The sequence below is a fragment of the Myodes glareolus genome, chromosome 26, assembly GCF_982192425.1.
Source record: "Myodes glareolus chromosome 26, mMyoGla1.1, whole genome shotgun sequence".
NCBI classification, from domain to species: Eukaryota; Metazoa; Chordata; class Mammalia; order Rodentia; family Cricetidae; genus Myodes; species Myodes glareolus.
Window position 1 is genome coordinate 30,910,700 of NC_142051.1, and position 72,089 is coordinate 30,982,788.

The 72,089-nt window shown below is 42.7% G+C and overlaps 1 long non-coding RNA gene across 2 annotated transcripts; it reads right to left on the minus strand.

The window, feature by feature from the left end:
* Positions 1–1,368: 1,368 nt before the first annotated feature.
* LOC146889774 (uncharacterized) lies at positions 1,369–33,256 on the minus strand. Of its 2 annotated transcripts, XR_015736729.1 has the most exons (3): positions 33,159–33,256; positions 32,277–32,427; positions 1,369–1,709 (listed from the first exon to the last, which is right to left on the minus strand). It is a non-coding gene; the product is annotated as an uncharacterized LOC146889774 (long non-coding RNA). The 2 variants fall into 2 exon arrangements; XR_015736730.1 differs by lacking the exons at positions 32,277–32,427; positions 33,159–33,256 and adding an exon at positions 18,132–18,403.
* Between the last annotated feature and the right edge of the window lie 38,833 nt (positions 33,257–72,089).

The following is a 72,089-nucleotide window of genomic DNA, read 5'->3' on the forward strand; positions in this document are numbered from 1 at the left end:
CTTTCAAGTCTTATCACCATCGAGTCGGGTAGCTGTGTGGGGTTTTAATTTCCTGTTCTAAAATTTTACACCATCCAAAAATTAAATCAAAATGTTTCTTCACAATCTCCTCTCTCTCTCTCTCTCTCTCTCTCTCTCTCTCTCTCTCTCTCTCTCTCATCTCCCTTAATTTGATGAAGCTAGCAGATTGCATCCATTCACCAATGTGGTGAAAACATGATGGGAAATGTATCTAACCACTATTTATATTTAGCACCCCAACGGGAGCTGTGTTTTCTAAGTTGACGGAAAGGGCTGCACGCTTGGCAAGCACTACCAGCTGCTCTCAGATTTCCTGATGAGAGGGTTCTTTCTTTCTTTCTTTCTCTTTCTTTCTTTCCATGTGATCGTCTGTCCTTTGAAGAGAAAGAGGGATCCTTCTACCCCGGAGAGGTGTTGACCTAAATGTTTACATGTGACCATAATTAACACAGGACTACTACACAGGACTAACTAAGAGCAGACTCTGGTGTGTGGGATAGCATCGGAGAGGCTCACAGATGTTGTGCAGAACAAAGAGATTGGCTCACTCATAGAGCTCAGAGCTGATCCTCATGTTGGGAGGGCTGAGTGCTGGTGGCGAGTGGATGGAGCCACGGAACTCTTATGCACGTATGACTTGTGAGCATGCGCATACATGCACATTCATGTACACATTTAGTGGGCTGGGTACTTGAGATAATATTCCTTCCTATCTTATTCAATGTCTTTATCTATGCCTTAGTAAAAATATTTTTATTTCCAGTTGAAAGAAAGGCAAAATGAGTCATATTGTTACTACAACTCCATTTTCTACAGTACTTTTTATGTTTCGTTTTGTATTTTTCTAGACAGGGTTTCTTTGTGTCGCCCCGGCTGTCCTGGAACTTGTTCTGTAGACCGGGCTGGCCTTGAACTTACAGAGGTCCGTCTGCCTCTGTCTCCACAGTGCTGGGATTAACTACTCCTAGTCTACAATCCTTTTTTTAAATGGAAATTCCTTACTTGTTATGAAATCCAAACAGCTCTGAAGCAAAAGCTGCCTGCCTGCAATGACACTAAGAACTTTATCCAGCATTCTGCCACATGGAAACATCAGGTATCTGACTGCTAATTTTTTGGTTATAGAATGCTGTTATAGCTCATAATGGTACCACCAAATAAATGGCACATGTACTTTGTTACGGTGCCACCAAATACGCAAAATACACATACTTTATTACCTTTGTAAAATTCCAAAACTGGTCTAAATTTCAAGATGCACCTAGCCCTAATAGTTTTGGGTAAAGATATTGTTAAACTTCATTTTTCTAAAGGTGCATTGAAAAGCTCCAAGTCAGCACAATAAACCACGGTTTCACTAACGCGATTGTTTAAGATGATGCTACTTTTAAGTAAACTGAGTTAATTTTTTTTTAATTAGGAAGACAATAATAAGGTGATTCGCAGCCAGTACTGTGAACATTCACAACGACTGAAGTTGGCAAAAACCTCTTCCACACATTGTAAATGATGTCCACATGCCCAGGCCGAAAGCCTGTCAGTTGCAGGAGACACAGGAAGGCGGCCACGGCTTCCTTTGGATCTGCCCTGTGCCCAGCATAACTTTTCCGTGTTTCACTCAAGAAGGTTTCTCTGGGTTGAAATGAATATGTAACAGCCCCATCCTTTAACTTCTGCTGCACCCATTCCTGCAGAGGGAAAATGAAAATCTTTGAAAATAAACTGTAAGATCCGCGAGGAATCACATGTAGGTGTTTTTCAGTTGATGATAAAGAATTGGGGAGAGTAGAATTGTGCCTCTTCTAAGATCACGGCTTGTCTCTATCTCAGCAACACAACTAGATCATTAATCCCTGCTGGGCATTCTGTCCACTCAAAGAGAAATCTTACAAACACGTCAGAGGCTCAGAAATACTGCGGGCTTACTCTGGGGAAATATTCTCTCTCTCTCTCCCTCTGTGTGTGTGTGTGTGTGGTATATGTGTGCGTGTACGCATGTAAAGCATGCCACAACTTCTGAACTACTGATTTTGTATTTCTCTTTATTTCCTCAGGGAAAAGGGCTTCCTTGTCAGTGTTCCATCTGAATACTTCCCGGAAGCGCTGAGAGTGTCTGCCTCCTGCTTCTGCACCAGGGGTGGGTGATCATAAATCAAGAGCCTGGGGGTGAGGTACTGCAGACCCCCAAACATCCCTTTGAAAGACCCTGCAGCATCTCTCCTCAGCAGCTGCAGCCTTTTATTAATAGCTCCGGAGTCTTTCGCACCTCCTTTTAAATCCAATGCATTTGAAGTCATAAAGCAGGGAACAGTTTATAGGCAGGAAATATTAAAATATTTAATTGCTTTTTTTCTTGGCATGAGGTGGACAGCCTGGAGCTTTCTATAGCTCATGAAAAAAGGACACCTGCCCATGCTTGAACAGACATGAAGCAGGGACTTGCCAAATTAAATACATCTGTGACTAAACCCCTGCTTTTAAACCCACATCAAGCCCTTTTCTTTTTTTTTTTTATTAGTTCTAACCATTTCCCTCCAATTACTTTTCATTTTCTTCTTCCTTCTCCTCATCTAGGCTAAAAGGAAAAAAAAAAACTAAACAAAAGTAAATTGATACCATCGTGTTGAAAATGATTCTCTAAGCTGCTCCAAAGAGAGATGGGACACAACTTGAACCTGAAAATCATTCCCGCTGTCTGTTCTGTGGATAATAAACCCATCAAAGCCTTCTCGGAAAAATGCTAAATGTTGTAACCGCGGGAGGAATCACTGAGTCTTTTGACCGGTCTAAACAGTGCAGTAAGACACCCTTTGATTTAACTCTCAGCTGTCAGTTGCAAGGCGAGTGAACTTAGTTGTATTAACTCGGCTTTTCCAGGCTTCAGTTTTCATCGCTAACCCTGAAGATAAAGCACGATTTCTCTCACATGAGTTAATTATGGGCACTAAAACAGAACAAAACAAAACCACCACTGCCAAGAATTTGGGGTGGTCTGTGTTCCATTGTGAGGCCCTGGGGCTAGCTATCATTTTATGATGATTCAAGATAAGAGCAATGGTGCTCAGAGCCAAAGAAGATATGGTGAGCATCCTTCCACGAACACAGTATAATTTTGCTGAAGTGTACGTTGGTCAATGTGTGGGTACGTCTGTGTTGTGCATTTTGGGGGTACACATATGGAGGCTGGTAGTCAGTGTCTAATGTCTTCTTTAATCATTTTGTTTTGTGTTGTTTTGTTTTGTTTTTTGAGACAGGGTTTCTCTGTGTAGCTTTGGAGCCTGTCCTGGAACTTGCTCTGTAGACCAGGTTGATCTCGAACTCACAGAGATCTGCCTGCCTCTGCCTCCCAAGTGCTGGGATTAAAGGCATGCACCACAACCGCCCGGCCTTTAGTCATTCTTTTACATGGTATATATTAAGATGGAGTCTTTCTCTAAAGCTGGAGCTTTCCAGTCGATGAGAGCGACTGGCCAGGGAGCTCCTGGGGATCCTCCTTGGCCACCTCCCCAGCACATAGCGTAGAGCTATGTGCTGTTCTGCTCAGCTTTTTACGTGGGTGCTGGAGATGCAACTCCGGTCCTCAAGACCATTTGGCAAGCCAGTGTACGGGCAGAACTATCTCCCCCGTCCTCTTGCATTGTGCCTTTGTTTTCCCAAATAAGAAATTTCCACACCGTTTACTTCCTGAAACCACACACCTTGACTAGCTTGCAGCTCTGCAGTCAAGCATCTGACACGGCCCAAACACACGAGTGGGTTCTCCTATTGGCATCTTACAAAGCAGAAAGCAAGAACTGGGCTGAGTTTCAGGCTAGGACTTTGAGCACTAGCTACTCCTGCAACCCCACGGTTGTCTCAGGAGTTCATTTCCTTGTGGGTTGCAAAACAGTTTCTGTTTCTTGCTTCCTGTCACCATCTCTGCTCTTATAGACTATCCTCAGCCCCTTTTTACCTAACTCCCTCCATGTTTAACGTCAAGCACGGAGAATCAACTTCACAGTGTTTCCCTAAGGTTTGTTTTTAGAGTGACCACGTGATCAGGTTAGGGCAACCGTGATCATCTCCTTAGTAAATTAATTAACAAGTCCTCACTCACCAGCAAACATCTTCTGCTATGTTACTTGTGACCACAGAGCAATACCAGAGAGCTGAGGTCACTCGGGCAGCTTTAGAGTTCTGACCACCATAAAAAGAATACCGGACCTGGCCAGTGGTGGCGCCCGCCTTTAATCCCAGCACTCAGGAGGCAGAGGCAGGCGGATCTCTGTGAGCTCAAGGCCAGCCTGGTCCAGTACTGAGAAAGTCTGCCGCGGAGGGGGAAAAAAAGAAAGTACTGGAGGTTAGGGTGAGAAAACATAACCCATCTTCCAGCCAGAACCAAGAAAGAATGAAGCCACAAAGGAACTTCTCTTTCTAGTCTCCATTGTTGCTGCCTTCAGATGCAATCCTGTGGAGCTATTTGCTCTACTATAAGCAGATTTCGCCTCTCTGTTCTTATTCAGGCCATTCTCTCAACACGGACACTGTGTGTTCATTTCCCTGTCGTCCGGGGAACTCCTTCTAAATCTTTCTTTAGTTTTGATTCTGTTGCCCCATTTGTTCACTCAACCAATAAAACAACCACCAAACATCCACTTTAGACTAGAAACCAGGGAAAAACCGCCCCCCGGGCCTCCGTCTTCAGAGCGTGGACACTACCATAAGGATATAGGCCAGGAAATAACTGACCACAGCCCAGCAGTAAGTCAAGCCTGAAGGGGGCTAGAGAATCTGCATGAGGCTCTCAGCTGAGAAATCAAAAGCGTTCTGGGGGAAACCTGTATCCAAGCTGCTTTGTAGCTAGATGTATCTAGATGTAGCTAGATGCATCTAGATGTAGCTAGATGTAGCTAGATGTAGCTAGAGGATGGGCCTTTCACAGGTTCATGAGCTACAAGCCTGTTCCTCAGCACAGCAGGTAGACTTCATAAGATAGAGTCAGAGCAGACAAAAGGCATGGGTTGTCACAAGACTCTGGCTAGCCGTCCTGAATGGTTATAATGCGAAGCCGCCACCTGCACTTCATCCTTTCCATTCCTGGCCAGTTTTTTTTCCATTTATCCACAGTGCTGGAATATACCCAGCGGACACCCTCAAGGGCACCAGTTCTGTTTGTGTTTCTCAGCCAGTAGCATTATGAACCAAATTAACTCCTCCCCTTTACAAAGTAACCTTTGTTATTTTTGTCAAAGAAACACGAAGCAGATGAGGGTTCAAGTTAAGAATCAAAGCAGAGACAACAGCTCAAGTGGGGGGGGGGGGGGGGGTACCCACAGCGCAACAGTCCCAATGGAGCCTGGCATCACGGCACAGGCTTCTTTGTATTCCTAGCACTGGAGGGGCAGAGGCAGGAGATTTCCACAAGCTCAAAGCCAGCCTAGCCTACAGGCCAAGTCTAGGCCAGCCAGGGCTACATAGTGAAACTGAAACTCAGCAAAGCTGAAGCAACAAGAAAAGTCTGCAAGCGGAAGAACCTAACATGTGTCTAGAATGTTCTTTCTTAGAGGAATTAAAAATCCGTTTATGGCAGAGTGTACGGGCAGCAACAGAAGCGCTTTCCCTTGGGCAAGGAGGAGACCCCGAAACTTAAGATTACACTTCCGCTTCATGATATTATTATCTCTGTCTGATGGTATCATTAACAACATAACAATATTATATTGTGTCTGCCCCGTAGATAATCGGTTGGGGGGGGGGGCTGACAAAAAGTGGAGAGACAGAGGAGCCATTCAGATGAGAGTGGCTGGTATCAGGTAGAGGCAACAGAGACTGAACGAAGAGACAGACCGGAGAAAAGATGTCACCACCCGGAACTGGGTGATGAATCAGATATCAGAAAAGAGGGAACACAATGTACACGTTTCTGGTTTGGGCAACAGGGTGACTACCGGTGCCTGCCACTGACACTGAGAACACGGGCGGGGAGAGGTTTGTGGGGGAAGAGAATTGTTGCGATGGTTTCTGGGATAGCCAGCCAGTTACAAAGACGATGTCAGTTCCTTCGAGCCCACCTGTGTGATTCCACTACATTAAGCAAGAAAAGAAGCCTGTTCGTTGGATACAAGGGCAAGGAGGGAGAATACAGAAATGGCACCAGTCACTTCTTCCCCTAATTACCTATCTCACGTCCCAGAATGGAAGACTCATCACCTGGAATTTCCTCCTCGGTACAGATGACGTAAATGATGGAGGTTGACGGTAGCAACACTCTCTGACAATTGAGCTCTTCTTCTAGATGCACGCTTGACTCACCACCTCCCTCGCTCACACAGGTCTCCACTTTAACCTCATCTGATTGGAGGGAATTTGCTCATTACTTTTTATAAGGAGCAAAACCTTCCAGCCATAACCCAGCATTCTCTCACTTGCTTGAGTTTTCTCCACAGCAATTGGGGAGGGGAGGGAGGGAGCGCGGGGGAGGAAGGCTACGCATTCTGTAGTCTGCTTTAAGAAATAGGACACCCTGGGTGGAGGTGGTACATGCCTTAAATCCTAACACTCAGGAGGCAGAGTCAGGTGGATCTCTGTGAGCTCAAGGCCAATCTGGTCTACAAGAGCTAGTTCCAGGACAGGCCCCAAAGCTACAGAGAAACCCTGTCTCGAAAAACCAAGAAAAAAAGAAAGAAATTGCACAAATGGATGGACTTTGTTTCCTGCTTTATCTCCATCTCCAAGATAGTATTTTTCACCTAGTGGGAACCAGCAATTATTTACTGAATAGATGAAAGGGATACATGAATACAGTCTAATGACCAGAAGATACCTCTCAGATGGGAAAATCGTGTAGCTATCATCAGGTTAAAAGCCGTATGGGAATCATAACTGGGAAGTTTCTTAAGGATGAAGAGACAGCCTTGAAAGAGGTCCTGAGAAATTCCAGCATTTACTAATCTTTAAATTGTGAGCTGTAGAGGAATTGGTAGGTAGCCAGGAAGAGCTCGCTCCAAAGCAAAAGGAAAGCCAAGGAAAGGAGGTGGATCGAGAAATCAAAACAGGAGATGGGTCATGAAGGAGACATCCACAGTAGTGAATGTAACAGAGCAGGCAAGTAAGAAAAAGGCTGTCAGGCTGGGAGACAGCTCAGTTGGTTAAGAGCTTGTGTGAGCGTGAGAACCTGCGGTTGATTCCTAATACCCATGTAAAAAGCCAGCATGGTGCTACGTAGTTTTAGTCCCAGAATTGGGAAAGCAGAGGCAGGAGGCTCCTGGAGGTTTGTTGACCAGCCGGATGAGCCTCAAGTAACAGTGAGAAAATCCTTTCCCTCCCCAAAACCAAAATGGAGCCAGGGAGGTACAAGCCTTTGTTTTGCAAGCATAAAGACCTGTGTTCAAATCTCCACACTGACAAGAAAAGCTGGGAATACTTGCGTGTGTCTATAACCCCAGTGCTGGTGAGGAAGAAACAGGTCTCAGACACATATACACACGTACACACACACTGAGCCTCAGACATACACACAGACACACACATGCATACAGCCTCAGACACAGACACACAGGCACACACAAACACACAGAGCCTCAGACACACATACACACAGCCTCAGACACATACACATAGACTCACAAATATAACCTCAAACACACACACACACACACACACACACACGTAGGGCGGGGGGCGGACAGTAACTGGAAGAATCCAGGGCAATGAGAACTTGTTTTTCTTAAGATGGTGGAGGCTTGAACAAACTTAAAAGCTGGTGGGAAAGACTCAGTAGACAGGAAGCGGTTTAAGATAAGAGACGTAAGAGAGATAATCAATACCGGGAGATCTCTAAAGCACAGGAAGGGAGGTTTCCTTCTTCCGGAAGCCTCCTGTGACCTCCCCTGCCACATCTCCATCCTTCCGGCAGCAGCCTGTATCTGGTGTGAGCACGCAGAGGTCTATTATCGTGGTTACACAGAGCAAGTCTGATCCTGTTTGTGCCCTGGTTTCGCCACCAGGTTAGAGCTTTATTAGGGAAGGGGCAGCTTCTGATTTGGTTTTCATTCCCAAGAAATAGCACAGAAACCAATCCATTAAAAAAAAAAACAGATTAAATAAGTATTTTACAAAATAACATAGGAGATAATGAGTGTTTGAATGGGTGGGGAGGTGGGGAGAGGGACAAACGGAGTCAGCAAACAGCTATAGAGAGGTGTGTGCCAGCAAGCAAGGTGAAATACATGAACTTGTGAACCCACAATGACAAGATTGGAGGACAAACTAAAGGCAGATTTCAGCCAGATCAGCATCGTGAAGCAGCACGCCACGAATTCAGGGAAGTCGGTGTGTGAGCTCAGATCCTTGCTCCTCCTTGCAGACTATTTTATGTGGGAAAGGAAGGTGGCTTTCCCATTCATAAAAATTGATTACAGGCTTGCTCCCTCACTTCCTGCTTTCCATAATTGTAATCTATGAATCACTTGTCTGAATTTGCCTGTCTCCGTAACCTTCAAATCCAAAGCTTCACTCCACTGGCTTCCACATTCTTTACCAAAAGAGACACACGCCCAGGCTCTTGAGGTACCGTGTGTAAGACCCTGCCTGTGGCTTATTTCAATAAGCCCCCTCATGATCCCACATCATTGTGTTCTCTTCCCAGGACTAGGCTTTTTAAAAGATGAGAACCATAGGAAAATCCCATGTGGACATTCCCTTACAAAAGGACCACCAAAATCAGAGCACCCAGAACTACCGTTCAAACATTCTCAAGTAGAGTGCCAAAGTTTGAGTCACCAGCACACAGCCAGGACTGTCCAGCCAGGACTGTCCCAGGCCTTGTGCTTCAGAGTGACCAAAGTCCAACACACTGAGGCACTAATGCCAGAAAGCCGACCAGGTCACTTACGCAACTGGCAAAAATTTATCCAAACAAACATACAAGGACATATGACAGTCACCTTGGAGCGGTCCAGAATCCACGTCTTAACGGCTCCTGGATATCAGACACTAATCGGATGTTTGTTTTCTTTTTACTGACTTTCTGTCTTGCAGTCATGCTTAAAACAAACAAGGATCAAAACTCCAATGGCTCCCCTTCCTCAGAAACCAGGTCTCTAATCTTGGATTGGCCTTTTACTCCTGTCCAAATATGCTTTCCCCAGTCATGTTACATGGTTGAGAAATGGCTTCTGTCTGAATTGCTCCCAATTGTTTGGCCATGAGCTCAGACCTACATTGTAATCTTCAGCCGGATGGTCGCTCCAATACCACAAACCAAATATGTTCAAAGCCAAACAGATCTTCTTCCTTCCCAAAGCCTGTTCTTCCACTTAACTCCCCAGCTTCTGTGAATGGTGCCACTGTTGGGTCAGAAACCTCAACTGTCTCTTGCCCCTTCCTCTGCTGAATGCATCTTTTGCTCTCATCCGTTCTTACCCTCCATTACAAAGATCTCTAAACCCCATTTCCCACATATCATTCGCGTCAAATAGTCCAAGCCTTTTTCCAGCTCAGTACCCTAATTGGCTGGCTCTCTTATCTTCTCGCATGCTGGATTGAGAACTCCTATTCATCGAAGAAACTTGTCGATCTAAGATACATCCAAACCCTGCTTTTATCTCTTTCTAGGGGCATGATCTTGAGTAATTTCCCAAGCCCTGTATACCTCATTTTTGTTTCATAAAATGGTCATTCATTACAGGACTATCAGAGGATACAATCAAAGTGCCTGGTGTATAATTGCTCAAGTAATCAGTTACTTTTGCTGGAGTAGTGCTCTGATTATGGATTCCCCACACCCCTGATTGATTTCCCTTTCTCCGCAGACACAAGATCCAGCAAGGATGCTCTGAACAACTCCTCTCAAACTGTTTTCAGCTCCCACACGAGCCTCCGTGTTCCCTAAACGTGCAAGGCTTCGCTGTGCTGACCTTTCTACATCATAGGATCCTTCATCTTTATCCTGCAAAATCCTCCCGCTCTTGAAGAACAACTTAGATGTCGTTCCTTGGGTCCTAATTCTGATAACTCAATACAATTTCTTTTGACAGAGGAAACTGAGCACATCCAGAGGGTATGGCCATCGACTTCTGCTTTTGATTCCTTGATTTGCTTTCTTACAATATGTATTGCCAAATTTGATGTATTTACGTTGCTAATAGGCTCCTATATATCTTTGTTTTTGTCTAAACTCTGGGCTATGAACTAACTTGGTGTTCCTCTCTAAAGCCTGACGTTTTTCTATTGTACTCAGAGAATCCGTTCATTGGGTTTTAAAAACACATCCCTGGAAGAATAGTATGTGTATGATAAGCATACAGAATTGACCGAGGCAATTAATTTTGTTTATTTTAATCAACGATTTGTCCTGATTACCCAGGACCGTGCTTAAAATAAAGTTGCTGTTCGCAAATGAACCCTTGAGTGACTTTATGGTCCAAAATTACCCTGTAAGCCAAGAAAAGACCGACCCCATATAATCCAATTTTTTTAACGTTATGCCGATTACTAACACGGAAACTCTGTATGGTTTCATCAGCTCACATCAGGATCGTCATGTCATGCATCATTGACAGGAAATGAGCACCAGCTGTCCACTAGGGGAGGGCAGCTGAAGAAGTAGGGCCCTGATCGGTGTGCCCTTGGGTGTTCTTACCTAAATATATATATATATACCAGCCTGATACCTCCAGTACCCAATACCCACCTTGACATGCACACAAGGCCTTCAACTCAGCCTGGGTATAAGTTAAAGCCCAAGAGAACAATACAAGGCATTCTAGCCTGTGAGGCACAGGTTAGCCATCATCATGACGTAACTACTCACTGCCACCTCCATTAACTTCACTCCGAATACTCAGAGGGCTCTCCCACTAGCCCCACAAGGGTCTACAAAACACTGCTACACTGTTGGCCAAGATCCCTCAGCCAGCAACAGACGTGTTTTTCCAATTCCGACACAGCTTTGAACTCCGCCTGTGGCTCTGTTAAGAGCCTGCTTGTTCCAGGTTGTGTGGGCTGGAAGAAACAGGAAGAGGAAAGACCTAGCTCTGGTTCCACTATCCTGCTGTACACAGTGTTGGCCTCCTAGGCTTAGATTTACTGTCTAAATAATCCCTGTCTTACAGTAGTGCTGTCATCGTTAACACTAAAACATGTGAAACACCAGATCTGGTTGTTGGTGTTGCTGATGGTATCGGTGCTGGTGTTGATATCCTGGCTCCTGTTAGATCACAGGTCAAGGACGGCCAGCCCACCGAACACCATCCTAAGAATTCATTTTGGCCAGTTCTCTTAAATATGGTTCATTTAGTTCCTTTGAAAAAAATAATGACAAGTTTCTAAGAAAAAGTTATCACATGTCCACGCCAAGCTTTCTGAAACCCACTGTGGAAAACAGCTTTCAGAGTAAGCTTCAGAATTTAATCACTCGCAGAAAGTTTATTGAGAGAAACTGGGTTTTTTTCCCCTCACCCTTTGAACCCCAAGATTCACCACCACCTCTGGTTTTCCTTGTATAAGTGGCAGTTTGTCCCTGGCTCCACACTAACCCACTCCCCTTCTCCCTCCATCCAGCAGACACTGAGAACTCTCCCTCTGCCAGCCTGCCCCATTTTTAGCTACTATTCAAAGCCACTCACCCTCCTTCTGTGGCTACCAGGCCCCGGGGAGAGGTAAGAAGGTCAAAAGAGGAAACCTAGTCTCCAAAGAACCACAACCTGCCAAACGAATTTGGCAGTCCCAGCAACTACACACTTATTCAATGGCCACACATTGTCTTCGCTCCAGTGAATGAAAAACCGAGCCCTTGGTCTGATTGCTTCTAAAATGTACATTATTTTTTTCTTGCAGTTCTGAGAGTCATAGCGAAGGCCTTGCACGCGTTAAGCAAGCTCTCAACCACTGAGCATGAACCGTTGGGGCTTTTTAAAAGAAAAAGTCTCATTATATAACCCAGGCTGTCCTCAGTAGGGAAGTCCCTACCTCAGCCTCCCAAGTGCTGAGATCACAGGCTGCACCGGCATGCCTGGCTATGAAATACGTACTTCTCAATATGTGCTTTGTGCCCTGTATCACAGACTTATAGATCCTATATACTTAAATGCTGAAGATTATTACATGGTATAGTGACCCATTTGTGGGTCAGCAGGGACGGCGTAGTCATTTGTTGAGTTGTGGCTTCTCTGGTGACTTCCTTTCCTGAGTCTCAGGTTTGAAATTTAACACTGATTCTGAAACACTCTCCCTTGTGATTTTACCAGGAGATGTCGTAGCTTTTCAACTCTGGAACCTGAAGTCTGGCAGAGCTATCTGGCCTCTGAAACCTGAAAGTAAAATCTGGAGTTATGTGGGAATTGCAGTTAATCTGTCTTGGGTCCACAGAGTCTGTATCCACAAATTCAAAATCTCCAGAGTGAACTTGACTGAGTTCCTCCTTGTCATTATTCTCCGCAAAATACCATCAAAGAACAATCTGAAACCTCTACATTCCATTAGGTGTGATGTATAAACTCAGTGTGGTGACTTAGGATGCTGAATAATGGGACTGCTATAGACTGAGAGCCAGTCCTGTTCACAGAGAGATCCAGGTCAGCCAAGGGTACATATCCATCTGTTCTCCTCCAAGACAGGTCTCACCAGACCCACGCCATTTCTCATCCACTGAGCACAATCACCTTTTAGCTATCATATCTTAGCCAACCTTACTTCAGACCCTTCCCTGTCTAATGCATTAATCTCTTAATTTATTACGGACAGCTATTCTTTCTAAACTACCACTCATAAATACATCACATTCTCCATTGCTATAAAGAATCCAAACCCTTCAGAGCATCACATAGGCTCCTCTAGGGTCTTCTCCCCTCCAGCCTTGGGGCTTGCCATGCACTCATCAAATCCTAAGCTCACTGAAAACACCCAACGCTCTTGCATAGCCTCGTACTCTTGTCTTGCCAGGAGAAACAGCACACTTCCTTCCCTACTTTCCAACCATGGAAATCTTCTAGTGACCATTCCCAGTTTCTTTAGGAAGTACGTTGAAGGCATCTGAATTTAAAACGACATCTGCTTGGGAAGTAGAAAAAGACAAGATCTCCTGAGTAAATTGGGAGCATGGGGGCCTTGGGAGAGGGTTGAAGGGGAGGGGAGAGGCAGAGAGGGGAGCAGAAAAATATAGAGCTCAATAAAAATCAATTATATATATATATATATATATATATATATATATATATATATATATATATATATACATCTGCTTGAAACAACTAGTATTGATTCGGTTTCAATGGCTAGAGGAGGATTTCAAATTCTAGGAACCCCACCCCCCAAAAATACCTTTTCTAAAATACGTTTTTCTTAGAAAGTTGTCTAACTTTTGGCAATTTGAATGAGCCCAGAAACTTTGGATGTTTGTTTTGAGACAGAAACAACCATTTTTCGTGGACTGGAACATGCTTGAGAAGAGACCTACAGAGATGATTAAAGGCTACAAACTCGACTAGGAGAACTAGAGGGAGAAGCCAAAGGCAATTTGATAATCAATGTCAACCATGTGACAGGTTGTTCTTTACAAGGAAGAGGACTAACTGTGACGCCCGTACCCTCTGAGGAGAGAAGCAGGAAATGAGATGAGTTACAGAATAGAAAACAGGGTTAAATAACAAGCCACCTCCTTGGCAGAAAACATTGTGAAATACGCTAAGTCTTCACAGGGATGCTGCCTTCTTCGTCTTTTCTTCTTCACATATGTTTACAAAACTTGCAAGATCCCCATGTAAACAAAACATGCAAGATCCCCAACTATCTGGAATGTTCTCTACATAGTCCTGCCTAAAACTCAGGAGTCATACAGGTCTGGGAGCAGTTCTCCGATCGATGGATATAGATTTCTGCCACTCGGGGTCCTTCCGATTCTGAAATCTTGGAGAGGGTATCTAAGCAGAACTGAATTTAAGTCGTGTTCCCCCTAAACGTTTATTAAGCCGCTTTTCTAGGTCAAGCTACCAGGTATTGTCATAATACTGCAGGCCAAGTTTCTGCTCACAGAAGAAAGAGTCTTGTCATACATCACTCACAGGAAAAGCAGCTGGGCCTCAGCTCTCAGCCATCTGTCTGCTCTGGTGCACGTCCACATTACGGAGCAAACACCAAAACCACACGCATTTCCTCTGGGTGACACCACGCCCCACCTGCTTTAACCTCTATGCATCTACATATGCCGTTTCCTTAACCGGCCATGCTCTAGCCCAGTTTATAAGCCCTGACTTATATAACTATCCTTGTCCTAGACGTCATGGATCAGGCATTGCCCTCTTCAGGTTTCTGTGTTGTCTCAGCGAAAATTTCCACCCTGGACTGTGCCACGGCTTCATGATCCCTGACTATAAGCACTAGAAAGGGACTCAGAGTTGGTGTCAGGGACGAGAGCTTACCGGGTGGTTAGCATGAGCTCAGCAGTAGTTTGTTGTCCTTGAAGTGGCTAAATTCCAAGAAGGTCGATGCCACATGGCAGAGGGCACAACTGTCTCATGCCCAAAAGAACCAGAGCTATGTGCTCGTACCTCACTTGAGTTGCAAGACCTTTAATTTGCCCATTTTAGGTATTATGATTAGCCTATGGCTACACCATGGTGACAGAATCTTCACTTTTAGTCTCCCAACAAGGAATCAGTCAGTGGAAAATCACTGTCCCCCTTGTGCATCCTTGGGTTGGTACTCACCCAGAAGCTTAAGCGTAAAGATTTATTGCCTGTCTGAGGTGAGGAAATCACTGGGATTACTCCCTGAGCAACATTCTTCCTAAAGAAGCAACGCATGGGGGCCGGAGAGATGGCTCAGTGGTTAAGAGCACTGGCTATCCTACAAGAGGACCCGGGTTCAATTCCAAGCACCCCCATGGCAACTCACAACTGTCTATAACTTCAGTTCCAGGGGATTCAACACTCTTCCACAGGCATACATTCAGGCAAAACCCCAATGCCCATGAGATAAAAAAATAAATCTTTAAAACAAAAAACCAGGTAAGCATCAAAAGTAGTGACAGCTGCTTACTGCCTTCTATTACCTGTATTTCTTTTAACATTTAAAAAAATAAAAAATTATAAAAAGAAAAGAAGCAAAGCATGGGGATTTTAGTTGGGGAGGAAACATACTCAGATGGGAATGTCTTTCAGTGGGAAGCAAATTGCTTAACATGCACATTTCTGGGCATGCTCAATTAAGGGTCCCAGCTCAAGACAGGAAAGTGTGGTGGGGGCAGGGAGAATAGTTCTGGCCCCATCCATTTCAGTACTATGAGACATTTACTTTAGGTCTCTTATAAGAGTGTGTAAGAGACTCAGTGACTTCGGTTGGCTCTTTCAGTTGGCTCTCCGCGCATTTCTCCAGAGCTGTAACTGCAGTCAAAGGGAAAACTCCATATTAATACAGAAATGTATCTCCAAAAGTGCATTCCCTACTTAGCTGCTAACAATTAGAGGAGAGATCCTTTCCCCATTAAAGAAATTAGCTGGGCTGGAGAGATGGCTCAGCGGTTAAGAGCACTTGATGTTCTCTAAGAAGACCCAGGTTCAATTCCCAGAACCCTCATAGCAGCTCACAAGTGTCTGTAACTCCAGCTCCAGGGATTCAATGCCCTCTTCTGACCTCCTTGAACACCAGGCAAGAACATCATATATATATATATATATATATATATATATATATATATATATATATATATATATATGCAAGCAAAACAGTCATACATGTAGAATACGATAAATAATTTTTAAAAAGAAGAAGAAGACATTAGAAGAGGAAGAGGAAATTTGTGGCAGGCAGCTCTCGTTCACATTTACTTATCACACCGCAGACCCAGCTTTGGTGTTTCCTCTCTGTGTTCCCTCGGGGTAGGAACTCTACAGCTTCCTCTTTCTTATAACGATATGTGCAGAATCAGGAATCAATAACCTCCTATAGAATGGATTAGTAATTGATATTTGTTGACAGAGTCATAAAAGGCAAAGCTGTTCATCTCTGTGCTTAGCAGCCAAAACTTCTGTGCTGCTACACTACGTTAGAGGGAACATGTGGTAAATTTTAATCTTGCCGACAGTCTGGGTGGTGTTTGGGATTAATTCCAGGGCTTGACTCATGCTAGGCAAGCACCCTATCATTGACCTACATCCTTAGTCCTTTCGGATTTCTTAATAAATTCAAATCAATATAACAAATCTTCGTTACTCAAAATATTCCCAGAATTGAGGGCTACGGCGTACAAACGTAATACTTGAATATTGAGTCAAACTGACAAACCCATCCAGCTTCTCAAATGATGATACTCAGCTATTTTTTTTTACTTAGTTAATGGTGAGCAGAAGAAGAAATAATAAGAAAAGCGATACCAGAAGGTTGGAAATAATCTCTAAACACAGCGAATTAACTAAACATGCCAAAAGTTCATGAATGACTCCATGGTTACAATCAGAACCAGAAACATAACTGGCTCGCTAAAGGTCATTTCACTACCATCAATGTGTAAAAGTGCATGAGTGTCTCCATGGTTACAGTCAAAACCAGAAACACAACTGGCTTGCTAAGGCCATTTTACCATTATCAAGGTTCACTGACAGCTATGGCTGTTCAAACCTAGGCTGTGGTATAGCTTGTTTACTTCAATTTCCAGCTGATTCTAAATCACACTCGGCCCTACGATGGAGATTGCTGGACTGAAGTGAATAAATCTACACCTTGTCCAAAGGTGGATGGAACAGTCGTCATTGGGATTCATTTGTAGAATTTCAGTCATAAGAAGACTAAATAAGAGGTATGCTGATATTTCTTTTCTGGTTTTTTTTTCGATTTTTGATAGCGATCGATTGATCTATTGCTGTATTGATCGCTGAGAGCCAGACAGGACTCGAACCCGGGTCCTCTGGCACAGGAGCATTAGGCGCTCTTAACCTTTGAGCCATCTCGCCGGCTGCTCTGTTTTTGTTTTTTGGAAATTTTTTTGTCATTTTGTTTTTGTTATTTCAAGACAGGGTTTCTCTGTGCAACAGCCCTTGCTGTCCTGAAACTCGCTTTGTAGACCAGGCTAGCCTTGAACTCACAGAGATCTGTCTGTCTCTGCCTCTCGAGTACTGGGATTAAAGGCGTGTGCCACCACCACCCGGCTTGATATTTCTTTGAAAATGTACGATCTTAGAGAGTGAGGATTACAGTCAGGTTCTTGGCAATGAACTGGCAATGCGCTTTGCCCTTCGGTAATATCACAGACAGGTTCAATGTCAAGGGTGTGCCAAGTGTTATTTAAAAATGAGTTTTGAACTCTAAATTTAATTATGTGCCAAGAGCTTGCCTAGGAATCAATTCTGGGTCCTTCAGCAAACATTTCACATGAAACTTGCATATCTGCCCAAGGTATAGAAATCACATGAAAATTTTTCTACATATTCAGTTGACTAGATTATATTCTAAAGTGCCTCAGGAGGCAAGGTTTGCTATCAAGATCTTCACAGAGATGGTACATACCATTCTCTCCTATTTTGAAAGACTTGACACTATAAAGAGGTTTTCAGTTCAAATCTAAGTTATAGCTAGTATATTCTACTAATTTTTGCATGCCTACATCAAAATTGTTCTCTGTCATTTTCCATGACAGAGAACTTCATTTTAAAAGCAGATCAGCAAGAGAGTTCAGTGTGGAAGGGCACTTGATGTCATGCCTGACAGCCTGAGTTTGACCCCTGGGATCCTCGTACACACACACACACACACACACACACACACACACAAATAAATAAATATAATTTCACATTTTAAAATAAAAGCACAAAAGATAGCTTTCATGTATCCAATCATGTATTCATAGATTGACTACAGTCTGGACAAAGGGTCTTGGAAAAAACCACCAACCACCCTGAGGATATCTCCACATGACTTCTGGGATGCTCACTCTTTAGTGGATCTGTTTGGGAATATGCAATTGTTTTTGCTGCAGCTGTAGCTTACCTGTGGTTTCAGAAGAACCACTGTGCAAGCATTGTTTATTTGATCCTCTGTTCCTGTTGGAAAACCAGCTGGAGAACAGACATCCTGCTATTCAGAGCCTAGGGCCTTGGGATATTAGCAGGAAGCCACATGAAGCATCCCCCTTCCCTTACCTGTGGCAGAAATGGCACAAGGAATGGAACTCATCAGAAGGAACTGATCTGAAACACAAGCAAGCAGTTTGTAGACCATATGTCCTAAAATCCCCGTAATTGCCGTTTGCCTAATAAATTGGCTTCTTCGTGTAGAATTCAACCAGGGAAGGAAAACAGTCAGCTTCCAAATAAGAAGACAGAAAGGCGGGCCTCAAGAGCCTGAGGCAGTTATTAGGATGAAATATCTGTGCACTAGGGCGAGAGGTAGGATCACATCGTTTTTATCAGTTGCTTCGGGTTTTAGCGGAAGATGTAGGAGGGGATGGTTAAGGGAGTGTGGATGAGAGGAGGGAGCTAATAACCCCACAAGGTACTTCCACATGTTCTTCATCATGGATAATTACTCATCCTAAAGCAAATAGAGCTCTTGCATAAGCATCATTCCAAACATTTTCCCTCTTCCTGGAGGAGGGAGAGGAGATGTAATTACGAAGAATGAGCGCTTTTATTCTCCAGATAAGGAGATGGGGTAGAGAGGTTATATGATCTATCTAAGGCTCTTTATGTAATATCTGAGTATAATAGGGTCAAAGAATTCCTGGAAATGGAATTACCTCGTGATTATCTAGCTTCCATTCTGTAAAAGGAGACTGAGAAAGAAATATTCTGGAGAGAGAATTTCTCCTTAAATGTAAATTGGAGCTACTGAGCAGAGGAGGAAAGAAAGATTAATACGCACAGCATTTATTATTGAAGACACAGTTGAACTCCTATTGTGCTGGGCCTAGAAAACCTCTTATTTATCTGTACACCTGTAGATACATGATTTCTCAGAGCTGTGCATGGGCTCAGTCTACCGACTTTTGACAGACATTGTTTAGAAAGAGGAGCTAAGCTGGGGATGCAATTTCGCCCAGCATGTAAGACCCAGGGTCCAACCCCTGAAACAAAGAAGTGATGGTCAGATAGACAGACGTACAGAAGGCAAGAGCAAAAATATAAACAATTTCTTTAAGACAATCCTCAGAGATAGGGTTCTAGAAACCCGTCATTCTTTGTAACATGATGAACCCATGAGTCAGACAGATCCAGGCTCAAATCCCAGATCTATCTCTTTCAGCTACACACAGAAGTTATGGCAAGTTTCTGGGAATAAGAAAGGTGTACATAATCCCAGATAGAAAAAAAAGGCCAAAAAACATTTCCTAGTAGTTGGAATTGTATGAATTTTACAAATGTGGATAAAATAATGGCATGCCCTTTTATAATTACATAGTCATCTGCAGGCTTAAAATCATGTAAATAATTCTGTCACTTGAGAAGCAGTTTGATATGCTCATTTAATGGAATGGTTTTCTTCTGATTCTTATTGACATCAGCATTACGGAAGGGTCTTCACCGCTCATCTTCTCCATTTCCATATGGGGAGGATGATGCTATCTTGAGAAATGTTATCCCCAACCACGACTACCAACTCACATAATGAGACAACTGAATGAATGTTGTCAGAGGCTGCTCGTTTGTTTCCTGGCTGCTTAGAACCGAAATAATCACTCAGAAACGATATTAATTACAACACTGCTCTGCTTGACTCATGTTTCTTATTGGCTAGCTCTTATATCCTGAATTAACCCATTCCTATTAATCTGTGCATCACCATGAGGTTGTGGCCTTCTGGCAAGGTTCTGGCATCTGTCTCCTCTGGCAGCTACATGGCATCTCCTTGACTCTGCCTTCTTTCTCCCAGCATTCAGTTTAGTTTTCCCGCCTAGAGCTTTCTGCTCAGCCACTGGCTGAAACAGCTTTATATATTAACTAATAAATGCAACACATATACAGAAGGACTTCCCACACCAAGTGAATGTGTGATCTTTTGTGCTCACTTAATGTAATGCAATGGATACGTTCTCTTTACAGGCATTTTATTTTAATACACCATCCCAGTAATTATGAAGGCCTCTCACCCAGGAACAAATCTGTCAAGCACAAGTGAGTTCTGTAAGCTTTTGAGGTGATATCAGGAACATGTGCCTTAACTGGTTGAAACTGTGTCCAAATTTGATAGGCTTTGTAAATATTAGTATATAAAATGATCCACTCCTAAGGAGTAGATTCAGAAACTAGCTCATCTTATTCTTTAGCACGGTGCTTAATCTCCCCTGAGGATCTGTTTCCTCCATTGTAGAATGGAGCTAATAATAGCACTTTGCTCATGAGGACCAAATAAGATGGCGCATTACAGTGACATCACACACAATGCCAGGCCCCTGGAAGGTAATGGCTATTATCCATTGATGTTGCCTCAGACCCTTCTTCTACTGATTTAAAAAAGTGGGGGTTATTAGTCCAAAGGAGTAACACTGAGTAATGATGCACATCTGCTCCTGAAACAGAAAAGACCCTTAAACAAAGGGCAAGAACATTTCTGCTGTCTTCGCTCAGTGACATGGCCACGCGATATATTTTGTGACACAGCACAAAGGACTTACATCTACAGAAGGAAGACTTTCTATGCAGCGGAAGTCGTGGAAAACATGAGTCACGTTGGGACAGAGGAAGAACTTAAGAATGAAGGATTGTTTGGGCATGGTACTTTCTCGCTTTTTAAAAAATTTTGAGACTATCATATAATAACAATATGACTCCCTTCCCTTTCCTCCCTCCAAATCCTCCCATGTACCCCTCCTTGCTCCCTTTCAAGTTTATGACCTTGTCTTCCATTAATTGTTATTGCATGCATATCTGTGTGTGTGTGTGTGTGTGTGTGTGTGTGTGTGTGTGTGTGTGTTATCCCTAAACATATCCACATATCCCTGCTGAACAGTGTTTGTGAAGGAATGCTCTTTCAAGATTCCAGATTATTTCCGTTTTTCTGCACATCAACATGAGCTAACATACCAACGAAAAACACAAAAATTTAGCTCCAGTACCTTAAACCAGGACAGAGTTGGAGACTAAGAAAGCAAGCTCTTTGGTTGATGATCTTGCTTATCAAGTAATTGTACTTTTATTACTTTCATAGATTTGTTACTCCTGGTAGAAAAAACAAGCAAAAATCATGAACTTTGTAAACTTTGGAACCACAAAGACCTGAGCTCACGCCCTAGGTTGCCCCATGCACATCACAACCTCGTTGGCATCTCTAACAGCACACTTCAACATTGGCACCCAATTCAGAGAAGCTTCAGCAAAACCCAGAACACTGTAGATTCTTCGAATATCGATTCTGTCCTCCAGACTGGACTCCGAGCCCTTTTGCCAGTTTCCAGAAGTTTAAATGAAATTTAAATGACAATGGCACAGTGCCTTATCAGCGGAGTCCCTCACGATGGAAGTTTATTCTTCTGCCCATCACAAAGCACAGGTTGGCTTAGCTTCAAGTAAGAAATTCTCTGACCATGAAAGTGGACAAATTTGAGCAATAGTGGGCTGAGTACATGAGACTGTTTGCTATGAAGCACTCTCTACTGCAGCGGTGCTAAGAAGGGGTACGCTGTTTGGGCACACTCTTGAAGGGAATCTTTCTCTCTCTCTTTCTCTCTCTCTTTCTCTCTCACTCTCTCTCTCTCTCTCTCTCTCTCTCTTGGTTATAAGACTTCTTTACAACTAGTTCTAGCATTTGGGAAGCAGAAGCAGACTGATCTTTGAGTTCGAAGTCAGCCTGGTCTGAGAAGCAAGTTCCAGACATTCAGGGCTACACAGAGAAACCCTGACTTGGAAATCAAAAATAAATAAATAAATAAGTCCTTACGACTTCTACAAATATCTCCTCTTCATCCGGTTACAAACAATTTGGAATGGTTGTGAACATTCTAGCCGGGTATATTAATTGGGGCAAGGATCAGTGACATAGCAAAAAGACCGCCACCACCCCCCAAAAAACCCATAGAATCCAAACTCAAACAGAAATGATTTCTTTTGGATTTCAGTATATGAAGAGTTGACAGGACATTGATGTGATCCACAAAATATGACTTCCACTATAGGAGTTATGCAAGTTCATCCAGTAAACAAGACAGAAAGATGGGAAGGACAGGTGTACAACCCATTAGCCGAATTTAGTCACATTGCCACATTAGCTACAATGGAGACTGGAAGACGAACTGTTATCCTGGGAAGTCAGCTAACCAGCAAGAGCCCAGACAGTGATGGGAGGAAGACTATGGCAGACAGTAGCCACGTTTGTGTCAAAAAACTGACGGGGGAGCAATCTCAGTGCCTGCAGACAGCATACCGCAGAATCTGCAGCCTGGTGTGGCCTGTATACATATCACACAGCAGTAAAGACCCCAGCGGCAGAAATGGAGGCAGTAGTACAAGCCTTATTGTTTATGTAACTGGAACCTGAGTCACTGAGTGGTACTGGGGCCAGGTGACATCTGGGAAGACCTTAATATGCTGACCTGGAAAAGCTGGAGTAAGAGCTAAGCTGGAACGCAGACAGCACTTAGCATCAATCTTTTAAAAAACTCCAAAGTCGTGGGGAGGGCACCCTGAACAAGCCTGAACCAGCCTGAGGAACGCCAAAAGGAGAAAGAGCCCCACTCTGATTCAGGGTTCATGATTTATGAAACAGCAGGTCGGATGAAGTAACAGCACCTCTGCTGACTGTGAGAAACCGTTTCTAGGGCTCAAGATTACAATTTCTGTTTACTACCAAGAAGAATTTTACCTCATACCACAAGGAAATGTGCTCAACTATGTTCATAGCAGCATTGTTTGTCATGGCCAGAACATGGAAACAACCTAAATGCTCCTCAACCAAAGAATAGATAAGGAAAATGGGGTACATTTGCACAATGGAGTACCACTCAGTGGGAAAAAAAATAATGACATCTTGAAATTTGCAGGCAAATGGGTCTAGAAAACATCATATTGAGTGAGATAACCCAGACCCAGAAAGACAAATATTATATGTACTCACTCATAAGTGACTTTTAGACATAAAGCAAAGAAAAAAAACAGCCTACAACTCACAACCCCAGAGAACCTAGATAACAATGAGGACCCTAAGAAAGACATACATGGATCTAATCTACATGGGAAATAGAAAAAGACAAGATCTCCTGAGCAAATTGGGAGCATGGGGACCATTGGAGAGGGTAGAGGAGGGGGAGGGGAGCAGAGAAAAATATATAGCTCAATAAAATAAATTTTAAAAGAAGAATGATTTTACCAAACGCCATTTTGTAAAGTCTCAGGGAAATCTTTACACACAGATTTGAGAGAATCTGTTCCTTTGTTTTCTTGTCTCAGCTTCAACTCTCCACACCTTCAGGAAATTCACAACATTTATTCACCAAGCACTCACTCAATCATTAACTTGGGAAAGTTTTCCTAATCTCATTGTTTTCATTAAGAGTTGGCTCTCTTCTCTACTGAATGAATACCTGACGGGAGGTTCTATATCACAAAGAAAAAAAAAAGTTTACCCCCTCCAAAACACAGACCCACCAAAGATGAGTCTCAATTGCTTGTTTAAAATCAACATAGATGAAAGTATTCTCCTTGAACAACTCCCCAGGAGAACTGATAAAATCTGCTCTGGCATTAAGCAAGGAACTGCCAACTGTGAAAATTCTCGAGAAGGAGAAAAACCTTTTCTGATGACACACACACTCACTCACTCATATGCATACACACACTCATGCGCACACATATACACACACTCCCTCATATACACACACACACATACACACACACACACACACACACACACACCTGTTCCTTGTTGCATGGATGTGGGTAAACCCTGTATCTTTACATTTCATTTACCCCATTTGTAAAAGACAATAATAACCTGAAAGATATTATTTCTATCAGTGAGGCCTTTCTCCCTGAGTTTTTGAAACAGATGCCTAACAAAATTTAATTGCAATATCATGAATAGCCCAAAATCAGATTTAAAAGATGTCCTACCTCACACCCAAATTTAGCAAGTGATGTCTCTTCCAACCAGTTCTAGAAAATTTCAGATTCTGAAGATCCCTTGCAAAATTAAATTTTATAAAGGGTGTGGGTGAGGCCTCAGGCCTGGGCTCTATCCCATGGGAGTGGGGTGCAGGAGTTATTGGTGCTGTCCCCTCTACCGTGGCTTAATTTATGATTCATATCCTGCTGGCAATAAAATGCTTAGAGCAGATGATCTCCCCATTAATATTAGCTTCAAAGGATTAAGGCTAATTATGGCATTGGTTGTGATTACACTTCCACTACCTTAGATTTGCTCTAGGACAATATCGCGATGAACCCGAGGGCGGTAGCTAGAGTCTGCCACTCTTCCGCCTGGACATCTAGGATCTCGCTAAGGCTCAGCTCCAGCTGCTGAACGCAGCTCAGGATGAGCTCTGCTGTCCAAATCCACACCGCCAAGGCTTTGCAGGTCCTGGATCCAATTCCTTAGCAGGTCAGTCCCAGACCTCTTAGTGGAAGAAGGAAATACCGGATCCCATTCCCAACATTCCCAAGAGATCCCCCTCTAGGTGGGTGTGACTTCTGAGGCTAGACAGAAAACATGAAGAGAAATTTTGTGGGGGAAAAATAATGCTATGAGTATTGGGGGGCAATATGTTTCAGACTTCACGCTAGATTTCAGACATCTATGTAGCTAGTTGTACTAAGCAATCTGGGATTTCTCTCCAAATTTGTCCCCACCCACCCTCAGCCCTTACTACTCCCTGTTCATCTCCTTATTGCCAGCCTTATAAACCTTGATCGTCTTTGAGTCTTGACTCTTATTGTTGCCCTCTTCTCCGCCTCCTATAGGCAGACATTTCTGCCTTCAGATGGTGCCCTTCACACGCGCCTCTATAGCATCCCATCCTACGACAGCGGAATTCCCGCTGCCTTCTTAGTCCCTTGCTATGAGGGTACGGCTTTTACATGAACCATATATACCCTTTGTGGATGGACAAGTCACAGCTGTTTCTACCCCGGTTGCCTAGACAAGGTTCCCTCTCCTGAAGTAATCCATCCTGCTTAAAGGAAAGTTTGTTTTGTGAGTCTTGAAATGGTTATAACATTTAAAACCGATCACATCAAAAGCCTAAAACCAGTATCAATTGCGGGTTCATAGCCAACTCTATCTGTGATAGAAATGACACCATTTACATGCCAAGAAATGAAGATAGGGGCTGGAGAGATGGCTCAGCAGTTAAGAGCATTGCCTGCTCTTGCAAAGGTCCCGAGTTCAGTTTCCAGCAACCACATGGTGGCTCACAACCACCTGTAATGAGGTCTGGTGCCCTCTTCTGGTTTGCAGGCATACACAGAGACAGAATATCGTATACATAATAAATAAATAAATAAATAAATAAATAAATATAAAAAAAGAAATGAAGATAATCATTTACCTCATTTTCTTTTTAAAATCAAAGTTCCCTGTCTTAAAAGCACAATGTGTGAACTCTTTGGTTTTGCAAACATTGCGTTATAGTTCTCTTCCTGAAATTTTCTCTGGTCCTATCCCCTCACATGTCTGGTTTTTCCACAGATCATTACAAAATGAAGAAATGATTTCTGCTGACGAAGAGAAATTCCTTTCTGGAGTCGGGGAGGGGGATCTATTCCTTTGGGCGGGGGGAAGTCATTTGTTCTGACAAAAGGGCAAGTCCTCTCTTTCCAGAGACTGTCAACCCAAATGAACACAAAGCATCTCCTATCATTGACTGAGGGCCAAGAAGCACTCAAGGGCAGCCTGGCTACATAGTGAACCGCAGGTTAGCCTAAGCTAGGGATGGTGCACAACTTTAATCCCTGTACTTGGAGTAGAGGCAGGTGGGTCTCTTAAGTTTAAGGACACACTGGTCTTCATAGTGAGTTCCAGGCCAGTCAGAGCTACACAGTGATGTCCTTTCTCAAATAAAGAAACGAAGAAAGAAAGGAAGAAGGGAGGGAGGGAGGGAGGGAGGGAGGGAGGGAGGGAGGGAGGGAGGGAGGGAGAGAGGGAGGAAGGAAGGAATGAAGGAAGGAAGGAAACTGCATGACCCTAAACAAGTTATTTCATCTCTGGCATTTTGGGTTTCTCCTCTGTAAGTCCCATTTTCAGACTTCTTGGGACGTCTAAATGGAAAAATGTTCATGAAGGTCTTAGCATAGCATGGCCCGTACTATACTTCAAAGAGTTAATAGTCAATATTTATCTCTTAGTTATTACCACACACTATGTACTGATTTTACTATAACTTAAAAAAGAAAATCACAAAATATAGTCTATTATCTAGCATTGAAAGCAGTTTGAGATTTAAAGAGCTCAGGGCTGTTTAAGATTCTTCATGTTTGTACTGTTTGTATGCCAACTGAAGCAGAACTAGAGGAAGCAAAACTAGCAGAATGTGTACATGATTATGAGATTTATTAGACTGGCTTATATGATCAGAGGTTACATAGTCCCATAATGCGTTATGGTGCTGGTTTTGGTTGTCACCTTGATTGAAGTAAAAGACGTCTAAAACTGGTGAGACACATCTGTCCGCTGTTGGCTCCATTTTCAGTGAAGATTGACAGGTGAGACAGAGTCTGAGGATGGGGAAAACCTGTTCTCCAACAGCAGCCAGAAAGGTCAGGCAAGAACTTTAAATCTTTGAAGAAAGAAATTGAAGTGGAAAGGTCTCCCATGCTCTTGGGTAGGTAGAATTAACATAGTAAAAATGACAATCTTATAAAAATAGGTACAGAAATCAAACATTTGCTGATAAGAAATTTGTTTTAAACGAATTAATTGGTGTACACATAATTTTACTGCTTATTAAAGATTAAAAGGTAAATTTGCATGACCATGAGGCAGATAAATTTACTTTTGCACAAAGAATGAAATATTGGATGATGTTTGTTGATTGAAATTTTGAGTTTATAATCAGTACTGCTGAGTAGGCTGTTTCACATACACATACATACATGTATATGCACTACATGTGCATATGTAGAACAAGAAGGCAGAAGTATGTTTTGTGCCATTTAAAATTTCTGTCCTAATCCTAAGCCATAACTTATATATTTTTAATGAACTCGAGTCAGCATTTTTTTAAAAATATTTTTTATGGTTTATTTATTTTATGTGCATTGGTGTGAAGGTGTCAGATCCCCTGCACCTGGATCTTCAGACAGTTGTGAGCTGCCATGTGGGTGCTGGGAATTGAACCCAGGTCCTCTGGAAGAGCAGTCAGTACCCTTAACCACTGAGCCATCTCTCCAGCCCCGAGTCAGCGATTTTTTAAGTGAACATTCTGATCCAATGAAAAGATATATATAATTTGATACTTACATGCTAAGGAATGGTGGCAGAGAAATGCTAAGTCTTTGTTTTATGTAAATAAATGATTATGTTTCTATAACAGCAGGGTACTTTGCATGCACAATAAAAAACCTGCCATTCATAACACAATGAACTCGACTCTGAGTCAATGTTTCCCGGGTAGCATTAATTGCCCTGTATAGCATAATGACATGTCTGTGTAATGTTCACATGTGGCATGTTCAGAACTAAGGCAACGATGAAGCCGGGTAACAGTTGAGTACTAAAGACTCGGTACATGTTTTTAAGTGAATTTTTGGTTGCTGTACATTAAGAAAACTTTTACCGTTGCCAATTTTTTGTGACCCTACCTGAGTTACTTGAGCCCCTTACGGAATGTTAACCTACCAATTAAGAAGCTAGGCTCTAGAGACTCCAGTAGCCAGCTACAAGAAGCAAGAAGAACCAGCAGTCAGTCAACCCAAAAAGAGCAAAGGGACCAATGATGCAAACGCATCCGAGACTGAAGGGCTGGATCTTTAGAGCCACGTCGGCGTGAGTCCTCATGCAATGCCTGGGGAAGATGGAGCCTGGTATCTGCGGGTTAGAGATGGAGCCGAAAAAACATCTATTCAAGAGGCACCACGCTTGTAAGTCTGGCTTGGTCTCCCCTACTTCTTTTACTTCCGTTCTATCTGTACCTCCACTTTATCGGATATCATTTTCCACATTTCCCCCTTCGGTTACTGAAAACTACCCTCACTGACACAGCCAGAGATGTACTTTACCATCTCTCAACGCGGCCAAGCTGGCCCACCATCGGCCATCTTGCTGTTTCTATGGCCACCGGGAGCCGCTCTTCCGTAGTTGAAGTAAGCGGGAAAGATTTCGGACAACAGAAGAGCAGATTTTCCTATTCGTAGGAGAGATTCCAGTTGTCTCTTTGCGTTTAATCTTTCTTCCCTAACGAGAAAAGTCTCGAAACCTTTTCCATCTAAAATATACTCCTATTTCCCTGAATCCTTCCCAATGAAGAGCAATTGTGTGATGTGAGTAGGATTCTGTGAGGCATCTATTTTAACAGAAAGCGATCCCCTCTCTAGTCCCATTTATTCTTGGAATATGGAAGCGATGTCTGCAGCCCAAACTGAAGACGCAGCAATAAAAAATCACATCCAAGAAATGGCTGAGGAGAAAATTAGACGTTCCTGGGTCCCAGACACGTGGAGAGCAGGCCCACCATGTCGGCTCTGCCTTGCCAACAGCTGGGCTTTCCGGGAAGGCAGAACGAGTACTCCTAGCTAATTTAAGAAACAGTGAGTCCCATCCCAAACACGTTTAAAGTGTGGCACTGGCATATAGGTGGTGTCAAGCAGCAAACATACCCATCCAGCAGGCCAGCAACCAGGAGCCCGATGTTCTATATGAGAACATGTGACCAGACTGTCTTCCGCTACATCCCCCACACGCTCCCAACCTTTGTACCTAGGCTGCACATTATAACAATGCAGAAGGTTGCTTTCTGCCCCCCTTTTAGTAAAGAACTGTGTAAGAGATTAGTTGCAGGTCCAGCTAAGCCCTTGCAGAAATGACGGTGGACAGACACATCTGTCCAGAGTTTGCAGCCCACATTCTTGGAGCAGTGGATTACAACTGGAGACTTTGAAGGATGAAAAGCTGCTCATTTTCCTCTCTCCTCACATTGAGCTCTTTTTAAAAAGACTCGGTAGACTTGGCAAGAGGGGGGAAAATCCCACTTCTAGCTCCTCTCTTATGAGAGTTTCTGGCAGATGAACCTATTCAAGTCTATTTTCTGCAGAAAGGAGGGAGAGTTTGGGGAGTTGAATTGTGCCCATCCTCATTTGTACCGATGCCTGTGGTAATTAAAACTGATTGCCAACTCAATGGAACCGAGAATTCTAGGAGTCACGCCTCAGGGCTTGTGTGTAAGGGAGTCTCTAGATTGGGCCAACTGAATTAGGACCTACCCTGAATGTAAGTGATGCCATTCCCTGGGCTTCGGTGTAGGGCGGAATAAAAAGGAGGAGGTGAACTAAACATCACATTCTTCTCCTTCTGCTTCCTAGAGGCAGATGCAGTAGGAGCAGCTACCTTCGACTCCTGCCACCATGGCATCCCACGAGGATGCTCTGGGATGCCCTCCTTCCTAGAATAAATCCTCCCATCCTTAGTCTGCTCGTGTAAGGCATTTTGCCGCAACAAGTAACTAACGCATCTATAGCTCCAAATGGGACTGTATTTGGAATTCGTTTTTGAAGATATAATTAATTTAAAATGAGACCAATAAGGGTGGGCCCTGCCCCAATATGACTAGGGTTAAAGGAGAAGAAATTAAGTCACAGACAAACGTAGAATGAAGACTGTGTGAAACCACAGGGAGAAATGGGTTACTACAAGCCAAGAAGGAAGGCCTTGGGAGAAACCCTGAAGGCCAGTTGGTCTTAAATATCTAGCAAATCTGGGTCTGAAAGGAAATAAATTTCCATTGTGTAAGCAGCCCATTGTGCTGTTCTTAATAAGAGAGCTAACTGTCAGGCAGAAGGGCAAGACCAACTCAAGGATCAGGAAGGGGGAAACAAAGCCTTAATACACATATGCGTGCGTGCACACACACAGAGAAAGAGAGAGAAAGAACAAGAACAGAGAGAGAAGAGAGAGGAAAAAGAGAAAAGAAAGAGGAGAGAGAAGAGAGAGAGGAAAGACAAGAGAGAAGGGGGCTCTCCTTGGCTTTGCTTACTAAGAGGTACTAAGGTACTGTAACAAATACATCAGACACTGACTAATTTGGGGAAGGAATTGAAACCACAAACCTGGCCTTTCAAAGCTGTAACTGTTTGAGCCATAAAGAACTTCTGGAACCCAACTCTCCCACCTGCACGGAAGAGACTGGAGAAGAGGGCAGTTGCCCAGGACCTGCTTTTGATGAGACCAGAAAGGCTAATGTGAGGAGACAGCTCCTCACCAACAGCTTCCAGATGCAGAGGGCAGGAGAGTCCCTCCTCTCCTGGGACGCAGCCTCTTCCTAATTCTGTTCCAGCCGGATTTGTGACTGCCAGAGCCTGGTGCCTGGTCAGTCTTTGCCTTGCCTCTTTTTCCAAATGAGTTTCCCTGGAAGTTATCATGATACCGCTGCACTGAAGCATGCTGGGTAACGTGGGGCCAGGAAATTATGGAACTAAGCAGAACTCTATTCTGACAGAATGTAAGAGACATAGATACAGGTGGACATGTTTTCACCTGAACGGAACGTAGTAGAGACCGTTGGGTGCTTCCAAATGTGTTTTCCACTTCTCCGTCATGACAAGAGCTCAGACACTTAACTGACTACCTGAAGTCCAAATTAGAGTTCTGCCTCAGCTTCTACTGAAATCTTGAATGGCAAGCATCATATGAGCAGACAAGATGGGGGCTTCTGTAGGTAGAATACGTAACCCACCTTCTTATCCTAGGGCTAGCGCTCTACCTATCAGGATAAAGGTCCACCAATCTTGATAAGATGCCAACTCAGAGCCGGGCATCATGGCGCACAACTGTAGTACCAGCACGTGGGAAGTAGGGGCAGGAGAATCAGGAGTTCAAGACCAGCTTTAATACAGAGTGAGTTCCAGGCCAGTCTGGGCTACAAAAGAACCTATCTCGAAAAAAAAAATTTAAAAAAAAAGATGAAAAGTTAGACGCAATCATGTTTCGAATGACTGAAAGGCCATTATATATGTTTATTGTATATGAAAAGAACAAATTTATATCTTGTGTAAACAAGGGATATTTTTAGATACCTATTTTTCACAGCAGGAAGATAGATCTAAAGGAAAAAGTATTGGCTTAGGACCCCTAAGATCAAATCCTCAGCACAAAGGAGATTTATTTGCCCCAGAGGGACAGATGCGGGAGGGGGGGAATAAGAGACAAAGACAGGAGATAGAGAATGAGGGAGAAAGAGAAGGGAAGAAGGGGGGGGGACAGGGATACTTGTCCCAGCTGGGAACAAAGGATTGCCTCTGGATAGAGAGGAGACAGATGACAGGCACATAAGAAAATGGCAATTTATAAAGCTCAAAGGGAAAGCCCTGTGTTAGGATGAGGTGTTTAATTTTAATTGGACACGTTAACTAGGTGAACTAAAGGGGGCTTTTGATTGCTGGATTTCAATACTTTGATAGCTGGATCTTGGTAGTCATCCTCAGGAGGAGGAAGTAGCCAAATAAGGGAATAAACCTTGGTGGCTAGCTTTAGGAATGCAATCTAACAGTTTCTTACAGGCAGAGGAGAGAGGGGGAGAAGAGCAAGGCCTGCCAGAGACATTTTTGTCATTCTTGGGCTGGCTAGAGTCCCTTCAAGATTTATCTGTTTCCTTTTATCTGCACGTGTGGAAGAAAAGATTAAGAATAGAGGCAGAAGGGCAGGGGTGGGAGTGAGGGGTGGTGGCTCACGCCTTTAATCCCAGCACTAGACGGGCAGAAGCAGGTGAACCTCAGTGAGTTCAAAGCCAGCCTGGTCTACAGCGTGAGTTCTAGGACAGCCAAGGCTACATAGAGAAACCCTGACATGAAAACCAAAAATAAGAAAGAAAGAAGGGAAGGAAGGAAGGGAGAGAAGGAGGGAGAAAGGGAGGGAGAGAGGAAGGGAGAAGGGAGGGAGAGAGGGAGGTAGAAAGGGACGGAGGGAGGGAGGGAGGGAGGGAGGGAGGGAGAGAGAGAGGAAGGAAGGAAGGAAAGAAAGCAGAGAACTCTTACATGATTCTTAATTCCATTCGTCTGTTCTCATTAGGGAATGTATAACTTTACATCCCTACCCTACATGTGTAATAAATGAGTCTCCAAAAGTAAAAGAGGCAGAGCAGGAAGCTGAAGTCAGAGATGGAAGAGATGTCCAAATGGGTCAATGCCGAGAGGCTGACAACGATGACTCACCTCGCCGACCGCTGCCCTGATAGGGAGTCAAGAGAAAGTCAGATCTGCAGCCTGACATGGGCTGTGTCATCTTCTCCATCATCCAGGCCCATCTTTACCCACAAGTGCTTGCAAAGAGCAGTGATCAGTTGCATCAGTACTCGGCTTGGCTCTGAGGCGAAGGACAGAAGAACGGCATCTTATTTCCGTGTGCTTGGTACAGACACGCTCACCCAGAGGGCAAAAGTTCTCACCAGCACCGTTCACTTTCTATAAAAATCACTTTCTAATAAAAATCGCCAAAAATCCAGTCATCACATCGCGCATTTTGCATGTTTGTGTATACTCTTGTGTGTGCATGTTCACATGTTTAGGGACACACACGTGTATAGATGTGTATGTGTGGCTGTGTATTCATGTGTACATGCATGCATATGGAGGTCAGAGGACAGCCTCAGGTGCTGCTCCTGGGCCACTGCCTACCATAGGGCTGTGTCTTGTTCTGGTTTTATTTTTGCCGTTGCTGCTGTTGTTTGGGGGTTTTTTGTTTGTTTGTTTGCTTGTTTTTTGAGACAAGGCCTCTCACTGGCTTACAATTTATGATTTAGGCTAGGCTGGTGTCTCAGTCATGCCCAAGGATTGGCCTGTCTCTGCCACCCCAGTGCTGGGATTCCAGGGATTCACTACCACACCTTACATGTTTTGGTACGAGTTCTGGGGCTTGAACTCGGGTCCTTGTGCTTCTAGGGTAAGCACCGAGCTCTATCCTCACCCCCTATAAAGCATCTTTTACTGAGTGTACTTCTTCGGTCTTAGTTAAGATTTCAATTGCTGTGAAGAGCCACCATGACCACTATGGCAGTTCTTATAAAGGAAAACATTTAATTGGGGTGGCTCATTTACAGTTTCAGAGGTTCGGTTCGTTATCATCATAATGGGGAACACAGCAGCATGAAGGCAGACGCGGCATTGGAGAAGGAGCTGAGAGTCCTACATCTTGCAGGCAGTTGGAAGATCTGTCTCTCTTGGGGTGACTTAAGCATAGAAGAACCCAAAGTCCAACCCCCACAGTGACCCACTTCCTCCAACAAAGTCACACCTCCTAAAAGTGCCACTCCCTTTGGGGGGGCCATTGTCTTTCAAACCACCATAGCTTCTTTGCACAATGCTTCTGAATGGTCCAAGAATAAGACTATAAAAATATGGAGTCCAGAAATAAGAAGGTCGAAATAGAGAAATATAAAGTTGTAAGCCTAGGAGAATGAGAGTAGACTGTCAGCAACTTAAGGACTAGCTATTCACGGTGGGTTGCTTTCCTTTACAACCCATAGCTCTATTTGCAAGGCTGAAGCAATCCTCTGCAAACTTAGGGTCGCTCTGCAAGCTTAGGGTCACTCTGCAAACTGAGGATCAGCGTTTCGATACCCCCTCCCCTTGGCCACTCATGATCAGAAATTGATGTGACCTGGGTTAACTTTTAAATGATGGGATGTACATGACTTCTGACTTTGTGGTTTTATGTTGTCCCATACTCTTCCCTGCTGTGTGAACCTGGCAGCGTCAGGGGAGGTGGAGAGTCTTGGCAAACGCTGTCAAGGAACGCCAGGGGAAAACAATGGACTAAATGCAAACACTAGCTTAACTAAAGCACTCTGTTAGTGGAAATTGCAAAGAAGGGCAATTTGTATCTGAGTTTTACCTTGATAAAGCAAAGATTCTTTTGTTATTGCCTAATGCTTGCTATAAAAGGAGGAGTTCAAAAAAACGGCCTTTGCCACAGCCTTACAGATCCATCTCTGGCTGTGGTCTCAGATAGCTGAGAAGCTTCTTGTGCCCCATGGAAATTTATCTTTTTAATTTTTGGGGGTTTTTTCTCCTGGAATAAAGTTTGCTTCTGGTTTATTAGACTTTGGTGGTCTGTCCCCATCTTTGCGTGACCCCCATGGACCTAACACCTAGAAATCTGTCTCAGGGACATATAGTGATCATCCCACCAAAGAATATGTGTCCTCATCCAAATTATACTATATAATCCATAGACCCTACTAGCCAAAGCCTTTTTAGACACATCTTCTTTGTGTCTTTTTTTCTTTTTAGACACAGCTTCGCCATTTGTTAATAGCAATTGACTAAACCAGTGTGTATTTGCCTGTGAAGTCATAGGTTAAAAAGGAAAGAAATACATATTATTTAAAGAAATTATTTAAGTTCAACTAAAGTCATTCCAGTGATTCAAATGAATACTGTTCTTATTCTAGCCTGCTGTACTAACCACAATACTTTTTGCTCCTAGCTGTAAGGGTGCTTACAGCCAATTTCAAATCCCTTACACACAATTCTCTAGTAACTTGGCTAAAGAGCGCATGGTTTCAGTCACCTGCTAAGCATACTGCACGAAGTATAAATTCGTTTATTTGAACCATAATATTAAAGGATTTTCTTGAATTTCAATCATTCGATGCCGGGTTACGACTTCAATCCAAAACAGACATGCCCTGGAAAGTTAAGAGAGCTTTTCAAAGACAAAGAGGGCTTCTGACCTGCTCACAATTAGCCATTACATGCTTCTAGAAGCTGTTTAATTGGGAGTGCCATTCTCAATTAACCAACAACAAGTGAACGAAGACGGAATAAGCCAAATGAGGCACACATGTTACCAATTATTCCCATTAAGATTGTAATGAAATTGCGTTCTGCTTTGGTTTTTCTTTCTTTTCTGGCTCCAAGAACTTACATAAATTAAACTGGGGGTGGCAGGGAGCGGATGTGAAGCATAAGGTTTTTTTTTTCTTTCCACAGGGAGAGAGGACTTCATGCATCCCAACTCCTGCGGCCCATAGCAAGGGAGTGTGGGCTCCTGACTTCAGCCTTTGCTCTGCAGTGAACCTGACCCAGATTCCAGCCAAGGTGTTCGGAGAGATCCAGGGGGAGCTTGGTGACACAGCCTGGGCTAGGCTCGCTCCTCTTTCTTTTAACACTGAGCAATAACAGAAGTTCTAGCCCCCTCCCCACTTGCCCCAGACAATTTCTCCCCGTTGTTCGCTTGAAAACAAGGATATTGGGCTTCCTTGTTGTGATTTCCTAGATTTCTGACTGTCAGTCTTTAAAGGCTACTTATTGGGGTGATAAACGGAGAAAGGAAGAAAGTGTCTACACCAGGGTGAGGCTTTAAGTCAAAGAAAGTGTCATACACCAGGGTGAGGCTTTAAGCCAATGTTCTCAACTTGCGGGTCGCAATTCCCACCCCACCCCTGCCCCTTTTTTGTCTTTTCTTTTTTCTAAATTTAGTCTTCACTCATACAGTGCCTCCCAACCAGTTTACCCTCCCTCCATTCCTCCCTATTCTCTTCCCATCTCCCCTCTCCCGAGATCCACTGCAGCTCTGTTACACTTCAGAAAAGTGCAGGCCTCCCGGAGACATCAAACAAGCATGTCATAGCAAGTTACACTAAGACTAGGCATAAACCCTCATATCAAGGCTGGACTAAGCAACCAAGAGGAGGAAGGGGGTCCCAAGAGCAGACGAAAGAGTCAGAGTCAATGCCTGCTCACACTGTTAGAAGTCCTACACCAATACTAAGCTGACAACCATAACAAACATCCAAGAGAATCTATGCAGACCCATGAAGGCTCTGGGATTGCCAATTTAGTCTCTGTGAGCCTCTATGAGCCCTGCTTAGTTGATTCTGTGGGCTTTGCTCTCCTGGTGTCCTAACCCCTCTGGCTTCTACAACCCATGCATGTTTCCCCTCTTCCACTGGGTTGTCCAAGGTTGTCTAAGACCACCTGAAAACACAAATATCCACGACTCATAACAGTAGCCAAATTATGACACACCAATGAAAATAATTTTATGCTTGAAGGTCACCACAGCATGAGGAACTGTATTAAAGGGTCTCAGCAGTAGGAAGGTTGAAAACCACTGCTTTAAGCTAAAGGATTTGCCACTTAATCTCTGCTTTCGAAGCCGGTGTTAATAGCCATCTCCCAGAATTCCACTTTATATTTGAATTTCCTGGATTTGACAGCTTTAACTTTTATATTTAAATGTGCATCGAAATATACATATTTAGACGTGCATATATTTAAGCAGGGGTTATTTTTAAATTTTTAGTTTGCACCAAGCTTGGGATATAAATTGAGCAGAATCCAAAATGGACTATAAGGATACTGTGGACTTGAAAGTGACTCAGTGGTACTAACTATTAATGTATTTTGTAGTTTCCTCTAGAAGTCAGAGAACTTCAGGAACTCAGATGTATCCGGAAGTTGTGATCTCTATTCTTGAGAACATCTCCGGATTTTTCTAGATAACACGGGCGCAGCAGGGCCACCGGGGCTGTGTTATCTGCTGGTTTGAGAACCTGAAAAAGGAATCGAAAGCCTGTCGGATTTTGTTCCTAGAACATGGCGCACTCTTATGTGCAGCTGATCTGAAACTCAGTAACTGCCACCGCTCACCTCTATCAAAGAGCGCTGTGGGTTTGAGTTCAACCCTTGGGAGCAGGGTCTAGCCAAACATGGAGACCTTTCTCTGAAGGGGGTGCAGAGAAGATCAAGAGTCTCAAAGCATTTTTCGGAGAGCCAGATGGGAAATGTATTATTAGGCTTTGAGACACTTGAGGTCACAGGCTGCAGCTCCACAGTTCTGCCTTTGCCGTGAAAGAGGCCTTTGGCAATAGGTAAGCAAGTGAGTCTGGCTGGGTTTCAACAGAACAAAGTAGGAAGCCAGATTTAGCCAGAGGGATCATAGTTTGCCTGTGTGCACCCTCCCCACCCCCTCACCCCTTATCACTCTAAAACCTCGGATTCCTTTTGATCTTCCATTTCACCATCCCAGAAAATACTTTGATGTTAAGCCACACAAGGGTAGAATTGAATGGAATAGTCTAGAATCATGGAAAGAACTTGATTTAAAAACAAAACACACACACACACACACACACAAAAAAAAAAAAAACATTGATCCATGTGTCCTTTATCTTACATTTTAATGTAGTGCACCTTAATTTCCAGAAATAAGATTTTTTTTCCTCTAAAATCTCCCCCGATGGGTTTTAATTCAAAGTTAGATAGGAGACTTTCTGTTCTAGGCAATGAACCCAATTTCTCCAGTAACTTCATAACATTTAGATAGATTGCCTGCTGTTTAAGTAAGAATAATTAATGCTAGCTGCTGCAATACCAAACCCCAAATCTCAGTGGCTTAGCTCTGGGAGAAGTGTGTTTTCGTTTCACAGTACTCAGCCCCCCCCCCCCCATTTTATACCTACAACTTCTGGACTCTTGAACAACCAACGAGGGTAACACTCCCTCTCTCCCTACATGTCCTGGCAAAAAATGCGACGCAAGGTACTTCGTGCGTCTTTTGCTGCTCAAATAAAAATGATGACAGCAGCTCCAACTTAACTGAGATAAGGGAGACTGGGAGAGGAAAAGGCATATCATCTGGAGTCTTTTCTTCTGAAGCATTTGTCAGTCAAGACCGCAGCCCGCCTCCTCTAGACTCCACAGCAAGGCAGACATACAAACATTTGAGATCATCTGCTCAAGCCAGAAGAACAACTTGGAAATAGCTTAATTCCAAGTTGGTGACATAGACCTCACATTTGGAAAGATCACATCCTTGACATTCTAGAATGTGACCGATTTTCTAAATCAAGTTAGATATTTAAAAAAAAATAACCAGAACTTAGCAGTTGGGTATGGGGGCACACTCCTTTAATCCCAGCCCTTAGGAAGCAGAGTCAGGCAGACCTCTGTGAGTTCGAGGCTAACCTGGTCTACAGAGTGAATTCCAGGACATCCAAAGCTGCACAGAGAAACACTGTCATGGGGGAAAAAAATCTACCAAAAATTGATCGTGTAAAGAAGAGGCATTAGCTATCTTTGGCTTCTAAATTGGATACACACAGATAGGCATCATGACAAAAGGAAATAGCGTAGACTGGATTCACGGACTGTCTCTGTGATTGCAGTCACAAAGGTTGAATGTTAGCTTGTCTAACAAATCCCACGTGTCACTATGGTGTGCCAGTTTAAAAGGGCAATCGGAAACAGAAGTTACTAGCTCCAATTTAGTTTAACAAATACCATGCCCAAATCCCAACGGTGGAGACAAATGACTGAATGTGACATGAATTCTTGACTGTTTGGAGACATGGACAGCATTTCAAATATTATGGCCATAAAAATTTTTTTTAAAAAAAAGAGGGTGGAGCTGGCTGTGTTACAGTGCTATAGGTCTTGAAGTATGTATAAGAATATATAGGTATACATGAAGAATTAACTCCAGATTCATACACAGCAGGAAAGGATGAGTATAAAATAATGCATTTCTTATTTAAAAATCATTGAGAAATAGGATTTAAATGTGTTCACCATAAAGAAATGATACATTTAAGGTGGTAGATATATTAATAGTCTAAATTCAAATTCCCCAATATATACATGTGTCAAAACACCATACTCTATCAAGTACTGGTCTATATGTACTATATGTACAGGTCTTATATCAAAAAAAATAGAAAGAAGAGATTTCTACTAAAGGAGAACAGATATAAGGTAACTATTGGGGATAGGGTCCAGACGTTTAGGAAAGTATATCTTATACGAGATCTAGATACCATATAAAACTATTAATTTAGAAAGATGTAGGGTTCTGGGAGACACAAAAGGAAGTGATCATGAAACTTATAATTTCATTTCATGTTGAAAGAATTGATCTAGAATGACAACCTACAGTCTATAATTATCCATACACAGTATCTGATTTTTTTAAAGTAAAAAAAAAAATTAAAAGGCTAATTTAGAGTGCTGTCCCTCCATGTGTAAGCCTTGTTTGTGTTGAGCTCTGACCGTAAGCATTGCACAAGAATGGTTTCTTTAACAGACCTTTGTGTGGTTTCCACATCAAATTACTGTTTACACCAGGCCTCTCAACCTTCCCTCGCAGGGCCTGGATCCAAGTCCTCTGTTTGTTAACCTGATCAAACTCTCAACCTGCAGTTGATCTTTCCGGGTACTCAGCCACAAAACATTTGTTCAGCCACTGGGCTAGGATGTGGTTGTTTCGCCATCTCGAGGGATCTGATTTATGAATAACCATAGCTATGACAAAGCTTTCTATTGTCATGTCATTGTTGGCCTCGTTGCCTTAAGTCTGAATCTCCTTCACAATTCTGCAAACTCGCAAAGCCTGTCAGTCATCTTTTTGAATATAATAGAGTTATTTCTGATCCGTTTACCAAGGAGCTATGGTACAAGTCACTGTTATGATGCTACAGTATACAGCCAGTGACTTCCTCAGAATTCCCAATGCCTTCAAAGAAAATATGAGTAGATTCCCAGAGTATTAATACAGAAGACTTTTTATCTGTTTTGTTGTTGCTGGTGTCAGTGTTGATGTTGTTGCTGAAAACGGTGAGGGGAAAGAGGATGTTCCTTAATTACAGATGCTCATCACCCAACCCAGAAAATATTTTTATTTGTATAAAAACAGCGAAGTTTTGGGAAGAAATTGACTTTCATTAGAGTGCTTTTATGTCTACAAACTTTGTACTTCATGGCTTCAGACAGCTTTTATGTAAGGTTCATTTGCAAAAGAAAACAGGACAATACTTTTCCATAGATAAGTTGCTGAAAATGCAAGCAATTATCTAGCAGAAGTTCATCAAAGTGCTGGTTTTTGGATAGTTTAGATATGTGTATGGAAAGAAATCAGATACATCAAAAGCCTAGTGCAAGCATATCATTATTAGATAATTTAGTACTATCATTTGTTGATTAAAGCGTATTACAAAAGTGCCCTTTCACCCAACCATTAGAAAGACGCCGAGATCTTACCACATTAAGGCCGCTAGGTTTGCAAATCACAAACATCGAGAACAGATGTGATCTGATTTTGGTGGGAGTCATATATATATATATATATATAAAAAAAAAGCTTTGTTTTACAAAAAAAGAAAAAGATGCCAAGGAAAACTCTAGACTTATGGAAAATGGTAAAACTGAGACTAGTTTTTCCCAGGGTCTCTTCCTACTCCCTTTATATCTGACTTCACAAAAATAGCAAAGGTTGTTCACCCTTGTGCACTTGGAAGAACGGGAAAGATTTTTGTTTGTTTGTACTTGGTTTTTTGAGACAGGCTTTCTCAGTAGCTTTGGAGTCTGTCCTGGAACTCACTTTGTAGACCAGGCTGGCCTCAAACTCACAGCAATCCATCTGTCTCAGCTCGGAAAGGTATTTGAATGATAGACTTTCATTAAACACTCCCGAAGGATGCCAGGATTATTGAAACCATGTCACTGTTCTTTGCAAGAACTGAACGACAACTGTTTGTTCATTTATTGAAACTTGGTTGCCATAAAAATAATCTGTTTTCTACATGTCCTTAACGTATTCTTATTGACAATAACAGATGACTCATTGAGAAATGAACTTTGACAGCTTCCAATTGACTGGAGGATTTTTATGATGGCCTTTTAACAGGGTCAAGGATCAGCCATGAGTAACCCTATGGGGCCCGTTATTGGGTATAAACTCGGTGCCAATTGCACAAGCCACATGGCTCATTTACTCAGTTCAAGAAGAATGCCAAGGAGACCAAAGGTAACACCTTCCTTCCCCGTGAGCCTTTTCCCAGTTGTAAAAGCAAGTGCTCCGGTGAGAGCCATGAAGGAGAGTACACAGACAGAGATGGGGATAGCACTACCAATACTACAACTTAGTTCCCAGGACACAAGGGATGTGTCAAAACCATGTGTCATAACCACGTGTCAAAGCCTGACCATACATTTAAATAAAAAGGTATAAAATAGAATTGTAGTAAGAAGGTCGCTTGTTAGTTCTTGGCAGCTCAGCCCCCAAAAAACCACACAGAAACTATATTATTTAAATCACTGCTTGGCCCATTAGCTCTAGCTTCTTATTGTCTAACTCTTACGTATTAATTTAACCCATCTCCATTAATCTGTGTATTGCCATGAGGTCGTGGTCTACCAGCAAAGTTTTAGCATGTCTGTCTCCAGTAGAGACTCCGTGGCTTTTCCCTGACTCCACCCTTCTTTCTCCCAGCATTCACTTTAGTTTTCCCCACCTATCTAAGTTCCGCCCTATCAACAGGCCAAGGCACTTTCTTTATTCACCAATGGTAATCACAGCATACAGAGGGGAATCCCACATTATAGAATTATTTATATCATAATATTGTAGAAGCCAAATGTGTTACTTTTCTGGGAATGGGAATATAAGCAGGGAATCTTGGGCAGTTACTCTAAGTCACATGACCAGCTACCAGTTCTCAGAGGAGAACCCACATCTCCAGATACCTAGCCTAATAGTACTTTCATTACACCTGTAGTTCAGCAAAGACCTGAAACTTGGAATGCTTTGTGTCTTCAAAAGATCTTGCACAATGGCATCTTTAAATCCCTAGCTGCATTCTACTCTATTCCTGAACATTCTTACATGAACCCACTGTTGCAACATTGCTTTCTCCTCACTGAAAAAAAATAAAATAAAATAAAATAAAATAAAATAATAAACATCATAGGGCAGAGTGACAAGACACTGCCATGCTGGATTGTGTAAACCATGCCTGACTCTGAAGGATACATTTTTCATTTCTTTCTATAATGCTTTAAAGTTGATCGCACGATGCTTCCCTTTCATGTTTTGCCTTATGCGCCCACGTTCAGAACTATTATGGGGTCTTTCTAAAGAAAGCGGGTTGGCTGGAGTTGAGTTTAAAAGGGAACACAAGATATGCTCAACAGCAAAATCAGCCCTGAGGGCTTCAGGTTCTCTGTAGGAATTTCTTCTCTTCCCCAAACACTGGGTAGAATAAGTCATCTGTACAGTTCCTTACTTAGCTTGATGCATGCCATCACAGAGAGGTAAGGAGGTCTCTTGGAACGGAGGGTCAAAGGTAACCTGTTTAAAAGGCCATTGGAATTTCTGTAAGGCAAGTTTTGCTTTTTCAATGAAACAAAGTATGAAGTTAAAACCACAGTGTTAAAACGAACGTTCACCAAGTCACAAGCTAGGAACATCTTCAGTCTCTCTACTGATAAAAGGAATTTTGTATATTTGTGTGTGTGTGTGTGTTGTTTTGTACGGTTTGAGATTTATGCGTGTGCTGTTTCAGAACCTTCCACATCCTGAAGAGATGAAGAGAAAGGATAACTTTCTCTCCCAGATAACTACAATATGTAGGAAACCAAAGGCAGGAAAAAATCTTTATTTTTCATCAGTTCAAAAGTGTGAGAACAGTAGGGTTTTGTGTGTTTACAGAATTTCAGATACTCCCAAATGAAATATATTTTTGAATGAATCATTTATTGGGCAGGGGAAGGAAGACAGCTTGGTGAAAAGATATATTTCCTTTGGCTTTATGTTTTTTAAAAACTCACAAAAAAATGTGAGTTAAACTACACAATGAAAGATTATCTGGACTGTTGAGCTAAGCTTACAAAGAACTATATGACAAACCAGGCATGGTGGTGCATGCTTTTAATTCCAGCACTCAGGAGGCAGTGGAAGGGAAATCATGATGAGTTTGAGGTCAGCCTGATCTACAGAGCGAGTTCCAGGACTCCACAAAGAAACCCTATCTCAAAAAAGAAAAAAAAAGGAAAAAGAAAGAGAGACAGAGACAGACAGACAGAGAGAGAGAGAGAGAGCAGAAACGTGTGACAGCTGGTAAAGATACATAGACACAGGTTGATTGGTTACATGCATACTATGTTCCATATTCTTCCTTTTCAATGCCGCAAATTCTCCTAAAAGGAAAGGAAGGTGACTTTTAGTTAGACAATAGTAGATACAACAGTAGACAGATATAGTAGAGGCTCTCCTGATCACAGACATTTTCAATCCTTGGCACAAGCCTACCGTGTACAATTCTCCCAGTCTTTCTTTCTTTGTTTGTTTTGTTTTGTTTTTTTTGTTTGTTTGGTTGGTTGGTTGGTTGTTTTGGGGGTTGTTTTGTTGATGTTTGCTGTCCTGGAACTTGTTTTGTAGACCAGGCTGGCCTCAAACACATAGCGATCTGCCTGCTTCTGTCACGTGACCACTGGGATTAAAGTCAGGCACTAACATACTTGGCAAATTATCCCAGTTTTATGCACATTAAAAAAAAAAAAGTCCAGACAGGACAATGGACCAGGTCGGCAAGGTGGTGGGCAGCAGCTTGGAACTCATGCAGACGCAGACTCTGCCCCCTGAACCTTCTGCCTAGCTACAGGATGGCCCTGGTTCTGGGCAATGACAGAGGCCAGAGATAAAGAATGGGTTCAGTTCCTGGACTGAATCTCCTGGAAGATTCAGGATGGGCTGTGATGCCATCAGAGGCCATATTGTCTGCCCCAGGTTGTGATGAAGCCTGAGGTTCACGTGGATGTAAGCAGTCTGTGCTACTGACTGATGACTTAGTGATGTCCTCGGTTATGTTCTTTGCTACATAAGCAGGGGGCATGTTTATGCGAGCTGTACATGTAGCCTCCTAAGGCCATGATGAAGCCCGAGGTCCGTGTAGACTCTCAAGGCCATGAATGGCCAGATATGTCTAGAAATCGTGTTGACGTCTGTAGCCCGTGTTACCTCCGAAGGCCGTGACGATGTCTGTGGTCTGGATGGCTGTCTGAAGTCATGTTGCGGGGCTGGCCCCACCCCTCCTCAGAGATCGCACGGACATGGAGAACCGCCCCTGAGGCGTGAGTACAGGAGATCTGACTCTGTCCCTCCTAGCTGATACATGGTACGGCGCCAGCGCGGGCTGAAACCAAGAATCTCGATGGAGGGTGTCCAGGTTGAATGAATTCACAGAACACCGAGGTTGAGATGGAACAGCTTCTTTATTGTTCTGCTGGGGCTAGCTTTTATACCATGGCACCAAAAGAGGAGGGGGCTGCGAAGGGACTGTCACCTGACCCCAGCAGGGATCCAGGAATGATCACGTGCACTCAAACTTCCTTTCCCAACTCCAGGAGCAGAGGAAAGTTATTATGTTTTCTTTGCAGGTAAGCACCTCAAATGGGGGCAGGGATATGTAACTCAGGGCTGCAATTCCCACAACATGGCAGAGCGATGGCCCAATAGAGGCCCGGGCTGACTTACACAGCTACCACCCAGGCCCAGATCCAGAGTTTTGAGTTGACCCACCCCAGCATCTACCTTACATATGACATGCTGGAGCTTGTTAATCTTGGTCCTGCATAACCATAGCTGTTGTTTCTCCAGGACTAGGGAAACAGAAGAATATCCAAGAGGAGTATGGGTGGGGTCCAGTATTGATGGTGTAGCAGAAACCAGAGGCCTTGAACCAGACCAACGACTCATTGCAATGAACATTTGCAAGTAAAGCTGTTTGGGCAAAAGGCTATACCTGACAGACTGCAGCTTCTAATGCCACAATGCCATATATATATGATGGAGAGGCGGGAAAGATGGAGAGATGGAGGGGTACTTGCAAGGTGTAACTGGAGATTTGACACCTGTGCTGGGTATAAGAGAAGGCACAGTTGAAAGAGGAGCCGCTGGCATTGCCCAGAGGAGTAGGCCAGATGGTTTTTTGGTTTGTTTGCATTATATTGGTATGGGGGGGATTGATGTTTGTGGTGTTCTTTATTTTTATTTTTTATTTTCTTTTGATGGGGAAGATTACAAGGGTGGGAGCGGACGGACATGGAAGGAACGGGAAATGGATGGGATCGGGATGCATGATATGAAATTCCCAAAGAATCAATAACATTAAGTTAAAAACTGCCATTTATCTTCGAGCTAAAACTATCCCTATAGTCTGGGGAAGAAAGATGAAATCCAGAAATTGAGGGACTAAAGGGTCCTGAATTTGTCCCGAAGGCAGCAAGGACTCTATCCCTTTGTCCAGGCTCAGCAATTTCAACATTGAAGTCAAAGGGAGCTTAAGACAAACCCTGATATGTGTCATTTATGATGTAAAACACATATTTCAGGTTTCTGGCCTTCGGTTTCATTGTCAAAAAAAAAAAAAAAACAGAATGTTAATGACAATTCTGCAGAAAGGAGCACTAACTACCTGAGAGTACTCAGGTGCGACAGTGGCCCTCCTCAACCCTGTGCAGGATTTCCCTCCATTTCTTTTCATATTAATCTTAAAAACAACTTTTTTTTCCAGCATTATTTTCTACAAATAGAATCAACAGACGCGGTTTATAATTTAGGAAGCTGACTTTGAATACGTTGGCATTTTCACTGTTAGAGACACTCCCGTCCCGGCTGCTATATTTGTACTACCTCAGAATTGTCAGGATTACATAAAATTTAAATAGCACATACCATCTGACTTGCAGATGTCCAATAAACACAAGCCCCCTCCATCTTTCCCTCTTTCACCCAAAGCCTTCTAAGTCTCCTTGGTGTATATCTGTGGCACATCCCAGCCCAGTTAGCCTGGATTCTGTCCTAGACAGATGAATGACTTGGCAATATTTATAATGCAATGATGCTATACAGTTACTATAAGACATTAGCTTATATATTTCAATGGAGCAGACTATAAAAATGAAATTAGATATTCAGAAATTCATTTTACAGGAAGCATCCATTGTAATCATTCCAATTATTGATTATTTAGCTAATGGAAATATACACTCTAAAATTCTTCTATATTATTTAAAAGATCATTACAGGAAGATCTTGAAACTAACTTTCATCATTCTGTTGGGTCCAAACTTAATATACATATTCTCAGAATATGCTTTATAAGCTTAGGATCGATCAGAATTTTGGAGCTTCTATTTTGATTTCCTTGTGAATTTAAAATATATTTGCACAGTGTTGATCCTCAAAAGAGTCTAGAAAGAAAGAACTGATGAAACAATAGTATGTGAAAGATCGGTTTCAGCATCCTCTTCGTGGTAATGGAGCTGATTAGTCCAAGAATAAGCTGAAAATGTGAAAATCCCAACACTTTTACCTAAGCAGGTCCGGCATCTGTGTCTGCAGAGCTTTATAGGGATTCGCCTAAAGCATTTCACTGGGGTATGATACTAATCACCCTGGAAGGCCTGAAGCATGACAGGTATTAGTTTGTATTTTCTAAATGAAGAATGTGAAATTCCAAGAGATTATGTAAGCCAGATAATTATGAAAATAGAACAAAAATTTAAGCAGCTTGATTCTTCAGCCAGTGACTTTTCTATTATCCAAGCTACCAAACTAAGTGACCCTTTTATTAGAATAGCACTAACGGGCTGGTTGATATAGTCCCCCTGTTAAATCACAACCAGTGTATAAAGTAATGGCAGCCAGAAAGCCAGCCACAAAGCCCAGAACTCAGAAGGGTTCAGAGGCAGCAAGAAGACAAATTAGATTCCATTATCTAGTGCCATACTTCTGAGCTCTTGGATCACTTTCTACCTTCTGTAATTTTATCAGTCAATGGGAATCTAGACAGAAGTCATACTGAGTTTGCAGATGGTACAAATTAAGAAGAAATGGCAAGAACACTGGGGAGCAAAATGAGGATTCAAACGCATTCTCATTAAGTCCGAGGCCACATCTAACAAAAGGAGAGGATTAATGATATGTATTATGGGCTGGATTTATATTGAGGAGGTTGGAAGGGTAGCTCCATAATAGAAGAATACCTGTTTAGCATACATGGGACTCACCACAAAAAATAAAAAAAGTTTATGTGTCAAAGAATTAACTATGAACTCTTAGTTCCTCCGAATGTGACTGCATCTGTATCTACTGGTTGGTCACTTGTCCTAGTTTCATTTCTGTGGCTGTGATAAAAACATCTAACAAAAAGAAACATGAGGGGGATCTCATTTGGCTTACAATTTCAAATTGTGGTCAACCATTTTGGGGAAATCAAGGCATCAACTCTAGCAACTAGTCACATCACACCCACAGTTAACAGCAAAAGACATAATGATCGCATCCTTCCTGACTTGATCTCAGTTACCTTTCTCCTCTTATAAACTGCCCAGAATCCCCTGCATAGGAAATGGTGCCACCCACAATGGTCTGGGTCTTTGACATTAATTAGCAATCAAGTAACGAACAGGCCAAACTGATTTAGATAAGTCTTCCTTGAGACTTAACTCCCAATAATAAAAGTCAGAGCAGAGATTGATGAAATAAGAGTGGAAAAGAAGAATACAAAAAAAAAATTAAAGGTCTAAGCATTAGTTTTCCAGAAGATGAAAATATCAACAGAAGTTTGACCCTGTTAACGAAAAGAAAGAAAGAGGCAGTCCAAATTAACAAAACTAGAGATGAATAGAGAAACATTATGACACACACACACACACAAAGTATCAGAGTATTATAAGGGAATACTTCAAGTTAAAATTAAAACTAGAAAATTTCTAGAGTCATCCAAACCACTAAATTCATTTGAACCACTAAAGATTAACCTAGAAGAAATAAACAACTCAACAACTCAAACAGACATATACAAATAAGATAGAAACAATAATAAAAAGGTCCTCTGACTAAAAGAAGCTCAGGTCCTGATGGATTTAAATTAGAATGTTATCAGATTTCAAATAAGATCTATACCCAATACTTCTTATTCAAAAAATAGAAACAGAAGGAACACTTCCAAACCCCTTCTATGTTGCAAGTATAACTCTAATACCAAAACAAAGCCAGGTAACGGTACACACACACATGCATGCACACAGGAAGGCAGGCAGGCAGGCAGGCAGGCAGGCAGGCAGGAAGGAAGGAAGGAAGGAAGGAAGGAAGGAAGGAAGGAAGGAGGGAGGGAGGGAGGGAGGGAGGGAAGGAAAGAAGGAAAGAACAAACTACGGGACAATATCTCATGTGAATATATATTTATACATAAGGGCATTCTTTTATTTTTTTTTTGCTCTGGCATTAGGATATTTATTGGATAAAACAAACTAAATAAAACAGAAACTTCTTAGTTGTTGTCCAATTCTTCCTTTGTTTGTTTTCTTTTTTCTTTTTTTTTCCTTTTTTTTATTACTTAAAAAATACCAGTCCAAATTTCCACTCCCTCCCCTTCTCCCAGTCCCCTCCCTCTCCCTCCACAGACCCTCCCCCCACCCCTCCAACCCTAAGGGTGTGCCATGCACCCCGTCCCATGGAAAGGCCAAGGCCCTCCCTATGCGCAACGTTTACATCCTAAGAGAATAGGATCCCATGAAGCCGGTATATGCAGTAGAGACACATCCCAGTGTCACTATCAGTGGCCCCTCAGTCTGCCCCAGCTGTCACCCCCCTTCACAGGGGGCTTGGTTGTTCCATAAGGGCATTCTTAATAGGCAACCATTCACTCAGGAAGTAAGGCAAATGTTTGGCAAGTGGGACCTCATAAAACCAAACACCTTTTGTGCAACAGAGGAAACAGTTCATTGAAAGGAGAAGAAACCCATAGGATAGGAAAAGAGTATATATATGTGTGTGTGTGTGTGTGTTTATGTGTGTGTGTGTGTGTGTGTGTGTGTGTGAGAGAGAGAGAGAGAGAGAGAGAGAGAGAGAGAGAGAGAGAGAGAGAGAGAATTAATAGCCAGAATATACAAAGAACTCAATTTTTAAAAAATGGGCTAGGAATATGAACAGAGAGTTCTCAAAAGAAGATTTAAAAATGGTTAGGCAATATCTTTAAAAGTGTTCCTCATCCTTACTAATTAAGGAAATGCTAATTAAAACTTCTTTGAGAGTTCATGACACCTCGGTCAGGATGGCTAAGATCAAGAAAACAGCCAATAACAAATGCTGGCAAGGATGCAGGGAAAATGGAAGCCTCGTCCACTGTGGAGATTGCAAACTGCCGCAGAGACTCTGGAGACGCCTCCCAAAGCTAAAAGTAAATATAGCTAAGGATTCAGTTCTACTGTTTCTTGGCATACCCAAAGGACTGAACGTCCTACCCCAGAGACCGCTGGTTGAATTTCCTGCTGCTGTAGTACCAATAGATTAGAAATGGAAACAACCTAAATGCCCTTGAACTGACAAAGGGGTTGTCATAGAATATTATTTTAACTGGGTAAAGATATGTTACATTTGTTTATGTTGCATTTGCTTAATTATGTAAAGCTGTCTTACCTTGCGTGACTAAGGCACCCGATTGGTCTAATAAAGACCTGAATGACCAACAGCTGGGCTGAGAAAGGATAGGCAGGGCTAGAAGGCAGAGAGAACAAAGAAGGGGGGGAAATCTAGGCTGGGGAGAAAGAAGAACAAGAGAAGGAGGAGGAGAACGTGAGGGACACTCCTGGAGCAAGAAGCCAGGCAGACGCCAGCCACCCCGACATAGACAAGCAGAGGAAGTAAGATATAGAGGCGTAAGAAAGGTAATACGGCCTGAAGACAAAATGCAGATAAAGAGAAACAGGTTCATCTAAGTTAAAAGAGCTGGCCAGGAATGAGCCTAAGCCAGGCCGAGCATTCAAAACTAAAGACTAGAAACGAAAACTAGAAAAGATCGTATCGAGTGAGGTAATCCAGACCCAGAAAAGCAAATGTCACATGTTCTGTCGTATTGGAGGCTCCTAGCTCCAAATCTTCAGATATGAGTGCACAGCATGCGGTAACTTCAGGAAATAGGAAAGTAAAATGTGAGCATTGCCAGGAGGGGGGACCAATCCGGGGGGATGAGCGGGGTACAAATGATCTGATGGGGTGAAAGCATTGCTCTAGTTAGGGTGGGGAGGGAGATAAATTCAGGAGGAGGGAGGATGGTAAGGAAACATTTAAGGTTGTCTGAAGGAGTCATAAGAAATAATAGTGTTATATACCTAAACAATAAATAAATAAAATCCTCTAATACACATAAGTCTGTGTGTGTGTGTGTACAATTTAAATAAAATTTTTTCATATGAGCTGTACTGCTCCTTCCAAGAGTCCCAGAGCATCTAACAAAACCCCAACCCCAAGCATGAGAAGCCCTGTTTTGAGTAGTTGGTGAGGGTAGTCCAGGAGACTCCCAGAACATGACAGGAAGGAGGGCAAGCTATACAGAGCAAGGATACACTTTGACATGCATTGATTTGAAAAGACAGAATAGGTCTGTCTCTTCAAGAACATCCACCAAGCACATGCCTCTAACTTCATCTCTTGGGACGTGAAGGCAGAAGGATAAGGATACAAAGTCACCCTTAGCTACATGGAAAGTTTGAGTCAGCCTATGCTGCTTAAGAGCTTATCTTAAAAAAAAAAATAAAAATAAGACGGGCGGTGGTGGCGCACGCCTTTAATCCCAGCACTTGGGAGGCAGAGGCAGGCGGATCTCTGTGAGTTCGAGGCCAGCCTGGCCTACAAGAGCTAGTTCCAGGTCAGGCACCAAAAACTACAGAGAAACCCTGTCTCAAAAAAATCAAAAATAAAAAAATAAAAAAAATAAAAAAATAAAAAAATAAAACGTACACACATACACACAAATCCACGTGATCATTTGCTGCAAAAGTTATATTCAAATATCCATTGTGTATTTATGACAGATGACATCTGGGGTTGCTTCAGTCCCAAGACCATGTATGGATCTCTGTCTAGGCATCAGAGGTCCCAGGCAACAGCACTCACAGCATCTGCCTTTCTCAAGAGTACAGCAAAATCATTTACCAGAAAGATAGTGTAGCAGACATCCAACCACAGGGACTAAGCTGGAAGACTCTGGTCTCAGAAGAACTGGAGTTTCAGACAGGGAAAGAAGGAAGGCTTTAATAAGAGGAACCACGACCCAGCATGACTCCTGCACCACAAGTCTTAAGAGGAGGAAGGTATTATTCAAAATGAGATGGTTCAGTGGCTCACAGGAGAAAATAATGTACGTCGAAATTTTTGGCCCAGTACTCACCAGTTGTGTGTCTTCGGCCACATTAATCACTCTCTAAATGTTGATTCACATAAATGTCACTCCTAACTATGTGTTTTATATCAGGATATGGATAGACCCAAGATTAAACATGTTACCCTTTCTCAGCAAGACCATATGAGTACACAAACGACTTCTGTAAACCATGGAACGTTCTTTAGTCCAGAGGATATGAAAAACCTTTGCTTCTGAGAGCCAAAGCCCATTTCTGAAAGTTTCTGGGCTTAAGGGAGGATTAAGCTTAAATTGTGGCTTAGATTATCCTGCTACAGAGACTTTACTTGTGTAAATTAATCCAGAATGCATTTATGGGTAGCAAAGATTAAGGATATGGATTCCACATCATATTGTTCATCTTCAAACTCTGTCAGGATCATTAGCGGTAGATGATTTTGCCCACTTAGTATCTCTGGACTTCAGCCCAGTTATTGAAGAATAAAAAATGACCTTATCACATACTTCAACAGGTCAGTATAAGGTTTCATAAAGCACACAGTGCTTGCTCCATAGCTAGCATTTCTTATTGCAAACCTAACTGACCCCCTGGTGTCACACACTATCAGCAAAAGAGACACAGTAATTAACTGTGTCCTGGCCCCTTAGGAGCCTCTGAGCTCCCAAAGCAGGCAGAATCAAAAGAGGACTTCCAGGACAGGTATGGGGACACACATCTTTGATCCCAGCATTCTTGAGACAGAGGCAGGCAGACCTCTATGAGTTCAAGGCCAGCCTGGCTTAAATAGTGAGTTCCAGGCCAGCCAAGGCTATATAATGAGACCCTGTCTCAAATGAAACAAAACAAAAGCAGAATTCTAGAAGATAGTAAAGCCTATGGCTGTGAAAGAGAAAAGAGAGGTAACTGGCTGAGCCTGGTAAGCCTTCCTGGAAGAAGCAATATCTAAGCTAACTCTTCAAGTGTAGCATGAAGGTCAGCTTGTTGGGGTATCTGTTCCCACCCAGTACCCCACAGTCGGCAAGTCCCAAGGAAAAATCACACACAGGACTCCATAAGATTATAAACTGATTGGCCCATTAGGTCAGGCTACTTATTAGCTCTTATAACTTATGTTACCCCATTATCCTTATCTACGTTAGCACATGGCTCAGTACCTTTTCCAGCGGGGCAGCTTACATCTTTCCTCTCCGGTGGTCTGGGCAGAACTGGAAGCTTCCTGCTTCCCAGAATACTCCCAGTCTCTTTGCTCCACCCCTACTTCCTGTCTGGCTTTTCCACCTATACAGCCTGCCTGGCCAATCAGCATTTTATTAAAATATGATTGACAGAATACAGACAATTCTCCCACAACATTCAAGGATAATCAGTAGATGGCAAGGTTATTACAGTATCCTTAATATCTTTTAGTTAATTTTTTTTTGCTTAGAAGAAAAGTTCTTTCTGAATGTCTTAACCTATAAAATAATAATAATCAGCTAGAAAACTTTTTAAAAATTCCTCAGAGCAGTTCAAGTCAACATTTCTGCACCACAAGAGCTAGTGGTTACCCAACAATTCACACAAATATTATTTTGGGTGGGGCAATTTTGCCCGGATGATGGAAGAAGCAGAAAATCATTTGCAGACAGGTGCTAAGCCCATACTGAGTGTTTCGGAGAGGAAAGCACACACACATATCGACTAGCTGACACGCCGAAAGCAATGCCACAGTGAACTAAGAAACTATCACTAGGACCCCGGCAGTGGAGCTGGAGCCTCTTCAAGAACAAGGGGTGTTTCTTTCCCCCCCAACTCCCCTAGCCCCAGAACTTAAAGCAGTGCTTGGCAATAAATGTTTGATGAGTTAACACATAAAAAAAATTGATTCAGAGAGTGGTAAACCATCTGACCACAGGAAACGATAAATACCAACTGTCCTAGGCATGCATGGGGTGTGAAGCATTGCATTTGGGCATTGCATTTGGGACTGTGTGCCGATGATCCCAATTTCATCTCAGGAGCGTCTCTTCATTCCACACTGCCTGCCTGTTCACTACTCTAATGAATCTTCACGTGGGCACTTGACCTTCCAGGCACCATGCTAGAAACTGCAGACAGTCTCCAAAAAATAAAAAAATAAAAAAAATCCCCCTGTAAACTCTTGATTTCCCAGAGAGTGCATTCTAATAAGGGAGGCAAATAATGGTCACTTGGCATCTACAAGGACTGGTTCCAAGACTCACTATGATACCAACATCCTCAGATGCTCAAGACTTTTTTTGGGGGGTGGGGAGTTAAGACAAAGTTTCTCGGTGTATCTTTTGGAGCCTGTCCTGGAACTGGCTCTGTAGACCAGACTGGTCTCAAACTCACAGAGATCTCTCTGCCTCCCGAGATCTGGGATTAAAGGCATGCACCACTACTGCCTGGCTCAAGTCTTTGGTTCCAAATACTTCAAGTCTTCTGCAGATCATTTATAGTGCCCAATACAATAAGTTTCTATAAACCTAGTTACCTTGGTAGGAAACCGTGGCAAGGGGGAGACATATGTATATATGTTTGATACAGTTGCAAACATTTTGGAAGTATTTCCCAGTAAGATGAGCTGAATCTATGTATATAGACTCCATGTATATGGAAAATCAACTGTAGTACATTGTGATGTTATAATATGACATAAAGTGACATAATGCAACATGAATACTATTTATAATAGCATTATTTAAGATTATGTGTCTCAAGAACAGAAAATGGAGGATGTTTGGGTTGAGATTCAGCCTGAATGACGCCATTAGCCTCCCCATCCCCAGAGTGATCGTAAGTTTGGATGGTCCTTCGGAGGCGCACAAGTTGGATTAGACATCTGTGCCCTTTCCATACCATAGGGACCAGACCTTGCAGGCAGACTGGACTGGCAGGACAGGCACATGACTTTGAGTAAGGTAGCTCTCTCCGGGCAAGGGCAATTCCCAAGTGGGCTGGCCGAGGAAGGCTGTGTCTGGCGAGCCTCCCAGAGCTAGGGAGAAGTCCTTTAACCTCAACTCACACAAATGTGATTTATTATCAGCCTCTTTGCCCGCTAGAATGACAGCACCACAAGGGCAAACGTCTTGTTTGGTTTTTTTTTTCTTTTTTTTTTCTAGGTGCCTAAAGAAAAACTCCCGGAAAGCACTTAATGTTGGTTAATTTAATAAATTAAGAACAGTACCTAATTATGCCACAGAACATACTACCAAACCAAAAGTTTCTAATGGATGAGTCAAGTTAGAAGACAAGGTATTTTTAAATAATTTGTACTGGAATGGGTACAAAACTTTTATAAATACATTTCTAAAAATCTTGGCTAAACTGAATAGGGACTTAAGTCTGCCCACAAACATAATATCAGTGGCCATTATTATTGGCTGAATTGTGTCTTTCCCCACCTTCCATTCTTGTCAAAGTCCTCAGCAACTCCAAGTGTTATTATTGGAGAAAAGACAGTGAGGGTGGTCATCTATAAGACAGGAAGTCTCCTTGGAAGGAACAACCCAGAGTATTGACACTTTGATCCCACCCAACCTTAGAGCAGAGGGGGCATAAATGGCTTTGGTTTACTCTAGTGTATCTTATTTTGTTCTAGCATTCCTAGCAAATGACATATCTATCCTACCTGAAAAGGGCAAGTTGCAACCTCACAGAACAGCAATTAAATATAAACTTGGGCACTGTCTTTGTTAGGGTTACTATTGCTGTGGTATCAAAACCCAAAGCAACTCGAGGAGGAAAGGATTTTATTCTGCTTACTCTTCCACATCACTGTTAGTGAAGGAAGCTGGGACCGGAACTCAAACAGGGGAAGAACCTGGGGGCGGGAAGCGGGGAGGGGGGGGGGGCTGATGCAGAAGCCTTGAAGGAGCACTGCTTAGTGGCTTGCTCTTCCTGGCTTGCTTAGCCTGCTTTCTTAAAGAATGAAGGATCGACCCAGGGAGCGCGTGGAGGCTTTTTTTTTTTTTTTCAATCGAGGTTCCCTCCTCTAAGATGACTGACTCCGGCTTATGTCACGCCAACATAAAATTAGACCGCACGAGCACTATTGATCAAAGACGGATTTAAGTCAGTATTTTAAACATTACTTCTGATGACTCGGCTGGTAGCAGAGCCGACTCAGTCAATGCCCGTCTCCGTCATAAAGGCAAGCAGGCAGACACCCACCCTTGCCATCTCCGGCTCCGTCTTTTCCCAAGGTGCTTATCTATGTGGTAGGTATTCATTCAGCTAAAGCAAGAAGAATCTGTAGATCTACTGACTGGGCTCTGTCTGAAAGCAAACAAAGGAGTGGGAACGGTGGCCCAGTCCTGCTGCCCTCTCTTGGGAAAACTTCCACGCTCTTCGGGACAGAAAACAGCCCGGCACAGGTCACAGAAGGGTGCCGGTCATTCCACACATCCAGTAAACTTCATTTCCTCTTACATTATTAGGCAAAAATAAATCGTAGTTGCCGTGTTTTCCCTCCGGGCCCTAGCTGATTGTCTGCCGCCAGTCTTTGGGCGCATGTGCGCCCGCCTTGGAAACCATTCTACTTGTATAAGCAAAGAGAACAGCTGTTTCTAGAATCACTCTGTAGACAAAAGCCATCTCTACCCGTGGCTCTATTCTGTGTAGAATTATGCAGGCCATAGGTGACCTGTCACTCTGAAGGACTTTTTGAACATTAAATGCCAGCCCTCCCCTTCCTCACCCAAGGACATTCTCTGTCCTGGAGTTGTGCCACCCTGAAATGCCCTGGTGCCTGCCTCTCCCTAGCAGAGACAACGTGGTGAAATCACGCAATATTCCACCAGGAACCCTATTACCTGATACTGGAAGGTCTGAGTTCCACCCAGGGCAACTAATTACGTCATTTAGAAGCAAGGCAGTTGCTATTTACAAAGCCAATGTGTTTGTAAAGGGTTTGAGAAGCTACTTCTCCCCAGGTCCTGCATTAACTATTGCAGGACTGCGTTCTTGTCTTTGGACATAAGAGAGAGTTGTGGTGATGGCGGCTCTGAACTTCCCAGTTGTCCTGCGTGTTTCTCTCATGTGCTGGGACTCCAGGCATGCACCTTTTGGGTGACCATGTTTTTGTTCTGTTTTGATCACACAACAAGATTCCCCTTGTATCACAGGGTCTTAGTTGTTCAAATAATCTGCACTTACTTGATTCTAACGCATTTGTATTTTAGGTGTTCTTCCGGCCATTGTTAAGGTTCTCTTTTGCCTTCTTGTAGACCACTGAAGGGTGAAAGTGTGGCCTTGTCTTTAACTGTTTCACCTGAGCCTACTTTCTTGTAAATGCCCACTGGACAAAATGAAGTTGGATAGTTTCTGGTTCACCTTCTTTAAAGCAGGGAGAATAAGCCGGGGGCGGTGGTCCACACCTTTAACCACCCACTCGGGAAGCAAAGGCAGGTAGACCATCAATTAAATTATACTAACAAAGATGAAATAGCCAAATAAAATGAAGGAGCCTAGTTAAGATGAGTTTATCATGAATGTGTTGATAGTGAAGACCTCATAGTTATAGTTTTCAATCAATAAGCTCTTCATGTTATTTTGAGACAGCGTATTTATCTAGCTCATTGTCAGTACAAATGAAATTGCTAAACACTGTTACTATTTATTGATATAAATCATGTCCCACACGCCTCTGAAGAAATTGTCACCTTTTGTTGATCACTTAACAAAAAAATGGACCGCAGCTTATCTCTGTGCATTATCTTCTCATCTGCAATATTTTCCCATCTACCTGAACCTACTCTAAGCCTTCTAGGGTTAATAAATATTATTCCTTACTTTTGAAAGATTAAGGGAAAAATTGAATTTCAAAAAGGTAAAACTTTGCCCAGCGCTTGCTCAGCTAGATTTAAGCCTTTATACTTTGAATATTTAAAAAAAAAAGTCATTCTTCCTAAGGTAGCAAACAGTCTGAATACATTGTTTACTAGACATCTATGCCACCCCCTTCAAGACTCAGAGAACACCACGGAAGAGGAGGTAGGAAGAGTGTAAGGGTCACAGGAAAAGGAGGAATGTTGTGGAATTCTATCTTTGCAGCAAGGCACAGCATTGAGCTGATAGTTCACAGCAATTGTGATTTCCTTCTTAAGTCCTGTAGGAGACCAGACCTAACAGGCCAGGCAGTGGTGGTGCGTACCTTTAATCCCTGCACTCGGGAAGCAGGAGCAGGTGAATCCCTTTGAGTTTGAGGCCAGCCTGGTTTACAAAAGCTAGTTCCAGGACAGCTACAACTGTTACACAGGGAGAAGAAGAAGAAGAAGAAGAAGAGGAGGAGGAGGAGGAGGAGGAGGAGGAGGAGGAGGAGGAGGAGGAGGAGGAGGAGGAGAAGGAGAAGGAGAAGGAGAAGGAGAAGGAGAAGGAGAAGAAGAAGAAGAAGAAGAAGAAGAAGAAGAAGAAGAAGAAGAAGAAGAAGAAGAAGAAGAAGAAGAAGAAGAAGAAGAAAACGACGACGACCAGACCTAACAACAGTCAGTCACGGATGGCTAAGGACCTCACCAGGCCTCCCTTGGAGAAAGTTGATGTTTGTTGGGGAAGGGAAGATATTGCCTTTAGTGGCATAGTCACCTGGAAGTTTCCTGTGTTCCTGTGAACAGCCCCTCACCAATGCTTATGCATAGGTGTGGTGTTTTGAAAGAAAATGACCTCCATAGGGACTAACCTACTAGGAGGTGTGGCTTTGTTGGAGTAGATGTGGCCTTGCTGGAGGGAGTAACTCACCGGGGAGGTGGGCTATCAGGTCTCCGATGCTCAAGCTACACCAGTGACACAGTTCACTTCCTGTTGTCTGCTGGTCAAGATGTAGGACCGTCTAGCTCCTTCTCTAGTCTTCCATGTCTGCCTGCATGCCACCATGATGATAAAGGACCAAACCTCTGAAAATGTAAGTCACTCCAACTAAATGTTTTTCCTTTATAAGAGATACCCTGGTCATGGTGTCTCTTCACAGCAATAGAAACCCTAACTAACGCAATAAGCAACCTAATTTAATTCTTTGAACCAGAAAAAAAAAAGAGGGGGAGGAAGGCAAGGAGGTTACGATGCCATAGTTCTTTTAGATATTTTGTTCTGTAACTTACCACGGGTGAGCCTACTTCATTTTATGTTCCATAAACTATCTACTTCCATCAACGGGAAGTAGAAATTTGTGTTGTGTTCTCATGAGGCTGGTCCTTCCCCCTCAGAACAAGCAAAAAAAAAAATTTTTTTTGTGTCATGTTCAGTTCAATGATGATGATTCCCTGATGGAGTAAATTTGTTGGAAAAGCTAAGGGAGGCAGGGAAACTCATGTGAAGCTCCGGAAACAGTACCGTTCTTTTAGCCTGAACTCTACAGCCGGCTGGAGGTTCAGCTCCCCAGAAAGTTGACTGCATCTGTTTGTGCAGACACAGCTGAATCCTCCATGGCAGTCACCTTTCTAGTCACTTTAGCTCTGCCTTAGGAGCCTGAACAGGTTCCCCGCGTGTCCCCACGTGTTTTTCACGGAGGGGATTTCCTAGAACCACAGCTCACTGCTGCAACCCCAGATGCCCGGGCTCCCAGGGTTTGTGGAGAGCCATCTAGCCTTTGAGTTTGGAGAGGAGAGGGGTTAGTCAGCTCCTGGGAGCGCTCAGTCCATATGGCTGCCCCAGAGAGAGACTGTTCACTGTTTGCTCCCAAGCTCAACACCCTGCCAACTCCATCCAGCATTAATGCTGTCATGCACGATGATGTTTCCCAATGGGACAGAAGCAAACACTGTAACAACAATGTCTCTGTTTTCTAACTTCAGACCTTATTAAATATTAGAACAAAAACTGTCGACAGTTTCAAACATGTTGAACACAATGAGCCAAAACTCACTCTCAGCCCCAAGTCTTGGCTGCCTAACTCACATGATTTTTTTTCCTGCTTACTTTTTACAAAGGCCTAAAGGAACAATAATATTGTCAGTAATTCATCAAGACCTAAAAAGAAACAAAGAATTGCTTAAGGAGGAGCAGTCAGCATTGTCGGTGAACACATTCTCACCCTATGTCTGTACGTGTCCAGCATAACACTGATAGCGGTGTTGATGATTTTCTTAATTGATATACGATTATTTAACTTCTTTTTTAAAAGAGCTATTTATCTTGGTTTTATTATTTATCTCATTTTATGTCTAAGAATAGGTTTTGTTTTGTTGTTTTTTGTTTGTTTGGTTTTGGTTTTTCGAGACAGGTTTTCTCTGTAGCTTTGGAACCTGTCCTAGAACTAGCTCTTGTAGACCAGGCTGGCCTCGAACTCACAGAGATCCGCCTGCCTCTGCCTCCCAAGTGCTGGGATTAAAGGCATGCGCCACCACCGCCCAGCAAAGAATAGTTTTCAGGCATGTATACATGGGCATCATGGGCAATGCTGATCAGAGTTATAGATGTTTGTGAGCCAGCATGGGATGCTAGAAATCAAACCCAGGCCCTCTGCAAGAGGGTATAAACCTCTGAGTGGTCTAAACCACTGAGATCTCTCTCTAGCCTATTATTTAGCTTCTCTTTGCTGTGTGCTTTGATGCATCATTCTTATCTTACTCCTGTAGGAGGTTGTCAGGGAGAATTTGCTAAATTCTTCTTTTTATTATTGGTTTTTCAAAACAGCATTTCTTCTTTTTTAAAAAATAATAACAAATAGAAAAATGGAGGTGCCAAGGTGTTTTACCCAGAGTCACAGTCTATTAGCAAATAGAAAACTAGATACTAACTAATAACATCACTCCTGAGTTGATAGCCTACCAAACCTTCCACATACCGAAGGAAATGATGCCGCCTATGTATACGACTATGTTCCCTTACCTCTTTCTATATAACCTCCAGATAGCATATTAATTCTGTGTGGGAGGTTTTGTTAATGCTTTGTTTTCGCTATCCTGTTAGGAGCTTTTAAAATAATATTTTTGTTTCTTTTGTCGGTTCGGTTAACACTCTTTGGAACCCTAATGGCATCCAATAAAAAGTGCTCACATTAATTAGATAAACAAATTGATTCTAAGCCTGAAAGTACAGTCATAATTGATTAATATGATGGTTCCATGGGTGGCTCTGATGGCTAATGAGCACTAAGCAAAACATATTCACCGCTGCTAATTGATTCAGCATGAATTATGAAGTATGAATTCACAGTGGGCTCCTTCCCCTTCCAGATTTGATAGTTCCATTTTTAAAGTTTTCCCTGCTTTGCTCGAAACGCAGCCTTTTTAGCTGTGCTTTCGTGCCCAACCCACCCCCGCCGTTTCTACAGGAAAACATAAAGAAAATACCAAACCGCCTGAGTATTTCCACCTGAGAAATTAGAGCAATTTTGTTCCATCCCTCGCATTCAAATGTTTTTCCTTCCTGTTTAAGTTGGATGACTTTTTTCCCTTGCAGGAACTGAATGTAATCCTCTGAGCTCTTCCGCTCACAATCTCCACCATGTGTGGTCAATTAAATCCCAGCAGTATAGAGGCATTTTCCCCTAAACGCCTGCACGTCCTGGGAAATCGAGGGGCTAGCATCTAGCTTCTAAACATTACTGTGGTTCGGTGGGCACAATGGCTTCTCTGCAGCCTCAGCCAACGCGGAGCACCTCGAGGGTGACAGTACCCCACCTCTATCCCATTTGGCAGCGAGTCATTCTTTTAAGAAACCACACTGTTGTCATCAAAGCTCCCAGTCACTCCTACTCATCACAGGATTCTCTTTATCGTCTGCAAATGCTTTCAGGCCTTTGTGCACCTGGATGGTAAAATGAGCAGCATCCGGAAAAAGTCTATGTAAAATTGTCTCTAGCCAAATACCACCGAAACCCAAAACAGATGCCCTGGAGACAATCATAGGGGGAAAAAAACAATGAGAGTCAAATGGTGAAAAGACACTTTGTACTTATTGTAATGAGAATTTATATTGTTGATAGTGATTTTGAACCCTAAAGCAATTTTTAAATATAATAAGATAATGCAGTACTTTGTGGTTCTTCTTAGAAAATGTTCCTCAACACCTTAGTTTTAACAAAGGAGCCAGAAATACACAGGGGAAAGAGAGAGAGAGTTAGAGAGAGAGAGAGACCATATCTTCAACAAATGTTGATCAAACTGAATGACTGCATGTAGAAGAATGCAAATAGATTCATATTAATCATCCTATACAAAGCACAACCCCAGATGGATCAAGAACCTCAACATAAGGCCAGATACCCTGAGTCTGACAGAAGAGAAAGTGGAGAATCATTTTGAACTCACTTGGCACAGGAAAAGACTTTCTGAACAGAACGCAATTAGCACAGGCACTAAGATCAACAATTAGTACATGGGACCTCATGAAACTGAAAACTCGTACGTTGCAAAGGATACCACTATATGGACAAAGAGGCAGGCTACAGAATGGGGAAAGATTTTTTACCAATTACACATCTGATAAAGGGCTAATGTCTAAAATATATAAAGAACTAAGAAAAACTGGGCATCAAGAAAACAAATAAACCAAAAATTGTACAGAGCTAAACAAAGAAAACTGTTCAAAATAGAAAATTTAGATGGCTGAGAAATAAAGAAATGTTCGACATCCTTCATCATCAGGGACATGCAAATCAAAACTGGTGATCTTACACCAGTCAGAGTGGCAAGATCAACAAAACAAATGACAGCTCATGGTGGCCAGAATGTGGGGCAAGAGAAACACTCATTCATTCCTAGTGGGAGTGCAAACTTGTACAGCCACTGTGGAAATTAGTGTGGCGGCTTCTCAGGAAGCTGAAAATAATCTACCTCAAGATCCAGCTATACCACTCTTGGGCATATACCCAAAGAACTCTACGCCCTACTACAGAGATACTTGCTCATCCATGTTTATTGTTGCTGCATTCAAAACAGCTGGAAATTGGAAACAATCTAGATGTCCATCAACAGATGAATGGATAAGGAAAATGTGCTCCATTCAATGAAATATAAGGAAAATCACAGGCCAATAAATAGAACTAGAAAAAAATGCATCCTGAGTGATATAAACAGACCCCAAAAGACAAATATGGTATATGTGCTATTATATGTAGATGTTAGCCTTTACACCCTCAATAGTCCTGCTACAACCCATATAACCACAAAGATTAGGTATAGATTAAGGGATTATGATAATTATAGAGAAACAGGGGTGGGGAGATTGGACAAGAGGATTAAATGGAGAGAGAAAGGAAAGAGGGCGTAAAGGGGGATTTATGGGGGAAGACAACTAAAGCTCAAGTCTATTTGAAAGAAGCAGCTTCTTAAAATATATGCATATATGAAAGCAATCAAAATGAAATCACCAAATAGCAGGGGCAATCAAGCCCCAACCACTCATAGAAACCCCCAAACAACTCAGGCTGTTGCCAAGTTATTAATCAGCATTCTCTAGAGGAACAGAACTGATAGAACAAGTGTGTGAGTGTGTGAGTGTGTGTGTGTGTGTGTGTGTGTGTGTGTGTGTGTGTGTGAAAGGTATTTCTTAAAGTGGCTTACAGGCTGAGGTCGGTCCAGCTACTCCAACAATGGCTACCTACCTACCAATGGAAAGTACAAGAACCCAGTAGTTGTTTAGACCATGAGGCTGGATGTCTCGATGGCTCTTCAGTATATGCCAGACTCCAGAAGAAGTGACTCTAATGCCAGTGAAGGAATGGGCTTGCCAGTGAGAGCTAAAGCAAGCGAATAGCAAACACTTCCTTCTTTCACATCCTTTACACTGGCTGCCATGAGAAGGTGTGATCCTGATTAAAAGTGGGTCAGCCTGTTACAAACTATTAAGAAAAATCCTTCACAGGTGTACTCAGTCACTTGGATTCTAGTTAATTCCATATGCAGTCATGTTGACAACCAAGAATTCAATCACAAGTCCGAACCTCCAAACACTGTTATTCCTTTCTTAGCTGATTGGCTTTAGAGGATCAGAAGCCCAAAGCAGCCAGGGAGAAGTCTTCCAGTTCAGTGGATTTAGTTGTATCTCTTGGCAGGAGCACCCCCACCTCTGGAACCGGAACTTCTACGCCAGCAGAACTTAAGGTCATGGGAACAGGAAGCAAAATGATACCAAGGTTATTGGTTGTTCCCCACAAACTGAGGGCAAGGCCATATTGAGAGGGAGAGGTGGACACCACAAGCTCCCATGTCTATCCAAGAAGACGTTATCTCCATCTAACAACCACTTGCAAAGGAAAAATAGTTTTCACTAATGGAATCTCACTGGATATATAAACCACACCCAAGGACTGACCTCTTACCCAACAGTAGAAGGCCAACACAAAACAAACTCAATGGTATTTAGGGAGAATTTTCTTTTTATCTTATATTGCTTTATTTGGACTTTTTTTTTGTCTTATTGGTCTTTTGCGTGTATAGTAAGATTTCTGATTTTGTGTTTTTATGGTGTTTATTTGTGTATGTGTGTGTCTATTTAAATGTACCTGATTGCAAACTGTTGTTTTACACAGAGTAACAAAATATATAATGTGTGTTGCAGAAGAATAAAAATGATAAATCTCTATTAATATAGATTCTAGTAATATAAATTCCTTCTTCAACTCTATGTGGCCATTCGCTCTGAAAGTATTAATATATGGCAAAGGTTGATAAAGTATAAACCAGATTACAGGGACCATTGTTTCCTATATTTAAAATACAAATACTAGCCAGGCAGTAGTGGTGCATGCCTTTAATCCCAGTACTTGGGAGGCAGAGGCAGGTGGATCTCTGTGAATGTGAGGACAGGTTGATCTACAGAGTGAGTCCCAGGACAGCGAGGGCTACACAGAGAAACCCTGTCTGAAAAAAACAAAAGCCAAAAATAGATAGATAGGTAGATAGATAGATAGATAGATAGATAGATAGATAGATAGATAGAGTGTCGGAATCAGAAAACCAGGACAACTGTGAGGTCATGTCTTCTATATACTCCCCTGAAATCTCAACAATATGGTAAACAAGACTTAAACAAGACTCGCACAATGACATCTGTTGACGTGCCAGCATGGATGGAAACATCACAATGTCCCACCCCTAGGTGAAAGACTATAGGCAATTAGTATAATGCTGAGAAAGGGACAGTCAGCCTTCTCTAGGGACAAGTGCCCTAATAGGTTATCCAATCCCAGGGATCTGCCCAAAGCACTAAATGTCATCAGGTTATATATTTATATATGTGAAATAATAATTAAAGAAGAGGTTAACTATTTGAGAGGGAGTCGCGGAGACATGAGAAGAGCTGGAGGAGAGAGGGGCGGGTGATAATGATGCAAATACAGGACATGTGGATGAAATTCTAAAAAAAAAATCATTTAAAAAAAGAAAATGTCAAGCTGTGTCATTCTTTCAATTTTAGCATGTCTCTTGGTATAAAAGCTATCAAAGTAGAGAGAACTGTGGATCTTAGAATTGGTGGCACATTATATAATGAGTCTGTGCTCTTCAGCAGGAAAACAATGTCATACACGAGGACAAAACCATGCCTGCGGGCCCTTTAGTCAACACATTGTCTATCCCTGGTATGTTTTTATTAAATCCATAAAAAAGTAGATGGCCAACTAAACATGCCGCTCTTTTATGATTAAGCTTCATCGTATATTAAAAGGTGTGGACCTCACTCACATAGCCAGCATTTTCTTTTTGGAACTCAGAAAGTAGCCTACATTGTGTAGAGTAAAAGATAAAAAAATCAAGATTTATACAACTGCTCTCTCAACACACAGTTTCCTCTTAAATGTCTCAATATTTGCTTATTGTGTAGCTAAATTTATCCCATAAACTTAAACAATTTCATTAGAGATAAAAGCTAGAGTGGTTGTGTGGTTCAATTCCAGTTAATTTCTATAAATATGAGCTACCTTGTTCCACACAAAGAGAAGATGCTGGTAGGTAGGCAAAACCCCACTTTTCCTTTCTGCTGTCACGTTCTGATTGGTTGGCAGTGATTACTCTTTTGCAGAGTGTACGCTGGTCCTCTATTCCATGGTCGTCTGCACTCGAAAGAGAGGTGGGGCGTTCTATAGCTCGGTACAGAACACTTGAGTTGCACGCACCAATGCTCTATGAATTTCATGCTTAATGCCGTAGGTTCAATCCCGAGGTTCACCAGGAAGAGAGGAGAGAACGGAAAGGAGGAAGAGAAGGGAAGGAAAAACGTGAGATTGTTCTTGAATCCATTTTGTGGAAGCAACATGCATTGTCCTAATTAATTGGGTAAGTTTTCCCTGGGAAGTTACCGCTGAATAATACCACCGACCCCACAGAATTCTCCACGGAAACCATCAGGGAGTAGAAATGCCTTCAACACATAACATTGTACCTTCCAGAAAGGAAACATATTTTGGATGCAGACCCAGCTCTCAAAGAAGTCCTCATTGATGTGTTCTTGCTTTAACCACCGTGTGGTTATGAACTGCAGTTAACGGGGGATAAAGTCAGCCGGGGTAGCAGCAGAAGCTGTGTGTTTTGGCACTTTCGGCAATGAAGCTTTTTCTGCTTCGTGGCAACTGCTTCTCTTGCCTCTTATTTTCACTCTGTAAACTGTAGCCTTAGCGGCTCTGATGCTGTAACAGAAGCAGGGCCTTGTTGATGCAATAAGGATAGCACTTAGGATGTTGATTGGTTGACTAATTGATTGATTGATTGATTAGGTTCCAGGATACTAGACTGTTGTTCTACTTACGATAACGTAGGCCTAGCAGCAATTTTCAAACTTCAGTACACTTCACTCAAAGAAACGATGACAGGTATAGCAAGGCAAGTGTTGTTGCTCTATTGCCTCCCTGCTAGGTGTGAGACAGCACTTCACCCTTTTAAAGCAAAGCAAATAATATTATAGAGTCGGCTCCAGATTTACGGCTTGAACCAGAAGGTTGACGCTAACTGAGAAGTCTCCAGAATTGGATCAAATTTTCAATTCAAATGAACAGAGCAACTACACATCTCGTGCCTCATAGATCTCCAAATTTAACTCGAAGCCTGCTCCCTCCTTCCAGATGGCTCATGCAGTGGGGGTGGGGGGACAGAATTAGCAAGCAAACCCAGAGAGACATGGATCTTGGCATCCACGGCTGTCAACCGACCTCCCAGCCAGCTTGTTCACTGCAGCTGATGTTACCACAAAGAACAGCACAGGTAAGCACTGTTTGAAGTATACAGAGGCCTTTAAACCCTGGGTTTAAAGCTACGAAACAAGATGTCCCCCTCAGAAACAAAAACATTCGGTACGCAGATAAAAGAAAAGCAAAAAAGAGAAGGCACTGCCCCGAAAATGTCTAGGACCTTCTCCCTCTCCGCCATCTACGGATTCGTCTTCTCTGAGATAGGGATGAGATATGGCTCAGTGGAAGTGCTTGCATAGCGCCTGCGAGGCTCTCAGTTGGACCCCTGACACTACAGGCGGTCAACACAGCTAAGCCAGTCCTTATGAATCCATTATCTCAAGTCTTTGAGCCTCTACAGCTGGCAAATCACGTGTCCTTCACCCTCAGCATCGCTGGGGAAAGGGTGTGTGGAATCAGATCAAAAAGGTATCAAAGAAAGGAGCGAGAGAAAGAACATGGAGGCTAAGACATTGGCTTTTTTCTCTTCAAATTTCCAAACACTTTAAGATTTAAAAAAAAAAAAAAACTTTTTCAAAGACCAGCCTGGTCTATAAGAGCTAGTTCCAGGACAGGCTACAAAGCTACAGAGAAATCCTGTCTCAAAAAAAAAACAAAATAAAAAACAAAACTTTTTCAATATTTCAGCCCCCTCTCCCGTTATGATTCCTGAGCCTCAGGTGCAAGAGTAGTTTGTTTTGTTTTGTTTTCATACTTGGCTTTTGATTTTTTTCAAGAAAGGGTTTCTCTGTGTAGCCCTGGCTTTCCTGGAACTCACTCTGTAAGGCAGGCTGGTCTCGAACTCTGCTGAGGGCTGTGACTAAGGCCAAGTACCACCACCACCCTGAAAAAGCAGTTTGTAAGCGCCAGAACAGGAAGTTTGCTGTGAGGCTTCTTCTAGAAATGTCACAGAAACAAAACCCACCAAGTCTCCTCCACATGGCTCGTGAACAAGTCTTGAACAAAGATCATTCCCAGAGACATGTTAACTTGAAATGAGGAAATCGAACGGGGCCTCAACCCTTGACAAAGAAGGACAGACAGCTAAGGGGTGCCGACACTGGAAGAAATAGTCTTCCACACAGAATAACACTCAATTGGCTGTCCAACGCCCGCACTAAATATCCAATATCAGCACTAAGATCACATACATACAAGTAACACACAGGCTGAACAAGTTCTATTGATAATTATATTTAGCAACAGATATACATGTGTGTGTGTGTGTGTGTGTGTGTGCGCGCGCGCAACAACAATTAAAAAGTACAAGTCACGAATTTGTAAAGAGTGGGGAGTGGGGTACATGGAAAGGGTGGGAGGAGGAGAGTGATATAATATTTTAACTTCAAAGACTGATATTTTTATATATCTCACTTTCTCAGGCCTTGGAGTGGTGACTTGGTGCTTCTCTTGCTGAGGACACGGGGTCAGTTCCCAGTATACACACTGAGCAGGCTCACAGTTGCCTGTAACTCCAGTTCCAGGGACTCCAACACTCTCCTCTGGCCTCTTCAGGCGCCTGCTCACACATGGTATACGTCCAGATATGCGGGCAAACACATATACATAAAGAAAACAGTATCTAAATCTTTTAAGAAACTTTTCCGTGCAAATGTTGGTAGCTTTGTTCTTCAGATGAAGCAGACCATGTCGGCAGTGAAGATAAATAGGAGACTAGGCAGCAAGATGTTTAACACTGACTTCGCGCCTGTTTCCTGGACTCTTCGGATAAATTCTCCCTGTGTTTTCTGTAATATTTTCATTTTTGCTTACCTTGACCCAATCAACATATACCTATAATCCAACAAATCAGATCATCAAAGCATTAGAAATTATCCTCCAGAAGGACAATTTCTTTCTTCATAGACGACCAAGGGGGCATTTAGATCCATCCCTTCTGCGGCGTCTTTTCCCTGTTTTCTATTCTTCACTCCTAAACTCGGCTGGCTGCTCTTCTGCTTTACCCTAAGAGTGCCGAACATTCTTGCAGCTGTGCCCCCACATCCGACCCATTTCCCGTCCCCAGACTTCTCTTTGACCTTGGAACACTGTACCCTATGAAGAATGTGGAAAAGAAGAGGGCAGGTGTTGGGACTGGCTCTCCCAAGGTCAAAAACTCTATCACACATTCACACGTGTGTGTGCAGTTGAAGAATCCACACACATCTGGTTGTACAAGTCGTGCAAATCAGTACCAGCTACTTTGGAAACTCGTCTCACTGAAACAGTAATGCCGATTGTGTGCACACTCTGTGACCCAGAGTTCTGAATATAGATACACATTCAACAGAAGACCAATAGAATGTTTGTAATGGTATAATTCATAATAGACAAAACTTGGAGAGGGTCCAAATATCTACCAAAAGCAGAATGGACAAAGCCTTCATATAGTGGAATGCCATTGAAAATTTGAAAAAGGAAAATTATGGCTGCACAGAATGTGAATGACTCTCATAACTGTAATATTTAGCAAAAGAAGCATTTACAAAACAGACTACTACAAAGAGAGATGCTCCAAACACTCCGTATATGCTTTTAAAAAGAAAAGAGAAGAAAAAGAAGAAGAAAAGAAAAAAACAGTCACTGCCAACTGGCAGAAGTTAATAACTAGATCAAACCATGAAGAAAGTTTCTAAGATGTTGAGTGTATTCTTCTTCCTGGCTTTCAAGACAGGGTTTCTCTGTGTAGCCCTTGTTGCCCTGAAACTCACTCTGTACACCAGGCTGGCCTCAAACTCAGGGATGTGTCTGCCTCTGCCTCCCGAGAGCAGGGACTAAAGGTGTGCGCCACCACATCCAGAATAAAGTGTACTCTTAAACCAGGAGCTGGTTGTCCCCGTGTGTTCAAAATCCACAATTCACAGAACTTAAAATCGGTACAGACTGATGATATCCTCCTGAGATATGGAGGCCCCAAAGGCCTATAAATTGGCGTCTAAAGAGTAAGGAAGCAAGACAGCTACAAAGGGGTTGAGGTAGAAATAGAAGGTGCTGGTTTAAGTCCCAGACTCCAACAGTCTAAAACCCTATCGGCGAATCAATCCCACACCAGTTATGTTTTAAGGGGGAGCAGGAGCCAGGAGCAAGCACCGGAACCAAGAGCCGGAACCAAGAGAGCCTGATCCGGATATGCTTTTCTTTTTAAAAGAGAAATATACCATGCCCCAGTGGGCTGGTATTTCAGCAGCTATTGGCTGACGGAGCGGAAGTCGCTCCCCGCTGCACTGTGGGCTCGTATTTCAGCGACTATTGGTTGAGGCAGCGGAAGTTACTCCCACAACAAAACCCAGATTCTCCAATGGGTCAAAGCAGCAGAAAACTAACTGTCCATGCTGGAAGCAGTAAATTTGCCCCTCTCTGTTATCTATGTTAAATAGGATACAGTTTATCCTATTTAAACTACAGTTGATTGGACAGTGCCTAGCTGTATTGATGAAGACTGTATTATTCAGTCCAGTGTCTCAAATTATAGTTTCTCCCAGAAACACCCTGAGAGACATATCCCAAAATACTGTTTTACCAATGATTTGGGTCTCCGTTAGTCCATTCAAGTTGAAATATAAATCGATCAAATGTAAGTTACATGATTTTATAAAACCATGTTAGCCCTTCAATAAACCTTGCTTCTCCTTGGAATTACTCCTAAATTCTCTCAAATTTACCTTTTTATCATTTAACTTGGCAGAATGATCAAACTAGCATTGGATATAAGGCAATTTTTTCCATAATATCATTATTTCACAGCACAAGTATGTCTTGTGAATATGAGGGCTGGGAGTGATAGCTCAATTTGTAAACTGCTTATGCCCAGACATGAGAATCTGAACTCACTGTTAAAAAGCCAAGCGTGAGTATATAACCTTATAAATCCCAGGCCTAGGGATTTAGATCCCTGGGGCTCACTAGCCAGCGAGGCCAGACTAACCAGCTGGTTCCAAGTCAATGAAAGACCTTGTTCCCAAACACAAAGTAGATGGTGACCAGGGAGCAACACCTGCCTTCACACACAACCGGCATCTTGTGAGCACATATATGCTCACACATGTGTGCCCACACAGCAAATAAGGAAGTAAATAAATAGTTTAAAAACAGACTTTTAAAGACAATGCATGGCAATGCACTCATAGCTTTACGTAGAGATCTTGAAGTTCCAGCGTCTGGATCGGTGAGCAAAAACGTTTCTGTTTGTAAAACCCATCCAGGCTACAGCGCTCTATGAACACAGCGGATTCCAAAAGAAAAGTGTTCACAAAGAGCGGCATTTTCATTGTTTCAGAGCTATCTCAGTGATTCCATTCGAGCAAATCTTTACTAAAGCCTAAACATCCTAATGCTTTCAAGTTATAAGAGATTGGAATCTCATGCTGAGATTTATAGTGACCGAGGCACATCGCCTATAATCCGAAATATTAGACCAACATTCATAGGGGACAGGGCTCTGCCTTCCTGACACCTGGAAGATTGGATTTGCTGCCGCCTCTAATTGTGCTTCGCAGCCACGGTTATTTTCTGTCGTCGAACAGCAGGATGAAAGCAAGAGGATCGCGGAGTTTGCTTTCCCTTCTGTTTCCATGGACACAGGTTTATAATTTTATATGAAAGTCAGAATCTGTCATTCTCATTAAGTCTGTTCTTGGAGGTACTTTGCCAACAGCCTAGACTAATGCAATAAAATAATTAGGAAACAAGGAAAACGCACACGATGAAGGGAAGGAAATGGGGCCCTTCTTAAGAGATGTGGACAACTTAGGAAGTGACTGCGGACTACCCCAGCATCGGGAGATAATTAGTGGTTGGGACAGGAATGGATGGAAGGTACCAAAGCGCTTGCTGAATTCCAGTGTGGTGGAGATTCTGATAGCCTGACACCATGCAACATAGATATTGTTTGCTTTTAAAATCAGAAACAGTCGGGCAGTGGTGTCTCACACCCTTTATCCCGGCACTCGGGAGGCAGAGGCAGGCGGATCTCTGAGTTTCAGGCCAGCTTGGTCTACAGAGCGAGTTCCAGGACAGTCAGGGCTACACAGAGAAAACCCTGTCCAAAACAAAATCAGAAGCCATATAATTAATGTTTCTTTAAACATGGTTTCCTAAGAGCCGGCACTATTCACGCCTCCCGTTGCCGATCACAGGAACACCTTGACTCTGTTAGCTTACTAGCTTCACATATCTTACCTTCGAAGCATTTACCACTCCATAAATATTTATTCATAACTATCTTTGGCATAATTAATTTTGCTGGTCCTGGGCAAGCCATGTCATTGTTTATGGAGACCCTGCTATGTGGGAAGGACAGTGGCCGATTACAGGTGGTAGGAAAGAAAATGACCCAAGTGAACCGTTTTCACATAAGATATTCAAAATTATAAATAAATCACAAAATCAAAGTTTGAGAAAATGATCGGATGATAAAGAAAATTTATTATATGCCTCTAGTATAACCAAAATGATTAATGTGTCTTGTACTCATCATCCCTGAAGTGTCTGCTGTGGAAACAGCCATGCATGAGCTTCTGCATGAGGAATCGCCTGTTTCATTAGAGCATATTAATTATACGAAATAATAGGATTCATTACGTCATTTTCAAACACATTTTACACACTTTAGTCATATTCGTACTCACCCTCATTGCCCTCGCTTCCACCTCTTCTTCTCTCCTAGGTCCTCCCCCCACCTCAGCCGCCCCCTTTTCTATCTTGACCGTCCCCCATCCCTGATTCAGTATGTGAGAGAAGTCACGTGAGAGACATCTTTCCAAATCTAACTTATCTCACTTAACATAGTCTCCTCTTCCTGCAAGCAAAATGACTTCATTCTTTATGGGAAAATAGTGCCCTATGGCGTATCGTATTTTCTTTATCTGTTCATCCATTCATGGACCCCTACGCTGATTCCAAGGCTTGGCTACTGTGACTAGTGACACAGTGAACATAAGTGT